Source organism: Rhodamnia argentea, chromosome 1, assembly GCF_020921035.1.
Source record: "Rhodamnia argentea isolate NSW1041297 chromosome 1, ASM2092103v1, whole genome shotgun sequence".
Classification (NCBI taxonomy): Eukaryota; Viridiplantae; Streptophyta; class Magnoliopsida; order Myrtales; family Myrtaceae; genus Rhodamnia; species Rhodamnia argentea.
The window spans coordinates 37209691-37279871 of record NC_063150.1 but is presented as its reverse complement, the minus strand read 5'-3'; the positions used below and the strand labels follow the sequence as shown (position 1 = coordinate 37279871).

Sequence of the window (70181 nt, the reverse complement as noted above, 5' to 3'; positions counted from 1 at the left end):
AATCTATAGCATTATCATGTGAGTTGACTGAAAATTTTAGGGTCATTACATTATTAATGTAATACGAAGAGAAAATGATAAAATATTATTGTTCGTACTTTATAGAAAGTGTCACAATGCTTATACACAAGGTGAAAAATTATCAAAACTCAATGCATTTAAATGAGGCAAGCAATTGAGAGAAATGGATATTTTAATTGAAAGTAAGATAAGGAGATAATGTAAGAAAATTCCTCCTTAAAAGGAGAATAATTTTACAATTGCATCTTGCAACTCCAAGTGGCGTTCTTTAGGGGTATCCTCATTGGCAATTCTGTAAGAAATTCATTTCTTTTTTGTTTTTTAAGAGTGAGAAATAGATTTGATAAAAGTGTGCGGGCGCATCCATCTCGTCCCCTTTATACAGTCCCACTCTTCCCAGCCTCTTCACCCACTGCCGGTCTCCGCCAGCCCAGGGCCGCCGCTGTTGACGCCTCTGCTTCCTCTCAACGCAAAGTCCAGTGAGTTCTCCTCCTCCTTCCTTCTCTACTTCTTCTCCCTGTCCAGCTTGCCATAGACAAATTTTCGCACGCAGTTACAGAAATTGGATGATGTTTTAGCATCCGAGTGAAACTGCTGTTTGCATCATCAAGCAGAGACGGTCGCAGTAAGCAACGGATAGAATTTGGTGAAAATCCAAGTCATGTGAAGTATAGCAACGTAAGAGAGCTGATGAGGGATTTTGCTTGTGGAAGCAAACGCCTCTAAATGAATTGACTTTCAATCTGCTTCTCAGAGAAATGCTTAGTTTTGCCTACTTAGAGACCGAGAATGTTATATTCGTTAAGCTAACTCGGTGAAATAGTGAAGGTGCCATATGACCATTTCTTATTTTACCTCCATTTTAAGTTTTTGTGCCTTAAGGTCTTCTGTGTTTTTCCGGTGATGTGCGACAATCTGATCGCATTGAATCAGATCTGGAGGTAATGTTTCTGGCCTAAAAGTCTTTAGGCGTCTCACCCAAAGCTTCCTAAGCATCACACTTGGGTTCTTAAGCATCACGCCTAAGAGAGAATTGTATCATGCACCTCAATAACAAAGAATTGCTAAAATGTTTATTTACTCAGTCAATCAACGGTTCAACAAATAATACTTAGGAAGTGCATGGTACTTAATAGATTCTACTACACCTTCTCTAAGTCGTAAGAGGAAACTCCTACATGGGGAACTTTAAAGCCTAATTTAGCCAAAACCCAATATAGTACTCAATGTTAAATAGTAAAAGAAAACTGACAAAGTCCTACTGGCTGCTAGTACTCCTACTCCTGGTGGATGAAGCTACTTCTTAAACTCAAAGCACAATCATTATTCTTTTAGGACTCTTATTAGAGTTGCAGATTAATGCAACAATCTACTTCAGAAGAACATGACACTAATAAAAATATTATGACAAATATCGACCTGTTTAATCTTGTGGGATGCATCATTATCCATTGGGACAGAGAGTCTGGTTGGGCAGGGCATTGGCTTAGGGGTGATCCGAATATAAGAGAATAGAACATTTAGTTGAAGCAGGAATGTCTTGATTGGAATGGATCAATACAGATTTTCAGATCCTTGCTTGTTATTTCATGTGAGATCTCTGCTGCCCAGATTTCAACTTGCTTGAACGCCTGATCCATCTGGCTTAATTAGGCTTAATCGTGTCATTAGGTGATAGGGTCCTTGTATACTTGTCCGGGGTCCTCATGTCGATCTTGATATTTAATGAGTTTTTGGATACAAGGTCTTGCCCTTTCACGTAGTGTTCAGTTTGCTAGCCAATGCATTTTTACCACAGTTATGTTTATGGAGATGCTCGTGTTCAATTGCATCATACATGCTCATAGTAAAAGTTTGGATGGCAGAAATGCAAGGAATGAGGACCTTTTCATTGAAGGGAATCTCGATCGGAAGAGCTCATCTGAAACACATCTATTTAGCAAATGATCGACTTGTGGTGTTGTCACGCTTCATGTCTGGCACACAAATGGAAGAACATGGATATGATAGCTCAATTATTGCTGATATTCAGAAAGCAAAAGATAAAAGTGCAGCTGGCTCCTGGCTTTTGTGCATTGCAGATGACACTGCATATGATGTTGCGAAGTTGGTATGTGTCCCGCAGTATGTTGTACTTTTTTTTACTAATTGCTATGACTGTCATTATTATCGAGTATCAATAATGTGGACCGAATTTGTCATTTCCTTATAGATGACACATCATAATGCTGCAGCCTTGGTCGTGAAGTCCAGAGAACTGAAGTCCATTGCAGGAACCATAATCAAGACAGGTAAAAATTTTCCTTTTCTTCCACATGTCAGATTTTGTATGACATGACTGTTGGTCATCAACAGGAAAAGTGTCACTCATTTTTTCCTTTTGATGGAGCATAGTTTCAGAGATCACTCTAGATAAGGAAGTATGGTTTTCCGGTGAACAACTAATAAAAACCCAGCAGCGTGTTTTATTGTTCTATTGATGTTCATTTAGCATGATGAAATTCTGATGAGCAAGTCTATCAAGTGTAAAATGAAATCTCAATGGAAGCTCTTCAGGGATTTTACTTAATATGCATGATACTTCTGATTTCTTTCATCTGCGTTCACAGTTAGTGTTTTTCAATGATTTGCTATTTGTTTTTAACCATAATGATAGAATGAGGTGTCTATAGAAGTGTGTGTGGTTGTATGGATTGGTAGTCTCTTAATTCAGACATTGTAGGGAGCTTCTTTCGATCCTTATACTTGGCACATTGCAGCCTTTCCGCTACTTAGCTTGGCACATCCTTAAGGTTTATTTATGTTAAGGCGTGACAAATTGTCTCTATTGTGTGGCAACTTATTCAGGATTGAGGAGATTATTTTAACACTGCCAATATTAGCACTATATGGTTTAGTAATTCTAATGCAAACATCTGTATCGGGAATAATCATAATAAAAAAAAAATAACTGCTTTGTGAACTTGAGAGAAATATTGCACAGTGCTAGTGTATTTAATTTAATTAATTAATCAGCTGAGCTAGCCCTTCTATCTCAGTTCATCAATGCGGTCTATATACTTTGCATGAACTTGGGACACCATGATGGGGTCTCCTAGAACTGATCTAGCGTAACAATTCTGTACTTAATAGTATGGTCTCTTATGATGGTTTCGTCTTTCAAATTAAATTAAAGGGGAATTATCTTCTTGTCTTCTCTATGTCTGATTGTCAACATTTATGTGGCTTCTCAGGGTCAATGCTTGGTGGCGGCTTTGTCAATGCCAATTTGAATTCAAAGTCTCCTAAATTTACTGGTTCCACCAGAGATTTTTCCACCCTTGTCAACAATGATTCACTACATACCAGCCCACACATGGATGTGAGAAGGGTTCATTCTGACAATTTTAACCTTATACACGACAAAGTTCAACCAGTAGACTTTACCAAAGTTGATATTGATGATCTTCCAACAGTTATCATAGTCGGTCGACCAAATGTGGGCAAGTCGGCATTGTTCAACCGGTAGGTTTGACTTTACTGGCTCTGTGTCAATCAATGCAACAAGTATTGCCATGTTAGCAAGTTTTGACGATTTGTTTACCTATATTAAGTACTTAGGTATTGTGTAGTTTAATTCGGAGGAGGGAGGCTCTTGTGTATAACACTCCGGAGGACCATGTGACAAGAGACATACGAGAAGGCATTGCCAAGTTGAGTGATCTAAGATTTAGAGTGTTGGACTCTGCTGGTTTGGAGATGGCTGCATCTTCTGGCTCAATCCTGGACAGAACCACGACTATTATTGCGAAGGTTCTTGCTAGGTCTCAGTTTGCCATCTTTCTGATAGATGCTAGGTGAGCTCTTACTTGCAGCTATAAATTCTGTACTACCCTCTTACAGTCTTTAATGTACAGCAGAGACACTATGAGAAGATTATTAAGGATATTAGTAAAATCACCTAGAACATCTAATTGGGATGCATGATTGCGTCCTTGCAAACATATTCCTTCATTGGCTCACAAGGTGTGTACTTCCAGTTTGAAGTATGGAAAGATATCGCAGCGTTACTTCCCATGGTTTCACTTTGTCGGTTTCCTTATGTTCATAATGTACATGACTTAATTTGTTAATGGGATTTGTTCTGATTAACAGAGTTGGTTTGCACCCGTTGGATTTGGAAGTTGGGAGGTGGCTGCGGAAACATGCACCTGGGATGAAACCAATAGTCGTTATGAATAAATCGGAATCGCTGGATGATGATGATGGCTCTCTTGCTGTTTTAGCTGCAGAAGCCAGCAGACTGGGGTTTGGCGATCCTATTGCTATATCTGCTGAGACTGGTTTAGGCATGGCAGAACTATATGTAGCTCTTAGGCCTCTCCTTGAGGATTATATGATTGATGTTCTGAATGGTAAGAGTTGCTTACTGTATTCATGAAAAACTTCTTTATTTGTTGTAGGCTTTGAGGTTCTCTCTGCGCTGTACCTATGGGAAAACTGCACAAGTTCAAAACCTTATGTACAGAATTCAGTTGAGTCATAAACCTTTCAATTGGTTCAATCAAGTTCACCAGATTTCTCTCTCATGTTTAACAGAAAGTTTTTGTTAATTAATCTCTTTATTCTATATCAAGAGTTTGTACCGGAAGTACTTAATCATTTAGAATTAATATCCATATTATTCTTATTCTCATCAAAGCTGTGTGATTTTCTCTCTTTCTAGAATATTAGAAAATGTGCATATCGTCTTTGTTAATTAATTTCCTAGATCAGGTAGGCCGCAATGATTGTTAAGCCTCTAGTAAATAAAACAGGAAGCCATGATGATTGTTAAGATGTCTATCATCTCTCTCTCTCTCTCTCTCTCTCTCTCTCTCTCCTTCTATATATATATATATAGATAGAGCCAGTATCAAAGGAGTTCCTCAAATGAAATCTCTCCTGGTCCCTCATTTACCTTTCCTTGTAACCAATTAGTGCGCTTCATCTTTAGGTCAAATCCCAGCCTTATGTAGAAGGGCTGTGTTGATATATCAAATCCTTCATCTATCTAATAGCTTAAGTTTTCGCAATTCGAACAAACCTAATTATGTTTTTCATCTATTCTAGATCGTGACAGTGCTTCTAATGAGAAGAGTTGTCCCAAATCCAATGAGGTTGAGGAGTCTAAGTTGCCTCTCCAGCTTGCAATAGTTGGGAGACCTAATGTTGGAAAGTCTACATTGTTGAATACTTTGTTACAAGAAGATCGCGTTCTGGTTGGTCCGGAAGCTGGTCTAACAAGAGATTCAATTAGGGCTCATTTTCAATTTCAAGGCAGAACTATCTATCTGGTAAGTGCTGAGAATTCATTCATCACCGTTTTTTAAGGGTTTTTGAGGTTGCATAAGTTTGGGATATTGTATAGAGTGAGCATGGCTATTTGATTGTGCTGACTTGCTTGCTTACTTTATTGTTTTCTTTGAAATTTTCAGTAGCTACTTATGTTAGCAGAAATGAGAATCTCTCTCTCTCTTCTCTTCGCCCAACACCCCCCCCTTTCCTTCCTCTTTCTTCTTCCTCTCTCCTTCCCCCAACTGCATTTGCAAATGTGCATTCGAAATAAGTTCCCCCCTTGGTTATTGCTTTTCAGACTGCTTGTCTTTTATTGTTTTGTTCATACTGCATGTCTCCATCCTTTTACAGATGCACTATACTTCAACCTGATCTCTTGAACTAGACCAAATGAGTTATACCGGGTTGGTTCATTCATATACTTTCAGTTTGAGATTTCCATTGGGATTGGAAGTTTTCCAGCCCAAATCTTTAGAGGATTTATACCCGCTACAATGTTTGCATTGTTCGTGCCCTTGTTTAGTGATAAATCTGTAAGTACTGTCATCCAGTGTTCTATCAAATGAATGGTATTTGTGAAGTAAAGCATTGCAGTGTCTTTGCACAGGATAAATTTCTTTTAGTTGTGGCCTTTCCTTATCATAAGAACTTCTGTTAACTCTAAATGTGATTATTGTCTTTAGGGTCACTTTTTGACTTTTGATTCTGACATGATCTATCTTCTAGGTTGACACAGCAGGATGGTTGCAAAGGACAAAGCTAGAAAAAGGACCATCTTCCTTGAGTATCATACAGTCCAGAAAGAATCTTATGCGTGCTCATGTGGTAGCTTTAGTCCTTGATGCAGAAGAGGTTTGTTATAAAATACTCTACTATGCACGCCATCCAACCGTGACATTATAAGCTCAATTTATGACATTGTAAAGATAATATAGCCAAAGGGATGCTTATCTAGTAGCAGAGATTTTTAGCTGAGGAATGATTAGAGCAGTTAGTTACTCATTGTAGTTGATCCCTTGATTAATAGATTCAATTGTTGGTACTACTGTGGATGCATTATTTGCCCCTACCTTGTTAGATTGCTGAAGCACAACGAAGCATGAAGCATGCCGAAGTGGTCATAGCCAGACAAGCTGTAGAAGAAGGACGTGGGTTGGTTGTGATTGTCAACAAGATGGATGTCCTTAGAGGGAAGAAGAACTCGACGTTATATGAAGAGGTGATGAAAGCTGTTCCAGAAGAAATCCAGACTTTGATTCCCCAGGTTTTCCTTTCTTGTAAATATCCCTCCTGTGATATTCCTTTTTCTTCACAAACATCTTATTGGATGGCTTGTTATGCTATATCCAGCACTCCTTTCTAGTAGCCCTTTTCCTCTATATGCGGGACTTGGGATTAGATTTCTGCTTGATTGAAAACAGATATGCTTGTAAGAAGAAACGCTGCTTGACTTTGTCCCTTTTTTCTGCCCATCTCTTGGAGCTTGTTCAATCAAATTATATTGTTCCAGCATTGCAAACTGAGAACTGTTTCGTACCAAAAAATATTTGCCATTTTTATGGACCTATGCTTGTATTGTAACTAGTCTTTGATGCCGTGCCTTCTTTTGGTCATCCTGTCCTGAGGCATTGGTGATTACATAATCTATATACTGGACATTGGACAATGCAATATCAGATGTGTCTCATTAGTTAGGTCGTGAGGGCAACACTTGGAGCAGTACCTATCAAAAAGCGATTTTCGATGGAGACATGCTTTTCTTGAGCAGCCTGTTGCCCCTAGTCTTGTGTTCACAAAATTTTATTGAAAGATTTCTCTAGAAATTAGATTGCTGGCTTGCTACATTAACTAATCTGTGTATCTATGAACTTATGTGAGCAGTTGGAAAATCAAGAGGTCAATGGTAAGTTGGTATTTTGGCATAGATTGCAGTACCAGTAACTCCTTTTTAGGAGATCAAACAAGAATGTCCTTATAAGTAGACTAATGTCGAACGGGCCATTAATGAAACGTGGTTTGATGCCTTAGCATGTTTTTAAGTAATAGAGGAACTTGGCTGGAGTCATTGACATTGCTTTTTAACAGGTGAAGTCTGTACCTGTTGTTTTCATGTCTGCATTGGAGGGTAGGGGCAGGATGGCTGTCATACACCAGGTCGTCGATACATATGAGAAATGGTGTCTAAGACTGCCAACGGCCCGTCTTAACCATTGGTTGCATAAGGTTAGTCTTCCATAACGCGTGGTCTCTCTAGTTCTTCCAACAATTCACTTCTTTATACCGCTAGCCAGTAGCCAAGTGAGTGTAGGAGTATTTGATTGCCATAATGCAATTTACAATGATTCTCTCTCTCTAGGTTATGAGCAGGCACTCTTGGAAAAATCAGGCTGCCCAGCCCAAGATCAAGTACTTCACTCAGGTGAAAGCTAGGCCACCTACTTTTGTCGCCTTTGTCAGCGGGAAGACACAGCTCTCAAACACAGACCTCAGGTTTTTGACGAGGTCGTTGGAGGAAGATTTTGAATTAGGTGGAATTCCGATCAGGATCATACAGCGGTCATTTCTAAAAAGAGATGGCTGTAGCTTTAGAATTAGTAGCCAATCTTCAAGCAAAATGGCAGAAAGAATCTCGTCAGACAAGAGAGCAGCTGCTGCTTAGGGAATAACTCTTCTAGCTTGAGAATTTTGTGGGTATTTGAAGTTGGCACCTACCTCTTTGGGCAAAAAGGAGATAATGTATGGAGGTGCCGGAATGTAAGGTGAAAAAAAATGCAATGCAATCTTACTGGCTGCTAGGTGCCAAGTAAGAAAAGAAAAAATCTTACTGGCTGGTGGAGTCGATCTTGGAAAACAATAGCCATATGTACAGAATTTTGTCAGATATTTGGAAAGGAATTTTGTTGGCATATCAATTATTTGGCTTTTGAGCGGTTATTAGGATGTTGGCCAATACCCTGCACTTTTGTTTCAAGTCTCATCTCAGTGGGCCGAATGCCTCTGATATATGTTTATTTCAATCAAAGGGACCTAATACTGTGCCAGGTTTGTTCGACAAGTTTGGTTGATAGTTCTTAGCTTTACTCACGACGACTTTTGCTGGAATATATGTCTAGATCATGGGGATTTTGATCTTTCCTTAAAAGAGTTGTCCCCTTGATAGAAATTCATTTCTTAACAATGGACGTAAACTATTTTCAATTTTGTGATAGCATTCTCGGAACCGGTTGAGGATAAATTCGTCTTAGTTGTCTTATATGTACACCATGTCACATTGGCAGGCATTATTCTCTAGCTTATAGCGTCATATGCCCAAGTAGAAAATTCTTTCTCCAAATATCTCACGGAGATTACAAGAAATATTGGGTCGTTGCTGATTATACTCCCATTGCCAATTCGAATTTGAGAAGTTATGGATAGGTGGCTATTTTGTATTGTCTTCGTGCACACGGTTTAATGTTTCGCTGCGCCCGCATTTTTGTGATTGAACAGCAGATGTGAGTGGGTATTTATGTCATGGTAAGGTATCAGTTTCACAATTGGTTGAGCCAATGATCTCTGTTTGTAATAGAAAATGGCATCAGGCCTTTCACAGTTTTAAGTTTAGGAAATATCAAATATCATGAAGATAATACAACAAGTGCTCAAAATCTGTAAGCCATTATGCTTTTGCCTTCGGAAGTAAAATTAGTCAGTCTGCATTGTCCTGGGCATTTGGATTGAAGCGGTCAGCATCCTCACCTCTACCACCATCTTCTCCACCATAATTAACCCAAGGCAGGATGGACTCAAATAGGACAGCCAAAGCACTCCTGTCAGCCACATCGCGGATTACGTGTGCACCACCAGCTGGATTGACAACTTGGTCCTGAACAAGCATTCCACCTCCCAACCCCGGTTCACCCATGAATTGTTGCATGTTTTCGGGAGAAATTGATGCCATGGAATCAGAAAAATCAGAAACCAAGAGATGACCATACCTGCGTCCCAAAAGGGACCAAAAAAGAGTTGAGAGACGCCACACTTGTCAATAACTAGCAACAACACAAAAGTCATGCAACAAAATTCTCAAAACTCTGCTAACCAATGAACAAACCATAAAAGAGAAGACAATAAAATCCAAACGCATTTGACCTTATCTGCATGCATTTTATTATTTTCCTTAATGAACCAAGCATTCGTTGTCCTATTCAGCGATTGGAACATTATCAAAACTAGGAATAGAAAAAGTAATTAGAACAAGCCTAAGATAGAAGGCTTACTCATTTTTGGTAGATGAAAATGCTTCTTTCCTCACACAAGCCCAGTCCTCTGTGTCGCTTCTATTAGTTTCTACTGTTTCAATCACCAGCTCCACAGTGTCCCTTAGCAACTTTTGCAGACCAGGAAATCTCCATATGAGATAATTCCTCTCTATGTATATATTGATGAGGTGATCCAGGGATGGTATTCCCATATGCTCTGATCGGAAGAACCAATGTTCGACGGTTTTTATGCAGAACTGGTCCTTCAGAGGAACCTTTGTTACCAGTTTCTTCAACACTGATGGATGAAGCATAAGCGCCTGCTTCAGAAGATCAACTGATGAAGCCTTTGCATCATCATCATGCACATCTTTTTGAAGATCCTCTTGCTCAAGATAGAAGCGGCAAATGGCAAGAGAAAATGAAAAATTTGGAAACAACCATAAAGAGTTGTCACTTTTATATTTTTCAGAGAATTCTTCCAACCATGAATATTCTTCCGCCCTCAGGGCAAAGTAGTCAACACAGAACATAGCCCCCATTGGATCATCTATGTCCAATGAAAGCAGTAGCTTGCAAACTTCTAATGCAGATCGATGACAGCCTCGCCTTTCCAAATTGTTCATGTGTATGAAAAGTGCCTTATATAGAGGCCGGTTTGTTTCATGGTTGTATTTCAATTGGATATTACCCTGCCCTGGAGGAAACAGAGGATGCCACGCACATTCCAGGGCATATAAGCACTTGCCAATGGCATCTGCTGACATTTGGTGCTCACCAACAATTTTGAAGTATTCAGCAATTGTCAAAAGTGAGTCCAAGTGGTAAGGATGGTATAACAGAATACTTGCTATGGCATTGAAATCATGAATAGCTTTGGCAGCTTCGAATGCCCTCTGAGCTTGAACATAAGAAGATGACTGGACATATCTGGCACACATTTACATATTTAAGAGATGTCAATTTGATTAGTGTGCAAAATACATATATAAGCTAAAAGATAGAATATACAGCCAGACTCTTGGTAAATTGTCAACTACAAGAAGCATACAGCACATGTTGGCAAATGTTCCAGCCATGTCTATGGAACTCCTACCAGTCCATCTAAACATGACTGAAAGAAAGAATTAATAAGTTGATTTAGTAAAACATGAAAAGATCTCCTATATCAAAGAAAGACAGCGAGCATCCTAAATGTGTATAGCACTCCAGTGTCCCCATATAGAATGGATATACACTGAGCTTGCTTCACTATGTACAGAAGCCACACAGCAAATTGAACCGGCTAAATGTAACCACACTAGATGTCTAATTGCTTGTGGAGGATATACAGTAGCTTGCTTCACTATGTACAGAATCCACACAGCAAATTGAACCAGCTAAATGTAACCACACTAGATACATCAGACATCTTTTCTTCAGATTCAGGCATTTAATCATGAAGGAGCTCAGTAGACAAGCATCAACGATATCTTTGGGTAACTGGCTTTAGATTTACGTGAAAGAGTCCAGACAATTTCCATCTTAAATAGGAGCAGATGCCATACCATCAAGAAACTATTGAACAAATTACAAATTGAAAAACCTCCTTTGTCGAGCACAAAGCCTTGTCCCATAGGTATTATTCAATGTCAACCACTCAACGAGGTGAATCTAAACTTGTATACCACGAAATTCTGTGCCACAAAGTAGGACTTTGGTTCTCACAATCTCATCAGCTCGTATGATCATCGCCGGTGCACCAGCTCAAGTGGCGTGCATAATGGCAATGTGAAATTTCAAAAGTCACCCACCACGATGGATGCTACCATCCTAAGAGGCTGCCTAACCAAATCAAGATGCTCAAGGTATGGGCCTTCATACTGCTTGGGCCCATGACCCCAAAATCACAGATAACGAACACTGACCAAAGTCGATGTACGCCTTGCCCTAGGAAGATTACTCAAATTTGAAAATTAAGCATAGGCCGCCAAGTATTCATCATTGTGATAAACATATTCCCGATCCTGTACAGGTATTAAGTTCTCACACTCCAAGTGGCAAAATTGCAGCCTCTCATCTTTCTAGCATATACTCATTATGAATAAACTCATTGTCTCCAAAAGTACTCTATGCACAGAAAATAGGGAAAACATTACCAGAAAAAGATGAAACATGCTCCTTACCTAAGGTGGTTGTGCCTGTCACTTGCTTCCAAAAATTCCATGGACAAGGATCCATCCCAGCGAGGCCAATGGTCCAAGGGAGTGACAAGTATTGTCTTTCTAGTATTATGGCTTCCACGTCTTCCCCCACGTGTGTGTCTAGAACTACCAACTTGACTACTTTCAAACGACTTTACGACCTTAGACCCAAAAATTCTTCGCAGCTCCATTTCAGCATTTAGGTACTTTTGATTCACTTGTAATACAGAAACTGCTTGTTCTTTTATATCATTGTGATGATCTCTTCTCTGCTCCTTTTCATTTTTTACATCTATCGATAAATTTTCCAGAATTTGGTCAAAGTCAGAGGATTTTCTAAGTCCATTGTGGTGTGAAGATTCCTTATTTTCTCTCTTTTTCTTCTTTTTCCTTGGTTTGTGGTTGGATGATGAAACCACCTCAAGAGTGCTTCCTACAAGAGTTTTCTCCAGTTCATCAGAGTTTCCTCTTGACTGTGCATCAACTGCAGCAGACTGAAACTCCTGTGGGTAAAGAACTCTTATTAGACGGATGAAATGATTGCTAAAAGGATGATAAATACAAATGGAAAATAGAACTACTCTCAGAAAGCACACTCAGATCAAACTTAAGCAGGTGTTAAGGATGAATCTCCACAAAAATAAAACATAAGTGCAATGAGGAAATAAGTGAAATAGCATGTTCCATGCAGGTCTATCATCTGTGACTTATCAGATTTCACCTTATGAAGACTTCACTGTCTCCGACAGCTGTAGCTAAATTGATGATTAGTTACTTAGTCTTTGATCAGTGCTCTACTTTATGTGGACCATAGTTAATCTTTCTGGCCACATCCCCTTTGCAAACTAATACACATTATGACCATGATATCCAAATAATACTGCCACATATACATTTATCAGATCACAAACGACAACTGATTGTGCTTATTAAAAATCCATAAATACACATGGGCACCCATGCAAAATTTGAACTTTTCCACGACATGCAAATTTAAGAAGGAAGAGTCCTTAATGAAGATTGTGATCATGTGTGAAGATAAATGCCAGAAGAATAAATGGAAGCCTTTTTTACTTCTATGGTGTTTAGGTAATCATAAGTACGTACTAGAATGGACTAAGGTCTAGAACAACATAATACCGAATAAGAAAAGACAGTCTTCTGGATACTTGGGTTTTTAACAACAGATAAAGTCATCATGTTGATCCAGTATCAGATATTTATGTAAAACCTGATAAAATTCCCCACTGGAAAGTTGGCAACCAAAACTGCCTCACAAGCCCCGAAACAGGAGGAACTCATGAGACACAGGGGGACAAAATATGTCTTAGAAATTTAGAACATTATCTATATCTTTTAAGTTGTCCCAAATAATGTCTTCCACACAATCAATTCCAACTGATTTGAATGCATAAAAAGTCCTGGCAATCAGCATGTAGCCAAACCTGTCCGGCTACCTAGCCTGAAAAAGAACCCATCTAATTAATTACCTCACTAAAATATCATGAAATAAAGGAAAGGAAAGATGCATGTCTCCTACTCGCTGCTTAACCCAAGTTATATAAGTGAAACACTCAGTTTGCTTTCACATCCTTCTTCTACCTAGAATGCATCTTTTGCCCCCCATCTCTGGATAAACTCCACAAGCCCAAAATTGCCGCCAGCACATTCACTCTAATCTCGCATATCTTCATAAGCAATCTCTGGATGAATTCCACAAGCCCATAACCGCTGCCAGCACGTTCACTCTAATCTAGCATTTCTTTATCAAGCCTATCTTAAAAACTGAAATAACATCAAAGCACAGTTAGAATGACATCCGTGATGCGATCACGCTAGTTCTGGAGACAAACGAAGGTCAACGATTCACCGATAAAAGGCCCGACCAATTAGGGACATTGTTTTGGACCAAAAAAAAAATTAGGGACATTGTCAAATCATATTTTGTTCGAAAAATGAATCGACTTATTCCCCGATTGCGCCAGTGACGAGAAATTGCAAGCGGGGTGTGTCAAATTAGACTTTCCAAGGTGGCTTTGAAGCTTATGCAATAAGAATGGGGAATTTTATCATATGGGAAAAGAAAAGTAAAGCGAACAGGCAAGATGAGGTCGAACCGCTTCAGGGACGTCTTGGTCATCACTTTCTTCGTTGTCCTCGTTGCCGAGGAGTTCGAAGGGGTTCTTCTTAGAATCGGGCGACTGAGAATCACAGTCCTCGTCCTCCGACGATGGCAGCTGAAGCTGCTGCGCTTCCTGTTCTTTCAGGATTTTCTTCAGCAACCTACCGGACATCCTCTCTCACCTTCACTCCCAAATCCTTCCACCCCAAAACGAAGGTCGGAGAAAGCAGAGCAAAGGCGGTCTACAATCGCAATATTTGATTGGTGTCGTAAATGATACGATGGTTCGGACTTGTGAGGAGGGGTCGGACAAGTCTTGGCTGAACAGGATTTTATTCATGTGCACAAAGTGCCATCATTCTCTCGAAAAAAAAAAAAAAAACTTAGAATGAACATGGTTTAAAATAGGATAAATATCATAAAAAATCTTAAATTAATAATAAATTTATTTCAAATTATTTTGTTATCACAAAAATCTCAAATTAGTACACTTTTGACAAATTTATTCCAAATTGATACTCTTATAACAAATTCACCCTTCGTTTGTTTCCGTTATATTCTATCGTGAAATTGTCGAATTGGATGACACACTACGGTTATCGGGTATACACGTTTAGAATTTTTACCCTATGTTTGTCACATGTATATCAATTTGGAATATTTCGTAGTATTAACTCAATTTAATAGAAATAACGGAATGTAAATTTGTCACTTGTGTACTAGTTTAGAATTTTTTATTGTCGAAAAAAATAATTTAAAGTAAATTTATCACAGGTGTATTAGTTTAAGATTTTTTGTAGTAAAAAATAATTTTGAGTAAATTTGTCACGTGATGTAATAATTTAAAGTTTTTGGTGCTCTCTTTAAAATAATGCCTCAAAAAAAAAACATTGTTTAATATTTCCGACCATTAGAATAAGGGCATTTTTATCCAAAATTTTTTTAATTAAAAATATGCCAAAACTCTAAAATAAAAGTCGCAAAATCCACGTTTTCTTCTTCTCTTCTCCAACTCATGTTCATCAACGAGACATTTTTGGATGAAAGGGGGGGAGGGGGGGGGGGGGGGGGGGGGGGGGGGGGGCCGCGACCTTTAAAGATGAGGAATTTTGAAAGAAACAAAAAGATCCTAACTCCTAGAGTTCACACTAAGCCTTCGGCCCCAATTCAAAATTTACTTCGATTGTATCTCCCGATTTACATCCGTGATTTAGGCGATGTTCGATGGCTCTGGCAATGTCCAACCGCACGGCGGCTTTGCAACCGAGAAAAGAGCTTCAAAGACCAACCCATCCATGGCCGATTAGGTCAAGACACTATGGGTGCGCATGAAAACATTTCTCCATGAAAAATCAACTTCGATCAGAAGTTGATTTCTCTATTTCTCCTCAAAAGTAGAAGTTGATTTTTCTACTTCTACTCCGCATTGACTTCTAATAAAAAAAACTTTCGTTTGATAACGGTTGAAAATTTCTACTTTTGAAACATTATTAACAAAATCTTCGGCAGCGATGGTCGACGGTGGCGGTGGTCGGCGATGGTCGGTGGCGGCGGTGGTCGCGGTGGTCGGCGGCGGCGGAGGTGGTCGGCGCGATGGTGGTCGGCGGCGAATAGTTACGGTCAACGGTGGTTGGCGGCGGCCGCCGGCCGTAGTCGGCGTGGTCGGGCACACAAAGAACAATGGTCGACGGAGGCGAGTGTGATCCAAAAAGTAATTCTGGAGCCGAGAAGTTAAAATTTTTTACTTCTCAAAATTGGCCAAAAATCCTATTAGAAATGAAAAATCTTATCATAAATAAAAAATCCTACCATAAGTCAATTTTTTTACCAAACGGATTTTTACTTCGATCAAGTTTTTATCAAACACATTTCTTTGCCAAATGGGCTTCTTGCGGAGAAATGCAATTTCTGAAATGTTTTCATGCGCACCCTATGTGACTAGCTCAATGGTGGATTGATAGCTACGGATGCTCTTCTTATAGAAAAAACTTGAGCCTTTCAAAATGGGCATTGGGAATAGGTTGGTACTTGTTTCGCCGAAAATTGTCTTAATTGATGAAATATATTTCATCGAAATTGGTTCTTCAATTTTTATTAAGAGGAGACAAGCTTTGCGGTGATTCCGCACAAGAGTCTCAATGAAACACAAGAAATATAAATGTTTCGTTGAAATTTAATCAACAACGAAGTAGAAAACGCTTTGTCAAAATTTAATCGATGGCAAAGTATGATGATAGAGAGATGCAGTGCCAAAATTTAATCAACGAATAAGTTATCTAAATATATGATTAAAGTATGGGAATTGAAAGATACGAGAATACAAACTTGCTAGAAAGGCATTTTAATTACCTTTAGCGTCACGAAGGTATGACCTAGGCGGCAAGTTGCTAACATAGTGTTCTAGGTAAGATAGTGGCAAGGCATTTGAATTACCTTTTAAGATCTCTCTACTTTGAGCGGATTCAACCTTCAGGAATTGACTCAACACGATTCAGGGTCGGAAATGACAGATGGCCTAGCGAAACCTAGCAAGCCTAGCTTATCTATGATGACATCAAACTCCTCTAAAGTCGGGGTTAACTCATGTTCACCAAACACAAAGGTGGACATCTTTGAGTTCCAAAAATGGGCCAAAGCTTTGACCATGGCGACTTGAGGCTCCACGTCCGGGAGAGAGATGAGGCATCCGATCTTTTTCTCAACCTAAATTTGCTCGACTTTACCTAGCTTGTTCCACATGTCAAGAATGGCCTTCCTCGGAATCGGGATGATATGTAACTCAGGAATCTCCATTATATCTAAACCAAGATAGGCATTTCAAACAATCACCGTTTGTCACAGGAATATAATGACTCTTTGTAAAAAGAAATTGAAGCAATACTTACAAATTGAATGGAAACGAATGAACTTGAAATGCCAACCTCAATCACATATTGTATGCACTTGTGAGTTCTTCTAAAAGGTGAGGTTCTAAAGGCTCCCATTTCCACTAGATCGGAAGAGTTTTCCTCGGGTCCGCGCTTACGTCGGACGGTTCTCTTCCTTTCATGAGAAAATGAGCGGGACTTAAAAGGGATTACCACGGGTCGTTCCCCACGCGGATTCCTCCTTTTAGTACCTCCTAATTGTATTCCCGAATGTAGCTGGGTTTGGCCATAGGTGTGTGTGGAAATTGTCGTGCAAATGCAATTCACATGCGGTCATATTTAAACAAACAATTGGTTATTAGGCCTAAGTCCACAAGTAGCAAACTACGTTCTCGCCGGAGTCGCCAAACTGTCACGATCTATCATTTCCCCTCCCAAGGATCGTTTAGGTAAAGAGGTATTACCTATTAGTTTAGGCACAGATTCTCCCAAATCTTACCTCGCGCAACATTTGACTTCATTTTTATGAACTAACATTCCAAACTATTAAGAGTCGCCACTAGCCTTTGGGGTCGGCTAGAAACCAATTGAGATACATGAGTATTATCTCAATTTCCATAGCTATCAATCGACCATTGAGCTAGTCACATAGTGTCTTGAACTAGTCGGCCATGGTTGGGTTGGTCTTCGAAGCTTTCTTCTCGATTGCAAAGCCGCCGTCCGGTTGGACATTGCCAGAGCCATCGAACATCGGCCAAATCACGGATGTAAAATGGAAGATACAATCGACGTTATCTAAATATACGATTAAAGTATGGGAATTGAAAGATACGGGGAATACAAACTTGCGAGAAAGATGTATTGCAAAAAGCAAAGACAACAATAACTAACATTGAGTTTTGTTATTAATTGAAGGGACTTTATAAAAAGTACACTTAAGTATCTATAATCCCTATAAGTGATTACAAATTTGAAATTGAAATAACCAAATAAGTTTTTCATGAACACTTATCCAAAAGAAGTTACACAAATCCTAAATTTACGGTTATGGATACAACCACCCATTGATTATCTTCTTGCCAATTGCTTACCGTCAATATTGATGACTCTATCGAGAAACTTCAATTGTTCTAGTCGATAACTTCATATTATGTTATCGATGACTTCATTGGCGTGTTATTGATTCCCTTCAAGTTATCGGTAATTCTATTCATAAATAACCAAACTCCGACTTCGACTAAGTTTATTACTTGTCGAAAACAAAAATAAAAAAGTTGCTCATTTTTTGTGTAAACATATGCCCCATTAAAAGAATTGAATTATTTATGGATCATTCCATTCTTTTAAATTACATATTAAGAGTCATCACGTGCCCCCTTATCACTAGCAAACTTTAAGTTTTTTTTTTTTTTAGCCGAATGTTCTCTTGGTTAAATCAATAATTTGACACAATTTTTCACGAAAGTCACGTTTTTGTATAAAATCTCCATGTGGCCTTGTACTTTTGTCCTTAGGTAGTTGCTTGTACTTAGACACTTGCGTTGCCAATTGAAATAAATCAGTGAAAGTTGGCCTTCAAATTTTTCTCCAAAATTAAATTTCAATTCATTGAAAGCTAAATTTGCAAATTCTTTACCCAGGATTGAAATAAGGCATCTATTTTTGGTTTTTTGTATCGAGCAACAAATTGATCGACCGACTCATTATTGTATTTATAGAGTTTGGCCACAATAGAAATCGATACCCCAAGCATCTTTCTAAAACATTGAGAATGAAATTGTTCCTCTATTTCTGCCCAATTACATACTGAATTTGATGGTAATTGATGTACCAGGTAAAAGCAATTTTCGACAAAAACAAAGGGAATAACCTAAGTCTTAAAAACTCATTCATTCTTACTTCTTTGCATTGAGCTGTAAATTGACAAATTTTATTCAATAGAAGATTTTTCATCTTCACTAGTAAAACTGAAAAATTCAGGGATTTCAAAGCCTCTATGTTGACTCCTAAATTTTGACTACCCTTTAGTCATTAGTTCATATACGATAGTTTAATTTTTTGCAATCATGCATTGCATTTAAATTTAATCGGACTGGCGATGAAACATACGCACGGACTGGGCTTGTATTTAACGAAAAATTCAACCAGCCCATAGAGAGTAAAGTAGCCGAATTCCTCAAGGCAAAAGGGCCTTTATCTGGTCTAGTTTAAACTTAACAAAGCCCATTATGTCACTGAGCCCACAACGATTAATCCCGTACGTAAGATCAGGTAAAATATAACCTCATTTGCACTGTATTAAATCATTCTTTTCCTTTAACGCGGGCGGGCCTACAATCGTAGGCCCATTTCTACCTTTTTCCTTTGAAGAAGGGCCGAGTGCAGGCCCACCTTCCTTATCCCTCTTCCCGTGCGTAGGCCTAGGCCCGGTCCATTCTCCTTTTTCTTCCCTCTCTTCTCTCTACTTCCCTCCTGCACGAAGCAGCAGAATCAGGCACCAACTAGCTCTAACTGTGGTGGCCTCTCAACCGCTTGTTCAATCCCATGGCTCGCTAGCTCTTCCCCAAGATATTTTCTTGGTCTATATAAGGAGCCCGAAAGGAAAGAGGGAAAAAATAGATTGCAGTGAAAGCCAAAGAAAAAGGGAGAGAAAATCGAGAGAGTAGAGAGAGCAAATTTGCCAGCAAGGAGTGGAAATCGAGCGCGCCGATGGTGGGGATTTGCCTCTGCTAATGATCTTTGACTGCCAGCTACCATAGGTAGGAGTACATTATGGCTAGATCAGTCACCCGGGAAAACCAAGCCTCCTCCAATAAGAAGATTGAACGATTAAAAAGGGGTTGTTGTCCTAGGCTGGGAATGGATGAGATGCTTTCCAAAAGAATCTTCTTAGATAATATATGCCGGCAGTTTTATGAATCTATTGAAGTAGCCTTTGCTCGTAAGGATCAAGTCTCATTATGCCTTCGTTAAGTGTCTCACTAGGGCTCCCCCTTCTCCTCTTGAGGCCGTCGTCCGTTTGAACTTTGCCAAGTTGGTTTCCTCCGCCCTTCTCTCTGTGCTCTATTTTTGAGCTCATGAGCTCGCCGGGCCGAGACCGTCGGTTTCCTCAATCCGGCAAGCTTTCTAGACAGTTCTTGTGATTGCTTGCATGCTTTGAATCCCTACTATAGGGGATTTCTAGTTCGATTTTACCCCATGTGCTTCGACCTAGTCCTTGAACCCCCTCGCCCGTTTTGGTTGCTATGTCCCCTAGCCTAAGCCGAGTCATTTTAGTCCAAATTGGCACTCGATCTACGCATGTTATTGTTGGGTTTAGTTGTTATGTTGTTGTTGTTGTCCTTCTATTATGCTTTGTTATGGTCCAATTTTGGCCATTTTATCCCTAACGAGCCTCAATTGCTCAAGATTTGCACCAGGAGGTCAGCCGAGCCTCCAGTGGGTCGTCGTTGTTGATTGGGGGTACCCTAGGGTTCGTAGAAGCCAAGCGAAGCTCGTGCAAGTTTTGGTCGAGGTCGGTAAGGTTCGGTGAAGCCAAATAGGCCCTGTCAGGTCCCGCACGCAAAGGAGTACGTTTGAACTAGAGGCTGACTCTACTGAGTTCGCAGGTGCTCAAGCCGTGTTTGCGAGGTTGGGTCGGTCTGTGGTATGAGACGGTGTCGTTTTGGGGAGAGTCTGGCACAAGCAGACTTTCAAACGACGTTGTTCAGGTGGTGAACTCAGGTCAGCCATGAAGTTGGGTCAGATCTAGGTCTGGAGCCCTGAGCCGAAACGACGGCATCTTAGGCTTCCTAGTATGGCCGCAAGACTACATCATTTGGGCCAAAAGGCCACGACTTCGTCTTGGGCTCTGTGGTGATGCTACGTCGGTCAGGCGGATCAGATCAGATCCGCGGTCGTCCAAGGTCAAACGACATCATTTTGGTGAACCCTGGGACAACGTTGTTTCGGAGTTCTGTGGAAGGAGCAAATGGCACTGTTTTGTCCTTGGCTAGCGCATGGAGAAGCGTTATCGTTTTAAGCCGTCTAAGGGCCGGGCAAAACATCGTCATTTTCGGTCCCCACAGTACAACGTTATTTTTTCCTTTGGGCAAAGCTGCAAAGCGAGGCCGTTTGGTATTTTATTTTCTAAAAATCAGAAAAAATTTAAAAATTCCAAAAAATTGATAAAAATTGGAAAAAAAAAAATTAGAGAATAGTTCTTATTACATTTTTAGCCTAATTTGTAGTTCCGAGCTCCTGTTTAGTGAAGGTGGTAGACCGATGGGCATTTTGGTTTTATTTTTGTACACTCGATCATGTCGCGGGTATGATATTTGGGATTATACCTAATATTGATTGGTTAGTATATCTACATTCCAGTTAGTAGTTGGCTACTTTTCATACCTTGAGTGTTTAGTTACAGCACTATATTTCTATAAAATTGCATGTTAATTACTTTCCCAGTGTTAGGTTAATGATTAAGCTAGTAATTGCTCGAAAATGTCAGAAAATCATTATGCATGATCATCTAGCACTAGTTAGATACATGTAAGCTTTGAATGATAAGCAAGATGTGTGGTCATCTTATGAAATATCGACTGGTTAGATACCAAAATGATGTTGATTAGATAATTAGCATAAACTAGTCCCCGAACCTAGATAATCTCGATGCGTAGGGATGGAGACAACACTCACATATCTTGATTGGTTTTTAGTTGACTCTAATAGGCTAGTGGCGACCTTAGTAACTGTTTAAGTTGCTAATCATGAAAATGACCAACATTAAACAATGTATGGATTTGGTAGAGTCCGAGCCATGGATTGATGGCAATACCCTTAAACCCGTGGACCCCTCCTCGAAGCAAGAAAAAGAGGTTGCGACATCTTGGCAACTCCATTGGGGACTTGATTACGATCCTTTAAAGACTTATGCCATAATATGATTGTTCCCTAACTTGATCTACCTATGCCAAAGTCGCGTGGAAAGTCAGGTTGGTATGCTAACTTAGTGTTATATGATCTTGTAGGTTGGGAGATATAAAGGGTGTAGTGATTGTTCACCCATATGTTTTGCAAGGAGTTGTAGGAATATGGATGTTATGTGGATGTATATCCAAGCATTGCTTTATATACTATGTTGTGCATGTTTTTCCTCGGCACTACACCCATTACACAAACATACAGCAGTCAAACCTAGACTGCGCTCATAGGAAACCCCTAGGAGTTGTCGAAAATTGTTCAGGACATATGCAGTTCGCGAACAGGACACGATCATTTTCGATCTCGCTTGTTTCGCAAAATATGTGTCCCAACTTGAGGACGCATGTTACGCTATTGGAGGAGGCTTATCACTTCGTTGAAATGGGAGCCTTGAGCCAATAGTTATCTTACCCTTATGTGTCAAACTTCACTAGTATACGTACATGTCCATGTTATTGAACAGTATCACTCGCCAACCACTTTGAGTATAACTTCTGCTCTTTTTCTAGTTGTGGTGAACCTATTTTTTGAATCAGTGCAATTAGTGCTTTCACAATTTAAATCAATTGACTGAAGCATTCATTCTTGATCTAGATTCGATGGGAAGACACGACATCCAGATCATCCATCTTCCCCAAGACTATCTATTAGTATGGTATGACCGTATGGGCCGGTTCAACTAGCTGTACGTAGAGGAGTGGATCGGCCACCTAGTGTCCCTACTCAGAGTCAGTTTCTAGATTGATGCGATTCATGCCATGACGTACTTCTGGAATTCGACCACATCGACATTCATCCTCAATACCATGAGTTAACCCCGACAGTTGAAGAGTACACCATTGCCATCGGTGTTGATCCGAAGCCTAGACTAATCAAGCCACCCGTCGGTTGTAAATCCACGAGTATACATGTCGAATTCCTCGATGTACAAAAATTCGAGACCACGAAAATTCTCAAGAGCAATGGTGATTGTTGGCCCTTGTCCTTTTTGGTTGAAATATTCTCTAGTCTGCTAAAGGAAGTCGGCTCTAAATCCGCTTGGGCTTTCCTTTTGGCCTTCTTTGGGTTCGTCATATTCCCCGTCTCCAAAAATGCCATTAACCCTCTACTTGCCCACGTTGTGAGACAAGTCTGCATCAGATGAGACTTTGTAATGATCCCAAATTTCCAATCAGCTTACCCTAAGCTAATCCCACCATAAGTGTGGATGAATATCTATGAATGACATAGAAATTTGCAACAAGACGACGGGGATTTTATTGTACATGAATGCAGTCCCATTAAACCAAATACACGAGAAATTGAAACCGGACAAGGACAAGTGGCAGGATGCCACGTGGCATCACGTGATTGGTCGAGGGACATGTGTCACCATGAGGTGACACATGGCAAAGGCAAAGCCAGTTGTCACCATGAGGTGATACGTGGCACAAGCGATGGACATGCTAGGGACGCATAGTAGTCCCCGATTGGCTGGATTTCCACTCTGCTTCGCCTATAAATACCCTTTGATGTCAGTCTATTTCGTCATTCTATCGTCAGAAAACACTTTTCCAAAACCCTCACCACCAACATCCCTCTCCTCGCTCACACCCTAGCTCTGCTGTCCACACCCTAGAGTTATCGATCATCGTTGAGGATCGTTCATTGATGTTAATTTCGCCGCGTCACTTGATAGCGAGGATTTCCGTTAGGAAACTAAGGCGAGTAAAGTACTAATTCTAATAGCCTCTAGAAAATGGCTTTAGAACTGTGTAGCATTTGATTTATATATCTTGATGTCCATCTTGATTCTCTTTGAATGAGGAAGAGATATGAACCATTGATTGCATACCATTGAACTTTGAACCGATGATGGATAGATATGTCAACAAAAATGAGAATAAATTGCATATTCATCTCATGATATTTCATTGTGAGATTAGAGTTATACCGTCGATATCTAATACTGACAATGCCCTGTGGAGCCGGTATGGAATTCAGGATGCCTTCGACCTTCATCGAAGATTGCCCCTGCGCTTTGTGGGAACTGGGATAGCAATACCCCGTGGACTTACGGAATTCGGGATGCCTTCGACCTTTATTGAAGATTTCCCCTGCGCTTCGTCCAAAGTGGGATGTTGATGCCTCGTGGAGTCGGTATGGAATGCAGGATGCCTTCGTCGGAGGTTGCCCCTGCGCTTCATGCGAACTAGGATGCCTCTGGCGAAGAGATGTCGTAGAAACATTATCCGCAAGGACTGTCTCTTCGTAAGCCATGTGAGTTTTTCGAGGATGTGTCTCGTCTATGACAAACATGGTTACGAAATGTGAGATATGAGAGGTGGCATGTGCATTCATGACATCCGTAATAAAGAATGGCTACTGAATCATACACTTTTACACCTTCTGAATATCAATTGTTAATGCGTATGGCTTGAAATCATTGACTAACAGATATTGCTTTAGACTTTTATTCATGGGGCTTCAGCTCACTGCTGATAAATTGTGGTTTTTAGATAAGTGAATATGCCACTTGTGATTGCTGCTGTTCCTATTGCTTGTGACGGTGTCCCCAGGGATGTTGTTAGTACGTAGAGGATTATCAAGATCTTGACTTTCTTGAGATCCGATTTAAGAAACTAGTCAGTATTTTGCCAGTTAATGGTGGTCATTGTATAACTCCTGTATCGTTTCATTTTGTAGCCCTATTCATAGCAGGCAAAGAGGATGATGAGTTTGTGGGCCCTCTTCCTTTAGTTCCAGAAGCTCTTGATAATAGAATGGGATGACAGAGTAGTTGGGATGACGAAAGTGAAGTCTGGGAGAAGAACATTTTGGAACAGCTTAGTTACTTTTTCAGAGTAGCCGTTTAGTAACCAACGTACAATATCGGAGTTTGACGTAGGTTGGTGTGGCTGTTTTTGGTTTTCTCCCGAATGTAAAGACTAATGTGGTTTTAAATATCAATGTACATATAGCAATGTGATAAGAGAGTTTGGATGAAAAATGACTATTGATTATGTCATACTTTTTTTTTGGTATAAGATTATATCATACTTATAAAATGAACGTATGTAGTGAAACCTATAAGGCCATACCGTATTAGACATGCTTGTCAATTGAAATGAAGCATATACACTTGTAATTTGTATGGCCATCCTGATCATTTATGATCAAGTTTTCCGTATGCGCCAATTATACTCTGTATAATAAGATATGAGAAGCACAGAAAGTCGAGAGAGGTTAGCAAGGCATTCCTAAAAGGTCGTAACGTGTCTAGGATGTCCCAAACTTCATTGCCATGATCCTAGCTGAGTCGTTCTTGTTTCTTAAAAGGTTGAAAGACAGATTGAAGGGAGTGTTTTAGGAACTTGTTGGCCTTCTATACAAAAGGTTTATTTCCCACCTGGGTAGAACTTGTCTCCACATGCGCTTTCCCAAAGTTGAGCATCACGCTCATCCATTCGAGAAACTCCCTCATTTACAAAATTGCGTCCCTAAATAGTCTTGCCCATGCTGGATTCATTTCTTACGGAGTTTAACTCCGGATGAAATCCAATGGAAGCATAAAGGGTCTCAATTTCAAGAGGTGCGCCTTATGGTCGGGAATAACGACTCGATACCTTTGTTGGGATTCACTTGTGGAACGATGTGTTATCCTTTGAGGGTAGCCCGGAAGTAAGGCGCCCTTAAGGAAATCCTGCCGCCTGTGAGGGGTCAGCTGTTCAGGTTGGACTATTCGCTTGAAGAGTTCATGGATGAGCAGGTTCAACACTTTCAGTATGATATCGATAGCATAACCAGTGCATGGAAGAATTGCCAATATGTTGTTTAGGCCCTCGAGTTGGAAAGGGAAATGAAACTTTATTAGGCGCCCCTCGTGTATATTCACTGTCCCACTGATCCGGCTTGTCAAGTCCTACTCCCTTATGTTCCCCTGAAATCGATCCACGGTGGTCTCCAACAAATGAGGTATAGCTAGAGTAGACCAGGGATGAGCTGGCCAGAGCTCCTGACTCAAGCCTAAAGAAGCAGGCAGTCTTCATACCGATGGATATGACATCCATCGAGTTTAGATCATGTTTTGTGCTTTTTTTTGTGGCAGTCGTTTGTAATTAAATGTTGTACACTGTGTTACATTTCAGTTTGTAACATAAAGTGTGGTGTTTCTTTATCAATGTCAAATTAATTGCCATGCATCCATCTTTCTTTGACAATGTACTCTTTTGCAAAGCTTCCACGATAAGAATTTGATCTTGTAACATTGGGCTTGTCAGATGATTCCCTTATCCCAACTTCGTTGCAAAAGATGATACCGTCAAGAGAAGATTCGCGTGCCTTTCGTTATCGAAGTGATTGATTTTGCTTTTCTAAATAGGTAAAAAATCACGGCCTTTAGTCGATCTCCCTATTCGTACTTGAGCCATTGTCGTTCCTACGGAGGAATAAGCGCAACATGTTGGTGTCATCGCCTTAGCCGAGGTTAATGATTTGAGAGACCAGCTTGCTTAACTGGCCAATGAAGTCAAGGGCACTCTGTTGCTGCTCAATCCAAATCCAGCTCTGCCTGTGCAGAACCTGATCTGATTATCGAGAATCCCGTAGCGGGTGTAGCCGATGAGGCAGCCAATCCAGCACCTATAGTAGTCAATCTCGATCCTATTACAGCGGCCATATCAGCTAAGCTTGAGGAAAAAAGCATGTGAGGTTTATTGAGTTGGTGGAGCAGCGCAAGGTCAAGCATGGCCTTTATCCAAGAACGTTCCCTTGATTATTCAGAAAATTCAGGAGAGCCTGGATTGACCATTACTATAGTGGTACGTATCCTTGAAGATTGAAAAGATGGAAAAGTGGAAAGAATTAGCCGAGTTGATATAAGTATAACACAAAGATGACTCGGACACGTGATTCATTGTCACGTACAGAGAAGAAAAAGGATGAGAAGCTCAAAGCATTCACCTAGAGGTGGCGCGCATTGGCAACTGAAGTTCATCCCCCTCTCGAGAAAAGCAAAATGTTGGATCTGTTCCTAAAGACCCTTCCCAGTGAGCTTTTATCATAAGTTGATTGGGTCTGCTTGTCAGAGTTTACCACATCTCGTGGCAGGTTGGTGAAAGAATTGAAGGCGTCATGCATGCCAGTAGAATCGTGGAAGGGACGAGCCGGAGGGCCGTTGCCAAGAAAGAAAAGGAGGTAGAGAATGCAATCATCCAGACTTTTGCACCGGCAGTGCCCATCTCACCGTCTTCGTCTGTCTCATCAATGCCTCATTCGAGAGGATAGCAGAGTTGCCAGCTCAAAAAGATAATACAGTTTGCTCTACTTCCTAAATCGTTGTGCCAGCTATTGTGGGCATGGTTGGTCAGGCGCTTGGTGGCCAAGGAGGTCATGCGAAACCCTTCTTCAAGGTATGTAGGGTTCGATGCGTTGAAGTCATGTGTATTCTACATGGGCAAGAAGAGCCATGAAATGGATGATTATTTAATCCTAAAAGTCAAGATTCAAAATCTACTCGGCAAGAGTGTCGTCTCATTTAAAGACTTCGAGCCTAACGTATAACGGAACTCGTTGGCGGCACACGCTCAGATTGTCGATGTTATCGATGAGGTGAGGAGTGTTGCTTGGCGAAGATTTTGGATGGATGTTTCTAAGGTGTATGAGGCATTGGTTTTGGTTAGGTATTTTAGCAGTAATGACATCCCCAGGTGTGAAAAATGGATGCGCATCAGCAAGATGATCCAGATAGGCGTAATTCGGCCTACCACGAAATAAACCTGCGATACTGCACTGTCAGTGACTCACAGCATTCATTTTTTGGATGTGTCTCCTCTCGAGCTAGAAATTGAATTAGCTGGAACGGAAGTCGGCAATATGTTGGCCAGTCCAGAAGAGCCAGAAGATTTTGAAGTGTCACTACCTGAGTCAACCGGAGAGTATGAGTTAGATATTGATTCCCTAGATAGCATATGCTATTAGGACCACGAACTCTTGAGAGCTGCTTATGAGGCTGGTAAAATCGTGGATACCCTAGGTGAGCCTAGTGGTAAATAGGACTTCATGGTGAGTTATTCAGCTTCTCCATAGTTCTTCAAGGAGCATATCCTAGAGACTCGAGATTACTAGAATGAATGGGGGGTGAATTCGATACGCCTAAGTCCAGTGGTAAAGCGGTTGTCCCGATTATTTAGGGCAAGCCTGTCAAACCCAAGTAGTACCCAATCCATATGAAGTATTCATTGCAATGGTAGCACCCATCGCCATTGATTTGACCATATAGGAAGCCCTGTATGACTACCAAGATGGGAGTGGCGGACCCATGGTCATCAACCTCACTTCTGAGGAGTTTACCTTAAAAGAAGCCAAGTTAAACATCAGCATGGACCTCAATAGATGCAGTTTCTCGACTATCATGATTGATCCACCATCTCCAGATGAGAACAACAGTATGGTGGTTGGAGAATCTTCGTTGTTGCCTGATGTTAAGGCAGTTTCGCGGACTATGGGACCAATGGTGTTGATTCGGTTACCAAGATAAGTCGCCCTTGTGCACCTCCGGGGCCATTTGAGAAGAGGCCCATAATCGAAGGTGAGGCAGAGCAGCTTCTGTCAGTGGTAAATATTAGTGAATATTCTATCATAGATCACTAAAGAAGATGCATGTACAGATTTCAATCCTTGATCTATTCAAATCATCAGACAAGCATAGGATACACTATTGAAGGTTTTCAACGAGGTGCATGTACTGGACACTATTAATGAAACTTAGCTGGAGGATTTCATGGGGTCCATCTACTAACGAGGATTTTCCCCATGGCAGTCATTCACTTTTAAGTGCTCTGCACATTTAAATCAAATGTCAAGGGTCCTCATGGACAATGGGTGGACAATCAACATATGACCATTGGCCGCCCTCCGCCAGGTTGAATTTGATGGATCAAAGATGCGTCCTTCAAAGTCACATAAGCGCGCCTTCGATAGTATGAAGAAAGGCATCATAAGCGACATCGAGCTGGAACTCTTAGATTGGGTCAAACATGTTACTAGTGAGTTTCCAAGTGCTGGATATTCCCACTTCGTTCAACTTCTTATTGGGGCAAAAATGGATTCATACAGCTGTAGTTGTGCCATCAAGTCTTTACCAGAAAGTCAGGTTTATTATCAAGGGATAGTTGATAATAGTGCACAGTGTGGCCTTCCCATATATCAAGCCGGGAGTTGAAGAGGAGGCTATTTAACACACCTTTGAATTGGTATCGATGGTTCGTGTTCCAGAAGGTTCAACTGCTCGGTCCCCGAAGATGTTCGACCTGATGCTCATGTCGAGCAGAGTGTTACTCCAACATGGCCATGTTCCCGAAGAGGGTCTGCGACCGCACGACCAGGATATTACGGAGCTTTTTAAGGCATATCAGGAGTTTGGTTGTAGAGGCATAGGATATCACCTGGATCATGGCAGAGGTACTGGTTTGAGTAGGCAGCCTAGCAGAAGTGGTCATGGTATTAGGGCCAGTCCAATTACGCATGTTCTTGAGGTGGCTGAAGTGGTCTGCACGGTGGAACGGGCTGCGGTGGCCGAGGGATCGCTGGTGCTCGTTGGGATGGTCTGATATACCTGGAAGATGAAACGGTTTCCAACCATTTGCTTCATGATGAGCCTCTTGAGGTGACAGCCCTTGGTCCACCAAGGATGCTACACGAGGAGGACATCAACATGGACAGCGTAGTAGAGCTATTTGAAGAGCCCTTTATTGGCGTCATCTTGGCTTCTGACGAAGCTGAGTCGACAGCAAGTTCAACCAACCTTCCATAGTAGAACGGTTTGTTTGTTGGTTTGTTCGTTTTTCTGTACGTATATTTTTTGTCGCCCTATCCCCTACGTGGAAGTGCATAGGCATTATGGTAAATTACATTTTGAAACCCCCAAATCTCGAGCTATTAGTCTGGAGCAGTACATGTTGTAATATAGATTCATCTTTTGAATAGAACATATCGCATATATTTTATTCCATACTTTCAATCCTGAGGTCTGGACTTTCACACACTTTCTAATTCCAAACCGCACAAAAGCTTGACTGGCTTAATGATACGAGGGCATATCCCATAGCTTTTCTTTGAAAATTATTATTTCAAAACCATTTTTGAAAACACGTGCATTGCACCTATTATCATTAATGCGTATTAACCAGTTTGCACCGCATCTTAAGCATGACGTTCTACATGTCCATGATGAAAACCCATGTGACTCGGATTCATCAGATGATGCCTCTTTAGGTTCAAGCAGTTACAGTGAAGATCCAAATGGGATAGAGTTCGAATGAAGCGGCCATGAGGACTTGAAGCCGCTAAAAGTAGAGCCAATAGAAACAGTGAATCTGAGTAGCACAGACGATGTCAGAGAGGTCGAGATTGGGGTAGGATTACATGAAACAGAAGCTAATAGGCTGGTCAATCTTTTTAGAGAGTATCAAGATGTGTTTGCCTAGTCTTACACCAATATCTTGCAGCATGCTTTGCAGATCAATCCAGACGTGCCGCTGAAGAAGTAGCAGTTGAGAAGGATAAAGCCTGAGTTGTCCAAGAAAATTAAGGAAGAAGTCATGAAATTCTTGAAAGTAGATTTCATCGAGGTTTCTCACTATTCTGATTAGATAGAGAATATCATCCCCGTGATGAAGAAGCATGGCAGAGTCGGGGTATGTGTTGACTACCGGGACCTGAATCGGGCTAATTCAAAGGATGACTTCCCGCTTCCTCATAATGACGTATTAGTAGATAGTACAACTAGATTCAAGCTATGCTCCTTCATGGATTGTTTTTCTAGCTACAGCCAAATCTGGATGAAGAAAGAAGACACGATTAAGACTTCTTTCACAACTTCGTGGGGAACCTTTTGCTACAAGATGATGCCCTTTGGCCTAAAGAATGCTAGAGCGATATACTAGTGGTGGCGTGAGCCATAATTCCCTAATTTGTAGGGAATTTTATTGTTTTCTCCTAATTTATAGATGATTCGTTTTTCCTAATTTGTAGAAACATGACCTATAAAAGAAGTCCATCTAATTGTATATCTATGGGTCTATACATACTTGATGAAATAACAAAGAAGAAAAAAGAGAGAGGGTGAGGTGTTTGATCGAAGACGTAGGCATATTGTTGAACATCATGTGTTATTTATATTCTTTATTTGCTTTTCAACATGGCATCAAAGCCTAGGGTTTGCTTCCCGTGAGTACTATACATCAATTCTCGATTACAACGATCCCATTCAACGTTGTCTCGTCTTCTTCATTGCATCTTCGTCTTGCGCTGGCCACCTAACATTGTCTTTATCTTTGGCCTTATTCTCGTGATTGACCTCGAATCCATGGCATATGAGAATCCTTTAGGAGTAGTGATTCCCCACCAAAATCAAGGGCGAATTCGACTACAGAAGCACTTTTGGAGAATCTGACCCCCAAATTGATTTAGATTCTGACTTAGAACTAGACTCTCCCACTAGTACCAACAACGCAAAATGATTCATCTTTATCACAAATTGCGCTTAAGTTGGATGGAACCAACTATGGCTTATAATCTCGGGTTGTCAACATGTATATCACAGGCAAAGACAAGCTGGGATATATCAATAGAGACCTCCTTCAGCCTCTACCTACAAACCCTTAATTTCGAAAGTGGTAAACCGAAGACTCAACGATAAAAGAATGGCTAATAAACTCCATGGACCCAGCTTTAATCGGTAACTTTATTCGCTTCTCTACTACAAAAGTAGTTTGGGATGCAATAGCTACTACTTTTTTTTTATGGGACCGATGCTTCTCGGGTTTATGATTTGAAGAGGCATGTGACCTGGATGAGACTGTCTGGAGGACCTATTGAAGGCTACTATAATGGCCTACAAAGGTTGTGGAGAGAGATCGATTTTCGCTACTCGAATCCAATGGTATACCCAGATGATATTGCAATATACAATTCAGCCATTCAGGAGGATTGCATGTATATTTTATTTGATGGTTTATATTATCACCTAGATAAGATACAAGCTGATGTACTATAGATGCAGCCATTCCCTATAGTTGAGCATGGTTATGCTCGGGTTCGCAGGGAGGATATGCAATAAATAGCGATGTTGAGCAAGGAGAGTAATACCCATAGTTTTGTGGCGATGTTATCGCAAGGAGACAAGCCTAACCTAAGAAAAGCTTAAGAGCCGAATTTACAGATGGCTAAATCAAGAGGTCGACAAACCAAGACAGACCAGAAATAGAGAACTCGTCCACATGGTAGATACTCTCATTGTGGGAATGCCAAACATAGTTGAGAGACGTGCTTTAAGCTGCATTGGTATTCTGATTGATGGAGGGAGCTCAAAGCCCAAAAGCAAAAAAAGGGAGAAGGGAACAATGGCAAAGGAAAAGTGTCTCTAGTTATGGGAGAACTTCAATTGTCACTAGTGCCACAACTCGAACCACAAAATAAGATACCTACGGATGATGAAGGTAATTATGATTTTGCTTTAGTTGCTTCTCTACGGAATGATTGTAGTCGGTGGGTTGTTGATTATGGGGCTACTAACCATATGACTTTTACTACGGATGACTTTGTTAGTATTACAAAATCTCGACGCCCTAGTATCTCGATCGCTAACGGAGTCTTGTATCCAATAACTGGAGCTAAAGCTATTAATATTTTCCCTTCCCTCTCAGCATTGAATACACTACTTTTCCCATCACTATCTATGAAATTGATTTCAGTTGGGCAGGTTGTAGAGGAATTAAATTGTGTTGTACTAATGTATTCGCAATTCTATCCGTTTCAAGATATCCTCATGAAGGAGATCATTGAGCGTAGTACTAAGGGAGGGGTTGTATTAGATGGACGACTTCGATTCGGAGAATGTCAATCGAGTCCGATGGTCGTCTACAAGTTCAGAAACACATATATGGCTTTGGCATAAGCAATTAGGGCATCCATCATTTGGTTACATGAAGAAGTTATTTCCTAAGTTATTTTTGGGTTTGAATGATTATTAGTTTAATTGGCAAACTTGCATTTTGGCAAAATGGCACCTGGTACCGTTTCCTATCGCTTTAAATAAAAGTGCAATTCCTTTATCTTTGATTCATTTCGATGTGTAGAGTGCTTCTCCTATTAATTCTATGTCCGGTAGTCATTGGTTCTTTATTTTTGTTGATGATTGCACTAGAATGACATGGTTGTATATGATAAAAACTAAGGATGAAGTTGCCAATGTATTCAAATATTTTCATACTATGGTGCAAACTCAATTTGATGGGAAGTTCCAATCCTTCGCAGTGATAATAGTGGTGAGTATATTAGTTGGCATCTCAAAGAATATTTTCTGCGGTATGGCTTACTCCATGAAAAGTCATGCTCGGGAGCACCCTAACAAAAGGGGTAGCAGAAAAGAGGAATAGGCATATCCTTAAGATAGCTCGTTCTTTATTATTTGAAAATAATGTCTCTCATCATTTTTGGGATAATGCAGTAATTACAATGATCCACATTATTAATATAATGCCATTGAAGGAATTAGAATTCCGGACACCATTAAAGGCTCTCTCATTTCATGTACACTTATCATTAGTTCTTACTATTTGCCCTAAGGTGTTCAACTACGTTGCCTTTATTCACATTCTTAAAACACAATGCATAAAACTTGAATCATGTGCTACGCAAGGTGTGCTTTTAGGCTATGGTTCACATAAAAAAGGATATTAGAGCTATAATCCATCTACTATGAAGACATATGTTACAATTGATGTGACATTCCTTGAGACATAATCTTTCTTTCGGGACGCTGTTTCTTCTTTCTAAGGGGAGATACATATGGAAAAGAAAAATTGGTGGAGACTACTAGTGTTATTATCTCCCTAGGGAGAGTATAAATCGGTGGAGTGTTGGCATTGCCACTGGCGATTAGAGCAGAATTAGGTTAGAATTTATCGACGGATGTTGAGCAAGAAGATCTGGAATGTGGGCAAGCTGTTTCGAAAATTTTAGAACAAATCCCGTCAAGGAGAGGTCGTGTCCTCTAGGAGCCAAGTTTGCAAGACTAGCCAACTCTTCCAAAATAGCTTCCCACATCTTCTTCAAGACCCAACCTTACTTCTGAGGTAACTTCTCCTACTACTTGTTTACTTGATGATTATAGTATCTCTATGGGATGTAAATTACTTGCCGGGCACAATCGAGGAAAGGCCCCGAATCGATACTCTCCGGATGTTGGAGGGAAAGAGAAGTCTGCTTATCCGATCACTAACTATGTTTCGGTTGAAAAATTATCTGAGCCATTAAGGTCATTTGTTTCAAATGTATCATAAGTTTATATTCCAAAAGGAGTATAAGACGCTTTGAAAGATCCTAAGTGGGTTCAAGCTATGAAGGAAGAGATGGAGGCATTGTAGAAAAATAACACTTGGAAGCTGTTGGAATTGCCCGAGGAAAGAAAACAGTGGGATGTAAATGCATATTCTCGGTCAAGTATAAAGTAGATGGATCCAATGAAAGGTATAAGACGAGGTTGGTAGCAAAAGGATATATACAAACATATGAGGTGGATTTTCAGGAAACTTTTGCACCTATTACGAAACTAAATATTGTACGAGTTTTATTGTTTCTTACAGCTAATTTAGATTGGCCATTACACCAATTTATGTCAAGAACACATTTCCCCATGGTGACCTTGAAGAGGATATCTATATGGATATACCACCAGGTTATAGTCCTTCTTCACAACCGTAACCGGTTTGTAAGTTGGAGCGATCACTGTATGGTTTGAAATAGTTTCCTCGAGCCTGGGTTGGATGGTTCAATGTGGCTATGAAAAGGTATAGATATGTTATGAGCGATTCTCATGACACCCTCTTCTTGAGGAGAAGTCGAGGTAAGATAACCGTGCTGATTGTTTATGTTGATGATATGATTATCACGGGAGATGATCAAGAGGCAATTACAAAATTACAGCAGAAGCTGTCAACGGAGTTCAAGATGAAAAATCTTGGTGAACTCAAGTACTTCTTGGGGATAGAAATTGCAAGATCTAAGAGAGGTATTTTTCTATCTCGAAGAAAGTATATTTTGGATTTGATGGCTGAAGTGGCAATGCTAGATTGCAAACCTACAGACACATCTATTGTTTAGAATCACGGACTCGGAGAATATTCCGATCAGGTGCCTACAAATAAAGAAAGTTATCAAAGGTAGTTGGCAAACTAATTAATTTATCGCATTCACGTTCTGATATTACCTATGCGGTGATTGTTGTAAGTCGGTTCTCGCAAGCTCCTAGTGACCATATGGATGGTATAATGCGAATCATTCAATATTTAAAGGGAGCTTCGAGGAGAGGGCTTCGGTTTCAGAAGAGTGGGCATCTTAAGATCGAAGGTTTTACTGATGCAGACTGGGTTGGAAGTGTATCAAATAGAAGATCAATTTCGAGTACTTTACTTTTGTGAGAGGGAATTTGATTACTTGGAGGAGCAAAAAGCAAAAAGTAGTAGCTCTTTTAAGTACAGAGGCAAAGTTTAGAGAAATGACTAAGGGATTGCGTGAACTCCTATGGATTTGGAAACTTATGATATAACTCGATTTTGCTCCTATGTCCGAAAGGGAGTTGTTTTGTCATAACAAAGCAGCTCTTGATATCCCTCACAATCTTGTCCAACACGATTACGCCAAATATATTGAGGTGGATCCTCACTTCATTAAGCGTAACTTGGATTCCAAGGTGATTCGGTTTCCATTTGTGAAGTCCGAAGACCAACTAGCAGATATCTTGACAAAGGCTATTTCAAGTAGGGCGGTTTACAACTCACTAAACAAGTTGGGCATGCAAGATATCTACGTGCCAACTTGAGGGAGAGTATTGGTATGAACTATAATTCCATAATTTGTAGGGGATTTTATTTTTCCTCTTGATTTGTAGAGGATTCTTTTTCCTAATTTGTATATACTTGACTTCCTTACGCCTCGCACCCACCTATCTTGGTGCAAGGACCCTTGTCCAATTTTCGCTACACTCGGGCGCCGATGCAACGCATCGCTAAAAAGGTTATGCTCCAATGAAAAATCAGAAGGGTTCATCTCATAAAAATAGCTCTTTTTTACAGTCTACTCGATGTGCTTGATGTAACCCTCCTTCTTTACCCTGGCTTGGAACAGGCTATGTAAACATAGATAGGCGGAGTTTGGGATAAAGGTGATGTTGATGTTGATGTAGAGACTTGACTTGTAGAAGAAATCTGTCTAATTGTATATCTATCGGTTTGTACATACTCAATGAAATAACAAAGAAGAAAAAAAGAGAGAGGGTGAGGTGTTTGACCGATGACGTAAGCATTTTGCCGATCCTCGTTAAATCGTGTGTTCTTTATCTTCTTTATCTTCTTTTCAATAACCAGAGAGCTTTGTTTCACGACATGATGCACAAGGAAATCAAGGTCTACGTGGATGATATGATCGCAAAGTCAAAGCCAGGCGAGCACCATGTTAAATTCCTACGCAAAGCCGGACGAAGACCATGTCTAAAACTACGATGCTATTCTTCATGCTTCTCAAGGAGAATGCAAGGATCGTGTGGGACGTTGAGGGCTAGATTGCTTTCTTGAAGATTCAGCACTACCTAGCTCATTCCCTAGTGTTAATTCCTCCAAGACCCGTCATTCATCTGTTTCTTTATCTCACCATCCACGAGTAGTTGTTGGGAGTTGTGATGACCCGAAAACACTCATCTTCTTAAGAATAGATTAGCATTTAATGAGTTTAGATTATTAGATAAGCTATAGGGGATTATTATCCTAACTTAGTGAAATTTTTTAGGATCTATTGTTAACCCGATAATATTTTTAGGGACATTATATGTTTGGCTTAGGTCCCATCGGGTCAAATATTTGCAAATTAGAAAATTGGAGGCAAGAAATGGGACAGGGATCACACGTGGGCACGTAGAGGGCCAAGTGTCACACACGTGGCCATTGAATGATACGTAGCAAACATGTGTCAACCAACGTAGATACGTGTCACCGCCCGGCTCAACCATACTAAGCTCACTTGTCTCGGTTGACCCATCCTAAGCCGACTAGTCTTCAGCTTCTTCTCCTATATAAACCTTTGGAGTCATTTTATTCGTTGTACAATCGTCAAAACGCTATAACTTTGCTTCGTGTATCCTCTCGAACCCGCCCTTGGCCAACCATCCACGTCCATGACCCGCCGTTATCGTCATCATCGCCCTTAGCACTCCGCCGGTGCCGTTCGGTGCCCTAGCTTTGTTGTCCGTTGGTTCGGTTCCGTTCGTTTGATCGTTCATTGTTTTCTCGATTAGTCGAGGCAAGTGGATTTTTAGTCCTTATTACTATATCGTTTATGATTTTGCTATTGTGAGAATTGTTTGCATATCTGTTTTGGTTGTGATAGCTTTGATTTGGATATCGCGAGGTTAAGAGATCCTACCCTTGAGTATCTTAGATTCCGATTCTATAAACCTCGAATTATAGTGATTATGATTCTGATTGAGTTTATCCTTGGATTCTGGTTGAATTTGAAATTCTATCTTTCATATATCTTGGATTTAGTCATGGTGACTTTGATTGCGATCTTGCAATTTTATAGCTAGTTTAGTCGTTCGGCCTAAAAATTTACTTGCTGAGCCTTGAACTCACCCCCGTTGATGACACATTTTCCAGATAAGCAAGCTAGCGAGGATGAAGTTGGTGTGAGGTTATCCATGGTTGATGGAGGCTGTGGATAGTTTTAATACTCTGGAGTAGATTACCTTCCTTTGTAAATCCTCCTAGATAATCTTTATGTCTTAAGGAGTAATGTAAATGGCTTAATTGAGATATGAATAAAAGGGTGTAAGTCAATTTACTGAATGATATTTGTTGTTTGAGACGTGCATATATGGTTAATAAACCCATAAAAGGCCATACCCCTTTTCTTTAATAGCCATGCCTGCCAATTGGGTATTTTGTTTATCATGCACTTGTGCCTCGTATGAATGTCTTGCTTACTTAGTCTTCCACATGCACCAATTACTTTGATTAAGGAAAGATTAATTAAATCATATAGCAAGTATAACAACACCTCAAGCGTGGCGGTATCGGACATTATAAAGGAAATTACTCAGAAGTCAAGAAGACTTGTATATCTTTGGTTTGGGTGCTGCACATATTGCAACAGTACACCCTCTATCACATATTTTGCTGATTTCCAAATGCGATCCCATCAAATACCTACTAGAGAAGCCGGCATTGGTTACGAAGTTGACCAAGTGGCGGATACTCATTTCCCGACTTATCCGTAGAAGAGGAAATTCCCCGACGAAAGTGAAGCAAATAGAAAGCTGTGGTGTCATGACATCATGACTTATTTGCAGAAGAGGGAAGTCCCCAACAAAAGTGAAGCAGTCAATAGAAAGTACTTGATGAAGCTATCATCGAAGTTCTTCCTCAGCAGCAGCACTTTATAAAATAGATCATTTGATTCCGTCCTTTTGAGGTGTATTGATGCCAAAGAAACCAATCGCCTAATCAGCGAAATTCATGAAGGGAAGTGCGGTCCCCATATGTATGGACACCTTTTGAGTAGGAAGATCATAAAGCTAGGATATTATTCGCTCACCTTGGATGCCGATTGTATTCAACATGTTTGTTCTTGTCAATAGTGTCGGGTCTACGGAGACAAGATCATTGTTTCACCCAATGAGTTACACTAGATATCCGAGGCATGGCCTTTCTCAATGTAGGGAATCAATGTGATCGGTCCAATCAAACCCAAGGAATCAAATGGGCATTGGTTTGTTCTTATGGCTATTGAATACTTTTAAAGTGGATTGGAGTCAATTCCTATGCCAATATCACAACAAAGAGTGAGGCCAGGTTTGTCCGTCAGGATATCATCGACTAGTATGGAGTTCTAGAGACTATAATCACTAACAACAACTCAAATTTGAACAACAAGCTAGTTGATGAGGTGTTAGATGAGTTTTGAATCAAGCACCTTAATTCCTCACCATACCACTCGTAGATGAATGGGGCAATAAAGGCAGCAAATTAGAATATCAAGAAGATTTTATCAAAGACAGTTGAGAATTACCATGCTTGGCATGAGAGACTCCCTTATGCATTGATATCATATCATACGTCGATTCATACTTCGACTTGCCATGATTGGCATGAGAAATTCCTTTATGCGCTGATGGCATATCGTATGACAATTCGCACTTCGACTAGGGCAACTCCGTTCTCCTTGGTATGCGGCATGGAAGTAGTCCTACCCATTGAAGTAGAGATTCCATCTCTGAGAGTTCTATCATAGTTGAAGCTATCGAAGGCCGATTGGGTTCAGTAGAGATATGAGTAGTTGAACATGATTGATGAGAGAAGGTTGCAAGCCGTTTGTCATGGTTAGTGTTATCAAAAGCGAGTAGCAAAGTCGTTCAACTGCAAGGTTCATCCCAAATGCTTTGAAGTCGACGACTTAGTGTTGAAGAAGAAATTGGCAATCACACCGCACCTTGAAAGCAAATTCACCTCGAATTATGAAGGGCCATATGTGATCAAGAAAGTTCTCCCTAGGGGCGCGTTGATTTTGGCCAAAATGGATGCCAAGTGTGGTCAATCCCTATAAATGCTGATATGGTGAAAAATGATTTCCTCAGAGGCCTTGATGGCCGTTTTCATGTGGATCCGAGTCAGTCTAGATTGTTAGTATCATGCATACATGCATATGGTGTTTGTTGTGCAGGTTGCATGTGATACCTTGTAAAGAATGATGAAGGATCAGCAGATCGAGACGGATCAACATCTAGTCCACCGGTGGTGGTGAGAAGATGCCTTTCTTTGTAATGGAAGGTAGAATTTCAACAATAAGAAATTGGTTGAGCCAGCTACGATAGAGAGATGGGCTACTGCGAGCCTCTCCATTTCTAGCCAATGTCGAAGGTCTCGTCAGTGATCTCATTAAATGTTGCAATATAAAAGGAATTTGTATTGGCCAACTGTTGAAGCAATTGAAGAGCAGCTGATCAATTAGAGTGGAGGAATGGAGTTAACAAGTCTCAATTCATCTAGATGGTGAACATGAAGTCAAATCGTGCACATGAAAATCACCACTCCCCATCAGTTCAGATAGACTTCATTAAAAAGCGTCGCCGCCTAGCGAGTCTCAGTTCATGCAAGCCTTAAACAGAGAATAAGACTATGCTTATGAAGCTTGCAGGTTCCTCAACAGGAGGTGTTCCCTTGAGTTATAGTGATCGTTGCTCAGAAAAATCATCATGAAGATCTATCTAGCTAACTAGCTAACTTATGAAGTCAACTGTACGATGCTAAAGAATTGCCTTTCAACATTGCATAAGATTTTCAATTTTTGTATTGAGTCACAATGATAAATAAGAGAAAGTTAGTACTTAGTTGTGAAATTATGAAATCATAGCAACAAATAACATTTGAGGAATTACAATTTTAATTAAATGGTAGTAAGATATCGGGTAAGATCATTTATACTGACAATGGATTACAATCATAAGAATTAAGACTAAAATATTACATAAAAATAATAAATTCAAATTCAACTAAGGAAAGATATATTCCAATAACTATCCAATAACCAACATAAGAAACTTACAAGATTAATAGAAATGAAGAGTAAGGAAAAAAAGAAAAGAAGAAGAAGCCGTCTTGGTACTTTTAATAAGGGGTGAAGTCAGGCCCATTTTGTAGGCTCACCAAGACTTCTCCGAACTTAGAGCACTTCAAAGAGTCCGTTATTTTTTCACAGAAGATGATGAGAGTCACAAATGTGATTAGGTCTGTGTATGCTATGAACCCATGTAATACTCATTTTTTTTTTTTTGGGTTTTACCATTTTAAACCCATTTATAAGTCATTTACTTAATATATGTCACATATAATGACTCAGCACATTACAAGTCTATTCATGCTATGTCTCTTGGCCTTTTTTTTATTACCAAAGTTAGCTTTATATTTATTTTATTAATTCTTAATCCTTTTTCTTTTTAATTTTTATTTCCTTCCAAATTTGTAATTATTTTTTCTGGACGTGGCACTTGTGGGCACCTCACAACGGCACGCATCTCAAGAAAGTAATAAAAAAATCATGATATATTTTCTGTTAACCAAGTTGGATGGAGTTAATAATGGGACTTGATTGTACTTTATTAAAGTATTATAATTTAATTATAATTTTGCGACAAGTTTTAGAACTTCTTATGCACTTATCCCTTATCAAAAGTATATGGCTCATTGTCTATACTTTTTGTCATTGTTTTCTCAGAGGATAAAATGGTCCACTGGCATGGAAGTCTATAGAAGTGGGAGGATTTGGAACCCTAGGCATTCTGTCGCGCAGATTCAGAAAGGAAAAGGAGAACCAATTTGGCAGTGGAGGAAAATCCCACCACAACTAGTGAGTCATCATTACAAAGTTTGGAAAGCGGAACAAGCAAAGACTAAGTTCGCTACTTGGTATTTGCTTTGCCAGGTTGACCTCTATTCGCCCTTCTGCTTACATCCGAAGAAGCTTAAAAGCCTGAATCCGGATAAACCCTGTTCGGGCCTCAAGTTAAATGGCAGCTTTCATACTAACTAGAACAGCATTAGAAATGTCAAAATTTGTATTCCGCACTTACTTTGGTGACAAAATTTTTTTTTAGATTACTTAAGTGTTAATTTTTTAGAAAAATGATTATTTGAGTGCTAATTTTAATGAGCTTTGTCAGAAATCTTACGTGACATTTATTTTATTAATAATGTAATCCTATGTGGTTTGTCGGAGGATCACAATCAATAATAAAAAAATTTAAAAGCTAAAATATTAAAAATAAGCTAAAAACTAAAAAAAAAGTTAAAAAAGAAAGAAAGAAAATGCAAGGGAAGCGGTAGCAAGGGTGAGGGATGGCCTGCGAGGGTTGCCAAGCCCCAGCCAATGACCGGGTACCATGCCAATCACAGTGGAGGCCGACCTTACCTAGTAATGGCCAAGCCCCGTTGACCCTAGCAAGACCTTGCCTGTGGTCGCCGGGGCTTAGTGGCAAGCAAGAGCTGTGCAAGCGCTTGCCGCTGCAAGCATAAACCCCTTTCTATAGTTTTCTTCAACTTTTATTTTTATATTCTAACTTATTTTTTAGTTTAATTTAATTTGTTAAGAAAATTAATTTATTTTTGAGTTTAAAAATCCATGTGGATTGAGTTTTTGAAAAAAAAATTGCAGGTGATAGTAAAATATTAACAGTGAATGCCATGCACCATTTACCATTTTGGCTAGAAGCTCTCACTATTGGCACTTTAAGTCATCATTTTTGAGCAATTTGACACTTAAATTAGCCGGCGAAAAATTTTGAGCACCAAAATGAGCATCGCATACAAATTTTGACATTTCTAATGTCCCCCCATTTTAATGTTTGGAGCATTATATACAATTACGAATCATCTTACATGTTGATTACTCACATTATGTTCTAGTAAGTTAGAATAATTGGAATCGACCTCAAACACCACGTTTTGATAAAAGCATTGGCCCCAAAGTCAGTGGCCTGCAAGATGTTCATAAATCTCGTGTACTTCCGTTCTACTATATATCAGAAGAAGGAAACAACAAAAATCATGCGGACATCCTGATACCTCGCCAATAGCTAGTTAATATTATTGTAGACAAGGATAAGCTCAGCTTTAAAGTAAAAGGAAATTAAAGCCTAATGGGCAACACCAAGAAAGTAAGTACTACACTTTTGATTCTCTGCATCCCGCGGGCAAGAAGGGCTCCCACCATCCGTATTCATACTTTGGATAAGGTGCGACCCAATTCGCCGGCTTGTCAAACTCTACGTGGATGGGATTAGAAGCCAATGCTTCTTCTAGGCTATCTGCCTCATAGCTATCAGCTAACACTCTATCCAGCCTCAACTTCATGAACCTGTCAAGTAATTACAAAAGATAGGCCTTATCATTTAAGGTTATCTGAGATGAGACCAGTAAGCAAACAGGAACTAGTACTGGCATGTAAATCAAATGCGCAAAACCATGGAGAGACAAAATGATGCATTACGCCGGTTAGAGCTAACGGAAACAATAAACAAGCAGTGCTATCGGAATTCAACCCAAAGGACATAATCAACATGAAGACAGCAAGCATTGATATAGAGACGCTTATTGTACAACGGTCACGCTTAAGACCATTATGTGCAGTCATCTGCAATGGCTGTATGATCAGGACCCTAAGAATCGAACTTGCCATCTTACTAGGTTACATTAAGGAATGCCATTTGAGACATTTTTCAGCTCAAAAGAAGAATAGCAGCGCCAATAGAGACATCTGATACACAGCTGAAAAAAAAAGAAGCATATACAAGCACATTACTCATTGAGAGTCCTCAGCAGTGTGCAGCAAACAATCTGAATATGCCATGTTAAAATTACAAAATGTATATCCAGATACATAACAATAGATATTGTTATCACAAAAACATTTATTGGGTGGACCATGTTAACTGCCATCATCCAAACGATCACCTTATTGAAATTGTCCTATGAATGTGCTTTTCAGTCGGGGATGCTAACTCTAGATGATGTCCATATCAAGAGAGTTCGGGCTCAATTCATAATCAACAAGCCTTAAACCCATCATATCTTTACTCTACCAAAAAAAAGAATATGATTTGAAAATTGGGGGCAAGCAATTAGCCATATATATACTGCTTGGACAATAAACCACTGATAATTAGAATAGATAGCATGCTCACTCCAAATGAAATTGATGTCCACATCAAAAGAGATTTAAGGACTCAACATGTAATCGTCAAGACATCTTCCTTGCAGAAAAAGAAATTGATTTGAAAATGGAGGCAGCCACTAGGCAATGACTCCCAACTCTGCAACAAGTCAACAATGAATCACGGACAGGTAAATCGGTACAAGCTACCTCAACATCCCACAGCGTCTGCATGAGAAGAGTTCAAGGACTCGACACATGTGATAATCGACAGGACAAAAGGCAATCAAATTTCTCGTAACTATAGCCAAGTCCCAAATGAGGGCCAGCGCGGGATAATTACTGTGGCAACTTTTCCAATATAGAAGGAAAGGGATTCAATTCGGTTGCTCCCTTATTTCATTTCGCCATGTTTGGCTGTAATGAAATTGATGCAATTGGGGCTTCGTTGATTCCGAGTTCTTATAATATTCAGATTCCAGTAACCTTACATCACAAGGCAAAATCCCAGAAAGGTAGGAGTTTCGCAATTCAAAGTTGAAAATGCACTCACGTGATCCAGGTAGCGTTGGTGGAGACAAGAGCGACAGCAGGCCGGCGCAATCGCTTGGTGATATTGGGGAAGTTGTCGAGGAACTTGGGCTCGATGACAAGCCAGAAGTCCTGCTCCTTGTTGCGCTCGCCGTAGTTGCGGAGGCGCTCGAAAAGAAGCTCCTGGAAGTGCTCCTCCTCGTCCAGCATGAATTTGGCATTCGCAACCACGAAGTGGTACTTGTTGCTCTTAGATTCGGACGGCTGCTAGTGTAGAGCAAGAGATAATGAACAAGTCACGATTTTGATTCCGACCCATCAAAACAAGAATGGGGAAAGGGAAAGGGAAGATACCTGGGTCGGGCTGACCTGATTGGAGGAGTCGGTAGCGGCCACGGCCACCACAAAAGGAGGAGAAGGTGGAGGAGAAGATAGAGAAGAGGAGTGCCTTCGGAGGTCGCAATGGCGAAAAGGAGGAGGAAGAGGACAACTCCACATGGCGACATTGGTATGACCACGCATCGACGTCCCAGCTACAGGACTACCCAAGAGGGCAGCTGCAGAGCCCAGAAGGCCAACACCACCACTCGACATTGCCATACCTCTTCTGCGTCTTAGCCTTGACGATGACGATGAAGATGAAGAAGAGTTGCGAGCCTTATCTATTTATCACTTTATCTCTCTGCCTATTTCCCCGATCAATAAAACCATCAGTGCCGCCCCCTCACCCCAAACCCCCCCGGGGGTGGGGAGGGCGTTTTCGAACTCCCATCCTTTTGGTTAAATGACACTTTTGTCCTTCTCTTACTTTCTCATGGAAATATTTTTCCTTTTTCGCTTATCTTCTCTTTTGCTCTAAACAAATACTTTTGCATATGTATATTGTACAACAAGGCAATGAAACTTATCCTTTGACCCTGCAATTCATAATCTTATATGCTGTTGAAGCTCAAAGCGAGATCATGTCATAGCCGAAAGCACCACTCGGGTAACTAACTAATCTTGACCGTAATCACCATCGGCGCAATCACCCTATTCACTGTCAAGTTCTCGCCATCTAATCATATTTCATGGAATGCCCTGTTCCTATCTTTACCATGGCGTTATGATCTTTTGGGTTACATCGATGGCACAAACAAACAAATTTATAATCTTTCGGTTATCTTTACTTTCTCACATCGTACTTTTAGTTTCCATACTCACGATGCCGATTAAATTCCAACGTGTTTCTTAGCTATAGTTTCTAGATCGGCATCGTTAATTAATTTTCGGATGTGTGTCTCTATCATGAGTATTGCGTCCGATTAAATTACAGCGTTGCATTTTCGCAATTTCAAGCTTTGTTGTCGATTAAATTCTAGCATAGTTTGTTTATGCTTAATTCGGTTGCAATGGCTGTATTTCTCAAATTTTATCCTCGATTAAATTCCGACACGGTTTGTGTTTGTATAGTTTTGTTTGAAGTAAAGTTCTTGATTCCTTACTTACCTATGATATGTTCTGTTTGGAGTCGCCATAGAATCTATCTTTTTTTATAAAAATCGAAGAACGACTTTTGGATATTTCGTTGCGGGATCAATTTTGGCAAAACACAGATATCATTAATTCTCTAACAATAGTAGGCGCTGTAATTGCTTAAGATGGCACGGGCTAAAAGTGGGTCAGAAATATGAAAATTTTCAAAAGACCCTTGCTCTATGCTGATGCGTGATTGACCCATGTGGTCATGGACGATGCAATGGATAAGCCCGGATCAAGACTACTCACAAAGGACTTGTAACATGAGGCTTTTTTAAGACAGGTACAGAAATCCCCATTATAAGCATCTACCATCATCAAGTACATACGGGTGATAGTAGGGGTGGGCAAGCACATACTTGCCATGGGCTAAACTGTAAGACAATAGCTACAGAGCGCCCGCATTAATTGGATGAACATGAGGAGCATCAGGCAAAAGAGGCCAACTTAGGTTTGGGAGGATTGACCAAGCAAAGGTCGAGGAAAGAATCAATCGAAGTGTAGGGATGTTCAGGATACAAAGTAGAGCCCTCCAAATCATTCTCCGTCATCTCAAAGCTCGTCTGCTCTCCTTTTATGAATATGTTGTGCAGTATCGCCACCGGTATGTTGTCCGGATGTGGCAGACCTGATGATGACCGAATAAAACCACAAGATTAAGAGATAATCACTACTTGCTAACTATGATGGTTCCCTATGGATCACCCGCCGCGCCCGGGAGGAGGGGGTGGGGGTGGGGCGCGTGGGGGGCGGGGTTGGGGGGTTGTTGGGGCTTGAAAATCATTACCCCTTACATACAAACGCAATCAATTATATGAAAACCTTCGGACAGCCTTGTGAGGCGCATAACTAATTAAGATCCATAACTAACTCTCTTTCCCACACCCAGCAAGGGAAAAACTCAAATCTTACTTTGAGTGAGCTTCATCATATCCTCCTCCGGGATGTGCGTCTTTTTAAGAGTCCGTCCAGTCTTTTTCTCCCACATCGAAATCAAGTCTAGTTGGGATACGATGTTCCCTGGAGGTCGATATATGATCACGCGGTTTGCCACTCTTGGATCTGTCGATGCCTTTACTGTGTAGAATGCCACATCTTCCTCATAATTTAGGACGGCTATACATACATGTGACCGATGTAGATTATACTAGGATTGGGATATGTAGATTATAAAGAACATGAACATGAAGTCTCTCTATCTCTCTCTCACTCCTATGCATACATCTACTATATATGTACAGTAGATCCTACATAGATCCGTACCTTTGGCCTCGCCAGTTCCATGAACGACCACATGGTCGCGCTGCTCATGGGGATGGAGCAAGTAATCCACAAAGTAAGCGGCGAAAGAGTTGGCAGAGACGTAGGTGAAAGGAATCCCAGCAGCCTCGATCGCTCTCCTGATCTTCCTCTTGTTCTCCAGCAATGCTTCGAACGGTGGCAGCGCCCCTTTCACCCTGTCCACTTCGTTTCCATACTCCGACGGAACAAACCTCTTTACATTTATACACACAAGCTTATACGTATGTTCGATGTGAGCATGCACACTCAGCAGGCAACATATATATCATTCAACATCAATTAGGATATGACTAGCTAAATTAATTTCACCTGGATGTTGGGGGCTTCTTTAATGGCATCGATGATCTTGAGTTGTTGGAGATATTGAGGGACAGGGAGAGTCGAGATGACGACGTCAACCTGCCGGAGCACCGACACAAGCTTCTCATGCTCTTCCAATTCACCCTACACCACAGAAAACATAGTAGCTACACACACAAAAATGGAACGAATGAATGAATGAGAAAATTATTTTAGTGATAGATACTTGGACAACGGTAACATTCATCAATTCGAATTCCTGGAGCAACCGTTGCTTGGAAGGATCGGCAGTGGAGCGGACATAAGCAAGAGTAGGGTGGCCCATGGAAAGGGAGGCCTTGACCATGAACTTGCCCAGGTATCCACTCGCACCGAATATCAATATCTTCTCCTTCTCCACCTTGTTCTTGCTCATAATACTATCATTAGCCATGGGTTGGACACCATCGTCGTTCAAATTCTCAGCCTCGTACGTACGTCTCTCTCTCCCCCCGGAGTCCTTCTGGCATGGTTGCAGGACCTTCTGTACAGCCAGTGGTGACTAGCCTCCTGTACTGGCCCCGCCTTTCCCCAAACCCCTAATTCCTTGTTTAAGTAGCAACCCGGTACCAGATGCTTGCATCCTTAATTTGAAGAGTTGACCCCTTGAACCGGCTATAATCTTCAAAAGCTATAATCTCAAGGCTATACATGTAATGCAAGTTTTATGCGCATCCGCAGCCACACAACACATAAACAAGAAGAGAAAGAAAGGGCAAAAAAATTTCGAGAAAGTTTCCACAAAATCATCTTTCAACAACTAATGTGATAAACAAGCAGTATGCATCGACATATACCTCTAGAAATATCAAAGGTAATTGGAGTAGCCTTGTCATTTGTAAGGAGCAAATAAGATCGAGGAGTTGTGGCCACCAAAGCCGAATGAGTTAGATAAGGCTCTCCTTTCTTGGACCTACTAGCACGGTCGGGTCCTAACCAAAGTGCATCACGGATATATAGTAAGATTGTCCACTGCTGTAGAACCATGAACATCTCACGTAACAGGTTTGCACAAAAATGATAAAAATCTGCACTGATTAGTAACAAAAATCACCCAAACAAAGCTGTTAAGGGCTCGATTCAGCAACGAAAAGCCACTAAACAGCAGACAGATCACTCCATTGACAACTGCGGAAAATTGGACTAAATAGTGGCTGGACAGCAGTGGATTGGGGCATCAAACAGCAGCGAGCGAAGGACAGCCCTGAACAGCAGGAGAATTGGGCACCGAGCAGCTACTGTTCGGGGGCCCAACCGAGGAAAAGAAGCACTGCACAACAAGCAGTCCACGTTTAAAAAAAAAAAAACCTCTCTTTTACTTCCCTTTTGCCCACGTGTTTCACTTTCCTTTTTGTGAGCAGAAAATTGCTGACCTTGATGTGCAAAAGAGATGACAAACCATGGCTGTTAGTGGGGTTTAATGAATGTGAAAGTAAATTAAAAGAGAGAGGAAATTAAGGACAAGAACACTCCCTTTTCCTTCACGTTTTTCTCTTTTGTCTGCTCAGAATCTTCGTGGCCATGAATTCAACGTGTGTGGCCTAAAAAATCCCCCATGATCAGAACTTGCAGGAAGATTATAAAACCTTCCTCTCTCTATCGTGCACTTCTCAAAGTTCCGTTTATTGTAATTGTGTGCCCTGAATTCCAAAATCCCTCCGCCTGCAAATAAGTGGTAGTCAAAATAAAGCAAAAAAAGACAAAGCATCGCAATTTGAGAACATGGACACCCCCTTTGTCGTCTTCTTTCCTCTGGCGAATTGTGGACGTGTTTCCCTCTGGATTATGGCCTCCTTAACCTCACGATCTTTCTCACGCCCTGGACCAAGAATCAAGACCACCACTGATGCACTTAGGGCTGGTGAACTCGAAATGAGCTGAAATTTGATCGGCTGCGTGGAAACGGGCTTCTGATTGAAACTCACCGCTACGCCGTGACAAATGTCATTTTTTAGCGTTTGATGATGCACTTAGGGCTGGCGAACTCGAAATGGGTTGAAATTTGGTCGGCTGCATGGAAATGGGCCGCTGATCGAAACTCACTGCTATGCTGTGATGAATGTCATTTTTTAGCATTTCGGAGTCGTCTTCATGGGTTTTTGAGCATTTTTTTTGTAGTTTCAATGGCATTTTCATAATTTTATGTTCCTTAATATAATTGGGGTTAACACCATATAAAAGGGTGTTTTAGGGTTTCGAATAGGGGACTTTTAATAGTATTCTATCGATTTGATAATCGTATATGAGAGAATTGATTGTTCCTCATTATCAATTCCAATTCTCCTGTTTAGCCAATTTCCATTGCGTTTCGGCATCAACCACCCAAAAGATTTCTTTTCCCTCAATAACTTGTGCCTTGCCTTTTCCTCTGTGGCCCTGTATTATAATCAATTGGCCTCTTGTCATCATTGTGTGACCCCATCTATTATGTCCGCCCACCCTTCTCCACAATTTCTCACGTGAATTCTAGGATGAATCAGCCCCCACTTTTGCGGTCCTCCCCAACGTGAAGCTTGTTGGCCTGTATGAATGTGTGGCCTCCCCGCATCAAAACCCTAAACTTAATGGTATATTTATAGAGTGAAAAGTTGCAAGTCAAGGGCGTTGAATTTCTTAATTTTTTGCAAAATAATCCTAGGCTCAAAATATAACTTGAATCAAGTCCTGAAGGGTTTAATTGCACAAATTAATCATTAAATTAACTAGAGAATTTGACCAAGCCCAGTGCACTTAAGCTGGCCGAATTTTTTAAGTCAATTATGGACTACTGTGCATTTTTGGGCTTACTTAGGCTTTTCGTAAATAATAGACATTTAATTAAAGCCTTTTCTTAATTATTAAGCATGAATGGGCTGAATCAAAGCTCAAAAATAGACCTTAATGGCCTCTCAAATTTTGGCACACTCCCCTCCTCTACTGCCAAAAATATTATGATAAGTTAAGTCCAATCGCTTGTCAATTTAAGTTGCAATTTCCAGCACCGGTACGGAATGATGCAAACGCGATGCATGAAAAATTAAATTAAATATGCTATGCATGAAAACTAATTAATTATTTTTTTGTGGGAACTAAAAATAATTCTCATTTTTATGTAAAATGCATGATTAAGGAAAAATCAAAATTTAGGTGTCAACAATAAATAATCTCTATGATCATTCAAATCATACTATGAATGACTCAAAAGATGAGGATCATCTTATCCTTGAGCAATTCAAACTAAAAATTCATAAAGAAAGAAATGCTACTATAAAAGCAGAGTGTGAAAGAACAATGTTGGAAGAAGAAGAAGAGATATACCACAAAGAGATGGTATATGAATATCATGCCTTCCTTGACGAGAATAAGGAAGATGGTACATGAGATGAAATAGAATATGTTGGAGTAAAAGAAGCACAATTTGAGGGGAAGTCAACTCACACTGCGAGAACCTAGACTAAAGAAGAAGAAGAAGAGATGAGTGAGAATATTGACTCTGAACTACTCAAGGATATTATGTACTATTAGAACAAATTGAAACTACACGTTTAAGATTTGTACCATGCTTCAAGAAGTTAATGAAATGAAAGACAAAATGCCTCATGAATTTGTAAAGCTAAGGGAAAATGTCTGAAAATGTGAGCTTTGCCTTTTTGAAGCTATAGCACATGGGTAAGAAGACATACAACTTTAGAGTGGCCATTGATCTAAAGCTGGAACAGTTTTCCAAGCTTGTTCAAGTCAAATTTCCTTTGGACTTCGTGCCTTTTACATCAATTCAAGTTCCTTCTTCATCCACTACAACACCTACTCCAACACTTCTACACCAAATGAAATTGGAGACCAAACAGATTATAAATCCCGTACACTCTTTCTCTGCTGAACAAGCTACCTATTATCTAGAAAGAAAAATTAGATTTGTTAGAGCTATCATGAAAGCTGTTCGTAGCACAAGATTAAGAGGAGGCCATGAAAATCTTGTGAAAACATTAATCAAGAATAATGGATTTATTTCTAAAGAGGAAGCTTTAGAATTTACATCCAAATTGACCTCAAGAGAATTGAAGATTGCCTCGCTAAAAGGGAAGGATGCTCATGGCGTAGAAGATCATAATTCTAAAGATTCTAATCCAAAAGACTTATGTGTTCAAGATCTTTTGAAATTGTGTTAAGAGAACCAACAAGCTATGGCACAAGTAAAGTATGCAAGGATGGTAGTGGAGGAACAAAAGCTAGATCCAAGCTACATTTTAGTAGGGATAAAAGCTTTCAAAAAATTGTTTGCTCAAATGTACAAGGAGATAGACGATGAAATTGAACACAAGAAAAGAGTCAAGACTCAAGAGGAGTCATCTTATGAAAATAAGCCCAATGAGAATCTAGAAGAGAATTCAGATTCAGAAAAACTATAGGACATTTTGTTCAAGCAAGGAGAGTCCAAAGATAATTTGAGAAAACTAAAGACTGAGCTGTGTGTCTAAATGCTTCAAATGAAAGATAAGTTGATTTTGTTAACTCAGAGTCTAAGTAAAGATATGAACAAGAAATTCCATCCAACATGCTTTGAGATGGAACAAGCAAAAAGGAAGATGCACATAATGGAAGAAGGGATTAACTTGAAGTTGGCTTGGCTATCCAAGTTTGCTTTGATTCAACTACCTTCAAAACTTGTGCTAACCACAACTACTCAAGTCCCATCCTCATCTACTCCAGTCCCAAATCTGCCAATAGAATTGTTTTCACTCTCTTATTTCATCAAAGATTGATTCTGTCTTTGAGATTTGGATGTGTTTGAGTTTTGATTGCTCTCTTGCTTGAAATTCGATTTTGAATCTATCGCACATTTTTAAGCTTTGAGTTTGGCTTGAATAATTTATTGACTAGTATGTTATGGTTTGATATGTACTTTTGTGCTGATGACAAAAATGGGGAAAAATTTATACCCTTTAATTGTCCTCCTATTAAGAAAAGATGTGAGATTATGACTTGCAAGAAAGATACAGAGCGGGTTCTCCAATCTATGGAAAGATGTGAATGATAATTTGCAGGAACAAGTATCAAAGTTGAAGTTATATTATGAGAATGATGATCCTTTTATCAAGTATAATATGCTCTAAACAGGTTAAACAAGTTTCAAGCTCTAAGATATACATAACAGGTTCTCACAGGAACAAATTCCGAGAAAGCTAGCAAGCGTTGATAATTTCAAACTTATAGTTTTATGCTCTAAACCTATACTCCACTGTGACCTAATTTTATACATAATCTTTTGAGCTCATTACTCTGATGCAAGGTTTACAAGTTATGCAAATCGAGAATGAACAATTTGCCTTCATCAAAAAGATGCTTGTTCATACTTCGGATACCCTAATGCAAGTCACACTCGCTCTAACATAGACTTTATCATTTCTAGAATCAATGCTCTGAACCTACACATATTCTATTTTCAAACACTTTGATACGGGTTCTACAAGTTATGGAAGCGAAATGAAATCACTTTTTGAGAATGAATTCAAACCTTGAATTCACCATTACCCCAGAACTTATCTTTTGCTAAAATGTCAAATGATACGTCCTTATTTAGCAAAATTTTATTGAGTAGCAAAATCATTATCTTACTCACCTCTTTTACATAATTATTGGTATATTTGTTGATAGTTTTATCATCATCAAAAGGAGGAGATTGCTGAAAAAAAATCCCTCATTGATTTTGAAGTTGACAAAACAATCCATAATCTCTTATATTTAAGTTAATGCAATGAAATGTCATTTTACAAATTATCCAAAGGTATATGGATCAAGACACATGGGACCGAATCTTGCAAAGTGGGCTCGGACGATGTTCTAAGGGACTTAGAAGCTATATCGAGTTCATACGTTAAGCGGGGAGCTCAGCCTAGTCACCAAAATGTAACCTCCGAGCTATTCTCTAATGAAATCCAGTCGATTGGTTGCCAGCGTGAAGAAGTGGATGCAAGCTTGAACAAAGCCAAACCATTATAAATCATCTGTGCACACTCCCTTTCTCTTACTCTCTTTGATTGCACATTGTGATAGTTAAATTATGCACACCGTTATATCCGACGATATCTCGGATCTTACTAGCTATCATTATCCGAATGGAGCTCTGAGCATACTCATTTGCATTCCGCATTAATTTCTAAACATCTTTGAAATTACATGGTGATAACGCTAGCCTCAACATTATCTAATTTTGAGAATATCTTAATTGGATAATATTATCATTGATAAACTTTTGATCTTAAGAATTATCTTTGACATGTGGATTTGGTTGGATGGCATTATCATGTGGATTGGATAATTGAATCCATATTTTTTTTTAGAATTATCTAAAAACGATTTACAAATCTTAAAAGATAATTTTCTTAAATTAAAGACTGAATTTTGGATGGGAAAGTGGACCCCACTTGGACAATTTCAGCCACCCTCTCAAATTTTCAAAAATTCTAAATCAAAAGGGTGACTTTGCTTCTTGTCTCGTCATGCTTGTTTAATTTTTTTTTTTTTAAAGTTTGCATAGTTATAAATAAACATGCCCATAATATATGCTCTCTATGTGCCTTGTTCCTCCGAAAAATAAATTACATTCTCTAGCCCCGATATCATGGAATGGGATGATAATTTGTATAGAACTTCGTAATTTGCCCTTTGTATTAATGAATGTTGTTATTCTATATTCTATCTACTTACTGGCTCGAATTTAAGAGCATGTTGCTAACAAAATTTTACTCTAACCCTAATCTTTGGATATAAGTGAATTTATCAAAAAATAATCGAAATTTAAGGTATATTATGGGCATTTTTTTTAATCTTTGTTCACCTTTTTTCTTGATGTAAAATACCTCAAAAAACCCCTTTTCCATGTCATGAATAACATCTAATATAACTTAAGACTTTGAAAATTCATTTTCTTGATTAAAATTGGGTGTTATTGCATTTTATGGCATGTTTTCATAATAATTGTCCCTTAATCCGAAAATACAAAAAAAATTCCGTGATTTTTGTGTATCATATGGTCCACTCCATTTCTCAAAATCATTAATTCACATAATCAATCGAAAGGGATTTTTCATGAAATTTGGTATCGAAAGAGCATTAATTTTTTCAAATTAATGTAACAAAGTCCCCGGACTCATTTTTTCTAATTCGTCGGGATAAAATAGTTATCCCGCTATTTTATTTATGTTTCTAATCGACCTATCAAAAAACGATTAATGGCTGCTCCAATTAAATAAACTTATATGAATTGAATCTAAGTTGCTATTCGATAGGACTTAAAAGGGTCCAAATTAGATTAGTTAATTTAATCAATCTGGTAATCTGTTAATCTAAGGTTTTCTAATTGTAGGTCGCGACAACATCACAAGGCAAAATCCCATAAAGGCATGAGTTTCGCAATTCAAAGTAGAAAATGCGCTCACGTGATCCAGGTAGCGTTGGTGGAGACGAGCGACAGCGGGCCGGCGCCATCGCTTGGTGATATTGGGGAAGTTGTCGAGGAACTTGGGCTCGATGACAAGCCAGAAGTCCTGCTCCTTGTTGCGCTCGCCGTAGTTGCGGAGGCGCTCGAAGAGAAGCTCTTGGAAGTGCTCCTCCTCCTCCAGCATGAATTTCGCATTCGCAACCACGAAGTGGTACTTGCTGCTCTTAGATTCGGACGGCTGCTAGTGCAGAGTAAGAGATGATGAGCAAGTCGCGATTTTGCTTCCGACCCATCAAAACGAGAATGGGGAAAGGGAAAGGGAAGATACCTGGGTCGGGCTGACCTGATTGGAGGAGTCGGTAGCGGCCACGGCCATCACAAAAGGAGGAGAAGGTGGAGGAGAAGATAGAGAAGAGGAGTGCTTTCGGAGGTCGCAATGGCGAAAAGGAGGAGGAAGAGGACAACTCTACATGGCGACATTTGTATGACCACGCATCGACGTGCCAGCTACAGGACTACCCAAGAAGGCAGCTGCAGAGCCCAGAAGGCCAACACCACCACTCGACATTGCCATACCTCTTCTGCGTCTTAGTCTAGACGATGACGATGAAGATGAAGAAGAGTCGCGAGCCTTACCTATTTATCACTTATCTCTATGCCTATTTCCCCGATCAATAAAACCATCGGTGCCCCACCCTGCTTTCGAACTTGCTTTTGGTTAAATGACACTTTTGTCCTTCTCTTATTCTCCCATGGAAATATTTTTCCTTTTTCGCTTATCTTCTGTTTTGCTTTTTATACTGTAAACAAATACTTTTGCATATGTATATTGTACAACAAGGCAATGAAACTTATCCTTTGACCCTGCAATTCATAATCTTATATGCTGTTGAAGCTCAATGCGATATCATGTCATAGTCGAAAGCACGACTCGAGTAACCGATTGATATCGACGGCAATCACCATTAGTGCAGTCGCCCTACTCCCTATCAAGTTCTCACCATCTAACCATATTTCATGGCATGCTCTGTTCCTGTCTTTACAGTGGGGGTATGATCTTTTGGGTTACATCGATGGCACAAACAAACAAATTTATTATCTTTCAGTTATATTTACTTTCTTGCATCGTACTTTTAGTTTCCGGACTTGCGATGTCGATTAAATTCCGGCATCTTTCTTAGCTATAGTTTCTAGATCCGCATCTTTAATTAATTTTTGAATGTGTGCCTCTATCATGAGTATTGCGTTGTCGATTAAATTATAGCGTAGCATCTTTGCATTTTCAAGTTTTGTTGTCGATTAAATTTCAACATAGTTTGTTTATGCTTAATTCAATTGCAGTGGCTGTATTTCTCAAATTTTGTCGTCAATTAAATTCCGATACGGTTTGTGTTTGTACAGTTTTGTTTGAAGTAAAGTTCTTGATTCCTTACTTACCTATAATATGTTCTGTTCAGAGTTGCCATAGAATGTATCTGTTTTTATAAAAATCGAAGAACGACTTTCGGATATTTCGTCACGGGATCAATTTTGGCAAAACACAGATATCATTAATTCTCTAACAATAGTAGGCGCTGTAAATGCTTAAGATGGCACGGGCCAAAAGTGGGTCAGAAATGTGAAAAATTTCAAAATACCCTTGCACTATGCTGATGCGTGCTTGACCCATGTGGTCATGGACGATGCAATGGACAAGCCCGGATCGAGGCTACTCACAAAGGACTTGTAACATTAGGCTTTTTTAAGACAGGTACAGAAATCCCCATTATTAGCATCTATCATCACCAAGTACATACGGGTGATAGTAGGGGTGGGCAAACATATACTTGCCATGGGCTAAACTGTAAGACAATAGCTACAGAGCACACGCATTAATTGGATGAACGTGAGGAGCATCAGGCAAAAGAGGCCAACTTAGGTTTGGGAGGATTGGCCAAGCAAAGGTCGAGGAAAGAATCAACCGAAGTGTAGGGATGTTCAGGATACAAAGTAGAGCCCTCCAAATCATTCTCCGTCATCTCAAAGCTCGTCTGCTCTCCTTTTATGAATATGTTGTGCAGTATCGCCACCGGTATGTTGTCCGGATGTGGCAGACCTGATGATGACCGAATAAAACCACAAGATTAAGAGATAATCACTACTTGCTAACTATGATGGTTCCCTATGGATCACCCGCCGCGCCCGGGAGGAGGGGGTGGGGGTGGGGCGCGTGGGGGCGGGGTTGGGGGGTTGTTGGGGCTTGAAAATCATTACCCCTTACATACAAACGCAATCACTTATATGAAAACCTTCGGACAGCCTTGTGAGGCGCATAACTAATTAAGATCCATAACTAACTCTCTTTCCCACACCCAGCAAGGGAAAAACTCAAATCTTACTTTGAGTGAGCTTCATCATATCCTCCTCCGGGATGTGCGTCTTTTTAAGAGTCCGTCCAGTCTTTTTCTCCCACATCGAAATCAAGTCTAGTTGGGATACGATGTTCCCTGGAGGTCGATATATGATCACGCGGTTTGCCACTCTTGGATCTGTCGATGCCTTTACTGTGTAGAATGCCACATCTTCCTCATAATTTAGGACGGCTATACATACATGTGACCGATGTAGATTATACTAGGATTGGCATATGTAGATTATAAAGAACATGAACATGAAGTCTCTCTATCTCTCTCTCACTCCTATGCATACATCTACTATATATGTACAGTAGATCCTACATAGATCAGTACCTTTGGCCTCGCCAGTTCCATGAACGACCACATGGTCGCGCTGCTCATGGGGATGGAGCAAGTAATCCACAAAGTAAGCGGCGAAAGAGTTGGCAGAGACGTAGGTGAAAGGAATCCCAGCAGCCTCGGTCGCTCTCCTGATCTTCCTCTTGTTCTCCAGCAATGCTTCGAACGGTGGCAGCGCCCCTTTCACCCTGTCCACTTCGTTTCCATACTCCGACGGAACAAACCTCTTTACATTTATACACACAAGCTTATACGTATGTTCGATGTGAGCATGCACACTCAGCAGGCAACATATATATATCATTCAACATCAATTAGGATATGACTAGCTAAATTAATTTCACCTGGATGTTGGGGGCTTCTTTAATGGCATCGATGATCTTGAGTTGTTGGAGATATTGAGGGACAGGGAGAGTCGAGATGACGACGTCAACCTGCCGGAGCACCGACACAAGCTTCTCATGCTCTTCCAATTCACCCTACACCACAGAAAACATAGTAGCTACACACACACAAAAATGGAACGAATGAATGAATGAGAAAATTATTTTAGTGATAGATACTTGGACAACGGTAACATTCATCAATTCGAATTCCTGGAGCAACCGTTGCTTGGAAGGATCGGCAGTGGAGCGGACATAAGCAAGAGTAGGGTGGCCCATGGAAAGGGAGGCCTTGACCATGAACTTGCCCAGGTATCCACTCGCACCGAATATCAATATCTTCTCCTTCTCCACCTTGTTCTTGCTCATAATACTATCATTAGCCATGGGTTGGACACCATCGTCGTTCAAATTCTCAGCCTCGTACGTACGTCTCTCTCTCCCCCCGGAGTCCTTCTGGCATGGTTGCAGGACCTTCTGTACAGCCAGTGGTGACTAGCCTCCTGTACTGGCCCCGCCTTTCCCCAAACCCCTAATTCCTTGTTTAAGTAGCAACCCGGTACCAGATGCTTGCATCCTTAATTTGAAGAGTTGACCCCTTGAGCCGGCTATAATCTTCAAAAGCTATAATCTCAAGGCTATACATGTAATGCAAGTTTTATGCGCATCCGCAGCCACACAACACATAAACAAGAAGAGAAAGAAAGGGCAAAAAAATTTCGAGAAAGTTTCCACAAAATCATCTTTCAACAACTAATGTGATAAACAAGCAGTATGCATCGACATACCTCTAGAAATATCAAAGGTAATTGGAGTAGCCTTGTCATTTGTAAGGAGCAAATAAGATCGAGGAGTTGTGGCCACCAAAGCCGAATGAGTTAGATAAGGCTCTCCTTTCTTGGACCTACTAGCACGGTCGGGTCCTAACCAAAGTGCATCACGGATATATAGTGAGATTGTCCACTGCTGTAGAACCATGAACATCTCACGTAACAGGTTTGCACAATAATGATAAAAATCTGCACTGATTAGTAACAAAAATCACCCAAACAAAGCTGTTAAGGGCTCGATTCAGCAACGAAAAGCCACTAAACAGCAGACAGATCAATCCATTGACAACTGCGGAAAATTGGACTAAATAGTGGCTGGACAGCAGTGGATTGGGGCATCAAACAGCAGCGAGCGAAGGACAGCCCTGAACAGCAGGAGAATTGGGCACCGAGCAGCTACTGTTCGGGGGCCCAACCGAGGAAAAGAAGCACTGCACAACAAGCAGTCCACGTTTAAAAAAAAAAAACTCTCTCTTTTACTTCCCTTTTGCCCACGTGTTTCACTTTCCTTTTTGTGAGCAGAAAATTGCTGACCTTGATGTGCAAAAGAGATGACAAACCATGGCTGTTAGTGGGGTTTAATGAATGTGAAAGTAAATTAAAAGAGAGAGGAAATTAAGGACAAGAACACTCCCTTTTCCTTCACGTTCTTCTCTTTTGTCTGCTCAGAATCTTCGTGGCCATGAATTCAACGTGTGTGGCCTAAAAAATCCCCCATGATCAGAACTTGCAGGAAGATTATAAAACCTTCCTCTCTCTCTCTATCGTGCACTTCTCAAAGTTCCGTTTATTGTAATTGTGTGCCCTGAATTCCAAAATCCCTCAGCCTGCAAATAAGTGGTAGTCAAAATAAAGCAAAAAAAGACAAACCATCGCAATTTGAGAACATGGACACCCCCTTTGTCGTCTTCTTTCCTCTGGCGAATTGTGGACGTGTTTCCCTCTGGATGATGGCCTCCTTAACCTCACGATCTTTCTCACGCCCTGGACCAAGAATCAAGACCACCATTGATGCACATAGGGCTGGCGAACTCGAAATGGGCTGAAATTTGATCGGCTGAATGGAAATGGGCTTATGATTGAAACTCACAGCTACGTTGTGACGAATGTCGTTTTTTAGCATTTGATGATGCACTTAGGGCTGGCGAACTCGAAATGGGTTGAAATTTAGTCGGCTGCATGGAAATGGGCCGCTGATCGAAACTCACCGCTATGCCGTGACGAATGTCGTTTTTTAGCATTTCAGAGTCGTCTTCATGGGTTTTTGAGCATTTTTTTGTAGTTTCAATGGCGTTTTTGTAATTTTATGTTCCTTAATGTAATTGGGGTTAACACCATATAAAAGGGTGTTTTAAGGTTTCGAATAGGGGACTTTTAATATTATTCTATCGATTTGATAATCGTATATGAGAGAATAGATTGTTCCTTATTATCAATTCTAATTCTCCTGTTTAGCCAATTTCCATTGCATTTCGGCATCAACCACCCAAAAGATTTCTGTTCCCTCAATAACTTGTGCCGTGCCTTTTCCTCTATGGCCCTGTATTATAATCAATTGGCCTCTTGTCATCATTGTGTGACCCCCTCTATTATGTCCGCCCACCCATCTCCACAATTTCTCACGTGAATTCTAGGATGAATCAGCCCCCACTTATGCGGTCCACCCCAACGTGAAGCTCGTTGGCCTGTATGAATGTGTGGCCTCCCCGCATCAAAACCCTAAACTTAATGGTATATTTATAGAGTGAAAAGTTGCAAGTCAAGGGCGTTGAATTTCTTAATTTTTTGCAAAATAATCCTAGGCGCAAAATATAACTTGAATCAAGTCCCGAAGGGTTTAATTGCACAAATTAATCATTAAATTAACTAGAGAATTCGACCAAGCCCAGTGCACTTAAGCTGGCCGAATTTCTTAAGTCAATTATGGGCTATTGTGCATTTTTGGGCTTACTTAGGCTTTTCGTAAATAATAGACATTTAATTAAAGCCTTTTCTTAATTATTAAGCATGAATGGGCTGAATTAAAGCTAAAAAATAGACCTTAATGGCCTCTCAAATTTCGGCACACTCCCCTCCTCTACTGCCAAAAATATTATGATAAGTTAAGTCCAATCGCTTGTCAATTTAAGCTCCAATTTCCAGCACCGGTACGGAATGATGCAAACGCGATGCATCAAAAACTAAATTAAATATGCTATGCACGAAAACAAATTAATTATTTTTTGGTGGGAACTAAAAATAATTCTCATTTTTATGTAAAATGCATGATTAAGGAAAAATCAAAATTTAGGTATCAACAGTGAATAATCTCTATGATCATTCAAATCATACTATGAATGACTCGGAAGATGAGGATCATCTTATCCTTGAGCAATTCAAACTAAAAATTCATAAACAAAGAAATGCTACTATAAAAGCAGAGTGTGAAAGAACAATGTTGGAAGAAGAAGAAGAGAGATATACCACAAAGAGATGGTATATGAATATCATGCCTTCCTTGACGAGAATAAGGAAGATGGTACATGAGATGAAATAGAATATGTTGGAGTAAAAGAAGCACAATTTGAGGGGGAGTCAACTCACACTGCGAGAACCTAGACTAAAGAAGAAGAAGAAGAAGAGATGAGTGAGAATATTGACTCTGAACTACTCAAGGATATTCTGTACTATTAGAACATATTGAAACTACACATTTAAGATTTGTACCATGCTTTAGGAAGTTAATGAAATGAAAGACAAAATGCCTCATGAATTTGTGAAGCTAAGGGAAAATGTTTGAAAATGTGAGCTTTGCCTTTTTGAAGCTGTAACACATGGGTAAGAAGACATACAACTTTAGAGTGGCCATTGATCTAAAGCTGGAACAGTTTTCCAAGCTTGTTCAAGTCAAATTTCCTTTGGACTTTGTGCCTTTTACATCAATTCAAGTTCCTTCTTCATCCACTACAACACCTACTCCAACACTTCTACACCAAATGAAATAGGAGACCAAACAGATTATAAATCTAGTACACTCTTTCTCTGCTGAACAAGCTACCTATTATCTAGAAAGAAAAATTAGATTTGTTAGAGCTATCATGAAAGCTGTTCGTAGCACAAGATTAAGAGGAGGCCATGAAAATCTTGTGAAAACATTAATCAAGAATAATGGATTTATTTCTAAAGAGGAAGCTTTAGAATTTACATCCAAATTGACCTCAAGAGAATTGAAGATTGCCTTGCTAAAAGGGAAGGATGCTCATGGCGTAGAAGATCATAATTCTAAAGGTTCTAATCCAAAAGACTTATGTGTTCAAGATCTTTTGAAATTGTGTTAAGAGAACCAGCAAGCTATGGCACAAGTAAAGTATGCAAGGATGGTAGTGGAGGAACAAAAGCTAGATCCAAGCTACATTTTAGTAGGGATAAAAGCTTTCAAAAAATTGTTTGCTCAAATGTACAAGGAGATAGACGATGAAATTGAACACAAGAAAAGAGTCAAGACTCAAGAGGAGTCATCTTATGAAAATAAGCCCAATGAGAATCTAGAAGAGAATTCAGATTCAGAAAAACTATAGGACATTTTGTTCAAGCAAGGAGAGTCCAAAGATAATTTGAGAAAACTAAAGACTGAGCTGTGTGTCTAAATGCTTCAAATGAAAGATCGGTTGACTTTGTTAACTCGTAGTCTAAGTAAAGATATGAACAAGAAATTACATCTAACATGCTTTGAGATGGAACAAGCAAAAAGGAAGATGCACATAATGGAAGAAGGGATTAACTTGAAGTTGGCTTGGCTATCCAAGTTTGCTTTGATTCAACTACCTTCAGAACTTGTGCTAACCACAACTACTCAAGTCCCATCCTCATCTACTCCAGTCCCAAATCTGCCAATAGAATTGTTTTCACTCTCTTATTTCATCAAAGTTTGATTCTATCTTTGAGATTTGGATGTGTTTGAGTTTTGATTGCTCTCTCGCTTGAAATTCGATTTTGAATCAGTCGCACATTTTTAAGCTTAGAGTTTGGCTTGAATAATTTATTGACTAGTATATTATGGTTTGATATGTACTTTTGTGCTGATGACAAAAATGGGGAGAAATTTATACCCTTTAATTGTCTTCCTATTAAGAAAAGATGTGAGATTATGACTTGCAAGAAAGATACAGAGCGGGTTCTCATATCTATGGAAAGATGTGAATGATAATTTGCAGGAACAAGTATCAAAGTTGAAGTTATATTATGAGAATGATGATCGTTTTATCAAGTATAATATGCTCTAAACAGGTTAAACAAGTTTCAAGCTCTAAGATATACATAACAGGTTCTCACATGAACAAATTCTGAGAAAGCTAGCAAGCGTTGATAATTTCAAACTTATAGTTTTATGCTCTAAACCTATACTCCACTGTGACCTAATTTTATACATAATCTTTTGAGCTCATTACTCTGATGCAAGGTTTACAGGTTATGCAAATCGAGAATGAACAATTTGCCTTCGACAAAAAGAAGCTTGTTCATACTTCGGATACTACGATGCAAGTCACACTCGCTCTAACATAGACTTTATAATTTCTAGAATCAATGCTCTGAACCTATACATATTCTATTTTCAAACACTTTGATACGGGTTCTACAAGTTCCGGAAGCGAAACAAAATTACTTTTTGAGAATGAATTCAAACCTTGAATTCACCATTACCCCAGAACTTATCTTTTGCTAAAGTGACAAATGATACGTCCTTATTTAGCAAAATTTTATTGAGTAGCAAGATCATTATCTTACTCACCTCTTTTACATAATTATTGGTATATTTGTTGATAGTTTTATCATCATCAAAAGGGGGAGATTGCTGAAAAAAATCCCTAATTGATTTTGAAGTTGACAAAACAATCCATAATCTCTTATATTTAAGTTAATGCAATGCAATGTCATTTTGCAAATTATCCAAAGGTATATGGATCAAGACACATGGGACCGAATCTTGCAAAGTGGGCTCGGACGATGTTCTAAGGGACTCAGAAGCTATATTGAGTTTAGACGTTCGGCGGGGAGCTCAGCCTAGTCACCAAATTGTAACCTCTGAGCTATTCTCTAGTGAAGTCCGGTCGATTGGTTCCCAGCGTGAAGAAGTGGACGCAAGCTTGAACAAAGCCAAACCATTATAAATCATCTGTGCACACTCCCTTTCTCTTACTCTCTTTGATTGCACATTGTGATAGTTAAATTATGCACACTGTTATATCTGACGATATCTCGGATCTTACTAGCTATCATTATCCGAATGGAGCTCTGAGCATACTCATTTACATTCCGCATTAATTTCTAAACATCTTTGAAATTACATGGTGATAACGCTAGCCTCAACATTATCTAATTTTGAGAATATCTTAATTGGATAATATTGTCATTGATAAACTTTTGATCTTAAGAATTATCTTTGACATGTGGATTTGGTTGGATGGCATTATCATGTGGATTGGATAATTGAATCCATATTTTTTTTAGAATTATCTAAAAACGATTTGCAAATCTTAAAAGATAATTTTCTTAAATTAAAGACTGAATTTTGGATGGGAAAGTGGACCCCACTTGGACAATTTCAGCCACCCTCTCAAATTTTCAAAAATTCTAAATCAAAAGGGTGACTTTGCTTCTTGTCTAGTCATGTTTGTTTATTTGTTTTGTTTTTTTTAAGTTTGCATAGTTATAAACAAACATGCCCATAATATATGCTCTCTATGTGCCTTGTTCCTCCGGAAAAATAAATTACATTCCCTAGCCATGATATTATGGAATGGGATGATAATTTGTATAGAACTTCGTAATCTGCCCTTTGTATTAATGAATGTTGTTATTCTATATTCTATCCGCTTATTGGCTCGAATCTAAGAGCATGTTGCTAACAAAATTTTACTCTAACTCTAATCTTTGGATATAAGTGAATTTATCGAAAAATAATTGAAATTTAAGGTATATTATGGGCATTTTTTTTAATCTTTGTTCACCCTTTTTCTTGATGTAAAATACCTCAAAAAACCCCTTTTCCATGTCATGAATAACATCTAATATAACTTAAGACTGTGAAAATTCATTTTCTTGATTAAAATTGGGTGTTATTGCATTTTATGGCATGTTTTCATAATAATTGTCCCTTAATCCGAAAATACAAAAAAAATTCCGTGATTTTTGTGTATCATATGGTCCACTCCATCTCTCAAAATCATTTAATTCACAGCATCAATCAAGAGGGATTTTTCATGAAATTTGGTATCGAAAGAGCATTAATTTTTTCAAATTAATATAACAAAGTCTCCGGACTCATTTTTTCTAATTCGTCGGGATAAAATAGTTATTCCGCTATTTTATTTATGTTTCTAATCGACCTATCAAAAAACGATTAATGGCTGCTCCAATTAAATAAACTTGTATGAATTGAATCTAAGTTGCTATTCGATAGGACTTGAAGAGGTCCGAATTAGATTAGTTAATTTAATCAATCTGGTAATCAGTTAATCTAAGGTTTTCTAATTGTAGGTCGCGACAACATCACAAGGCAAAATCCCAGAAAGGCATGAGTTTCGCAATTCAAAGTAGAAAATGCGCTCACGTGATCCAGGTAGCGTTGGTGGAGACGAGCGACAGCGGGCCGGCGCAGTCGCTTGGTGATATTGGGGAAGTTGTCGAGGAACTTGGGCTCGATGACAAGCCAGAAGTCCTGCTCTTTGTTGCGGTCGCCGTAGTTGCGGAGGCGCTCGAAGAGAAGCTCCTGGAAGTGCTCCTCCTCCTCCAGCATGAATTTGGCATTCGCAACCCCGAAGTGGTACTTGCTGCTCTTAGAGTCGGACGGCTGCTAGTGCAGAGTAAGAGATGATGAACAAGTCGCGATTTTGATTCCGACCCATCAAAACGAGAATGGGGAAAGGGAAAGGGAAGATACCTGGGTCGGGCTGACCTGATTGGAGGAGTCGGTAGCGGCCACGGCCATCACAAAAGGAGGAGAAGGTGGAGGAGAAGATAGAGAAGAGGAGTGCTTTCGGAGGCCGCAATGGTGAAAAGAAGGAGGAAGAGGACAACTCCACATGGCGACATTTGTATGACCACGCATCGACGTCCCAGCTACAGGACTACCCAAGAGGGCAGCTGCAGAGCCCAGAAGGCCAACACCACCGCTCGACATTGCCATGCCTCTTCTGCGTCTTAGTCTAGACGATGACGATGAAGATGAAGAAGAGTCGCGAGCCTTACCTATTTATCACTTATCTCTATGCCTATTTCCCCGATCAATAAAACCATCGGTGCCCCACCCTGCCTTCGAACTTGCTTTTGGTTAAATGACACTTTTGTCCTTCTCTTATTCTCCCATGGAAATATATTTCCTTTTTCGCTTATCTTCTGTTTTGCTTTTTATACTGTAAACAAATACTTTTGCATATGTATATTGTACAACAAGGCAATGAAACTTATCCTTTGACCCTGCAGATCATAATCTTATATGTTGTTGAAGCTCAATGCGAGATCATGTCATAGTCGAAAGCACCACTCGGGTAACGGGCTGATATCGACGGTAATCACCATTAGTGCGAGCGCCCTACTCCCTATCAAGTTCTCACCATCTAACCATATTTCATGGCATGCTCTGTTCCTGTCTTTACAGTGGGGGTATGATCTTTTGGGTTACATCGATGGCACAAACAAACAAATTTATTATCTTTCAAGTATATTTACTTTCTTGCATCGTACTTTTAGTTTCCAGACTCACGATGTTGATTAAATTCCGACATCTTTCTTAGCTATAGTTTCCAGATCCGCATCTTTAATTAATTTTCGGATGTGTGCCTCTATCATGAGTATTGAGTTGTCAATTAAATTATAGCGTATCATCTTTGCATTTTCAAGCTTTATTGTTGATTAAATTTCAACATAGTTTGTTTATGCTTAATTCAGTTGCGGTGGCTGTATTTCTCAAATTTTGTCGTTAATTAAATTCCGACACGGTTTGTGTTTGTACAGTTTTGTTTGAAGTAAAGTTCTTGATTCCTTACTTACCTATGATATGTTCTGTTCAGAGTTGCCATAGAATCTGTCTTTTTTTATAAAAATCGAAGAACAACTTTCGGATATTTCGTCACGGGATCAATTTTGGCAAAACACAAATATCATTAATTCTCTAACAGTAGTAGGCGCTGTAAATGCTTAAGATGGCACGGGCTAAAAGTGGGTCAGAAATATGAAAATTTTCAAAAGACCCTTGCTCTATGCTGATGCGTGCTTGACCCGTGTGGTCATGGACGATGCAATGGATAAGCCCGGATCGAGACTACTCACAAAGGACTTGTAACATTAGGCTTTTTTAAGACAGGTACAGAAATCCCCATTATTAGCATCTATCATCACCAAGTACATACGGGTGATAGTAGGGGTGGGCAAACACATACTTGCCATGGGCTAAACTGTAAGACAATAGCTACAGAGCGCCCGCATTAATTGGATGAACATGAGGAGCATCAGGCAAAAGAGGCCAACTTAGGTTTGGGAGGATTGACCAAGCAAAGGTCGAGGAAAGAATCAACCGAAGTGTAGGGATGTTCAGGATACAAAGTAGAGCCCTCCAAATCATTCTCCGTCATCTCAAAGCTCGTCTGCTCTCCTTTTATGAATATGTTGTGCAGTATCGCCACCGGTATGTTGTCCGGATGTGGCAGACCTGATGATGACCGAATAAAACCACAAGATTAAGAGATAATTACTAGTTGCTAACTATGATGATTCCCTATGGATCACCTGTTTTTTTTTTTTTTTTTTTTGGGGGTGGGGGGGGGGAGGGGGAGTGGTTGGGTGGTTTGAAAATCATTACCCATTACATACAAATGCAATCACTTACATGAAAACCTTCGGACAGTGTTCAAGTTTTGTTACCTCAAGGGAAGGACAACCTTGTGAGGCCCGTAACTAGTTAAGATGCACATATGGCTCTTTATTCTCTTGACCTCGTACTAGATTTGAGACATGCATAACTAACTCTCTTTCCCACACTTAGCAAGGGAAAAACTCAAATCTTACTTTGAGTGAGCTTGACCATATCCTCCTCCGGGATGTGGGTCTTTTTAAGAGTCCGTCCAGTCTTTTTCTCCCACATCGAAATCAAGTCTAGCTGGGATACGATGTTCCCTAGAGGTCGATATATGATCACACGGTTCGCCACTCTTGGATCTGTCGCTGCATTTACTGTGTAGAACGCCACATCTTCCTCATAATTTAGGACGGCTGTACATACATGTAACCGATGTAGATTATACTAGGAATGGAATATGTAGATTATAAAGAAGATCAACACGATCTCTCTCTCTCTCTCTCTCCCTACTATGCATACATCTACTGCATATGTATTGTAGTTACCTACATAGATCCGTACCTTTGGCCTCGCCAGTTCCATGAACGACCACATGATCGCGCTGCTCATGGGGATGGAGCAAGTAATCCACAAAGTAAGCGGCGAAAGAGTTGGCAGAGACGTAGGTGAAGGGAATCCCAGCAGCCTCGGTCGCTCTCCTGATCTTCCTCTTGTTCTCCAGCAATGCTTCGAAAGGTGGCAGCGTCCCTTTCACCCTGTCCACTTCGTTTCCATACTCCGACGGAACAAACCTCTGTACATTTATACACACAATCTTATACGTGTGTTCGATGACTGAGCATGCACACTTAGCATTCAACATCAATTAGGATATGACTAGCTAAATTAATTTCACCTGGATGTTGGGGGCTTCTTTAATGGCATCGATGATCTTGAGTTGTTGGAGATATTGAGGGACAGGGAGAGTCGAGATGACGACATCAACCTGCCGGAGCACCGACACAAGCTTCTCATGCTCTTCCAATTCACCCTACACCACAGAAAACAAAGGAGCTATACACATATACATACACAAACACACACAAATGTAACGAATGAACGAGAATGGTACTTGGACAACAGAAACGTTCATCAATTCGAATTCCTGGAGCAACCGTTGCTTGGAAGGATCGGCAGGGGAGCGGACATAAGCAAGAGTAGGGTGGCCCATGGAAAGGGAGGCCTTGACCATGAACTTGCCCAGGTATCCACTCGCACCGAATATCAATATCTTCTCCTTCTCCACCTTCTTCTTGATCATGATAGTATCATTAGCCATGGGTTGGACACCCTCGTCGTTCCTATTCTCAGTCTCTCTCTCTCTCTCTCTCTCTCTCTCTCCCGGAGTCCATCTGCATGGATACTAGGCCTTCTTATATGCGAAAACTTCATATTGTGGCGGGTCAAGTTGATCACAAACAGTTTTGAGTACCATCCCAACAACCACATCAGACTAGTCAATTTTCAATCACACCCTTTGAAAAAAAATCTAAAAGTAATAGACTTAATGCCACAAAAAACCTAAAAGTAATATATTTACGACGAATTTATCCCAAATTAATTTTTGGATCACCAAAAAATTTAAATTGATACATGTGACAAATTTACCGCAAACCGATATGAATTTCCATGTGAACTTGCCATTAACCAGCTCAGCAATGTCACGGTGAAATTTGACGGAAGCAAAGATAAGGTAAATGTGTCACGAGTATATCCGTTTGAGATTTTTTTTTACTAAAAAATTAGTTTATGGTAAATTTATCAAATGTACGCTAATTTTGAGTTTTGCGTTGTATCAATTCATACTAAAAGCGTAATCCGATTAAACTTCTTTGATATGTATTCATAGCATTTTTTGACGCAGCTAAGCACAGTTTGCGATGGACTTTAATCATGTTAGGGGTCGACGAAGGGCGAAATTTTCAGCATGAATCCAGTAGACAAAGATGTACCCTTAAGAAAGCGTAAAAAGGAAACACGTTCAAATAGTCAATGCCCTACCCTCAAGAAAGCACGAAAAGGGAACACGTTTATGTAGTCAATACCACTCAAGTCGACAAAGAGACTAATCCTATGATGTTGGGGGGAAAAAAAAGGCTGTTTGCCAGAGTATTATCACCAACCGTGCATTACAGATATTTACACAGCCTGCAATTTAGTAGAAAAATATAATAATTTAGAATTCAGTCTATATAGGATATGCATCTCAGATACCTTGTCCTTTTTACACAAGTTATGCATATTATTAATCAACAATAGAAAGGATTATGTCGTGTATTTGGGAGTCATATTACTAGTCATGGTGTCACCAACCGTGCAATTTCATACAGTCATCAACAATGGAGTATAAGAAGAATCAAAGCTGATGGGCTTCCAATCTGTCGTCAGCCTGTGTTACTTTTTGACAAGCGCGGACGGTCCTCTGAATCTGAGGATGGCGTACATGTAGGGGTAGGAAACGGTCACTGTCGTAGAATGAAGTCGCAGACGAAGAAACAGACATTTTCTTTCCTATGACTTTGTTTATGAATACTAAGTTTTAATTACCAAGTCAGTGCTCAGTAATCTTGCACAATAGCAAAGAAATTACTTAATCTCGGCTAGTAATATTTTTGAATGATGGGGGGAATCCATGAGAAATATAACTTCCAACCAATCATGAAGTAGTTTGTTCTGATTACTTGGAATATTGAATTGCTTTTCTAAGTAAAGATTACTACGCCGGAAGTTACTTTTCTTTATATGCCACATTAAGTATCAGCAATTAAAGTCATCCAAAGTGCTCTATAAAATTTAATGAGCCT

General features: G+C 39.9%; 7 protein-coding genes across 10 annotated transcripts; 1 reads left to right on the top strand and 6 right to left on the bottom strand.

Moving 5' to 3' along the window:
- Positions 1–1886: 1886 nt before the first annotated feature.
- Positions 1887–8246, top strand: LOC115755094 (GTPase Der). 2 transcript variants are annotated; one of them, XM_030694367.2, is made up of 10 exons: positions 1887–2131; positions 2234–2312; positions 3255–3525; positions 3633–3857; positions 4156–4415; positions 5113–5336; positions 6064–6189; positions 6416–6601; positions 7423–7560; positions 7694–8246. In XM_030694367.2, the coding sequence occupies exons 1-10, from the start codon at positions 1889–1891 to the stop codon at positions 7994–7996; spliced, it is 2055 nt and encodes a 684-aa protein (XP_030550227.2). In that variant the 5' UTR covers positions 1887–1888; the 3' UTR covers positions 7997–8246. The 2 variants fall into 2 exon arrangements, with proteins under 2 accessions (XP_030550227.2, XP_030550228.2); XM_030694368.2 differs by having other exon boundaries at positions 1932–2063.
- A 631-nt stretch (positions 8247–8877) lies between these two features.
- On the bottom strand, positions 8878–14224 carry LOC115755096 (transcription factor 25). Its single transcript, XM_030694370.2, has 4 exons — positions 13879–14224; positions 11744–12264; positions 9597–10508; positions 8878–9314 (listed from the first exon to the last, which is right to left on the bottom strand). Exons 1-4 carry the CDS (start codon positions 14053–14055, stop codon positions 9026–9028), a joined length of 1899 nt encoding a protein of 632 aa, XP_030550230.1. The 5' UTR covers positions 14056–14224; the 3' UTR covers positions 8878–9025.
- Positions 14225–42332: 28108 nt separating this feature from the next.
- On the bottom strand, positions 42333–44637 carry LOC115755118. 2 transcript variants are annotated; one of them, XM_048271485.1, is made up of 3 exons: positions 44333–44637; positions 44001–44245; positions 42333–42652 (listed from the first exon to the last, which is right to left on the bottom strand). In XM_048271485.1, the coding sequence occupies exons 1-3, from the start codon at positions 44576–44578 to the stop codon at positions 42460–42462; spliced, it is 684 nt and encodes a 227-aa protein (XP_048127442.1). In that variant the 5' UTR covers positions 44579–44637; the 3' UTR covers positions 42333–42459. The 2 variants fall into 2 exon arrangements, with proteins under 2 accessions (XP_048127442.1, XP_048127446.1); XM_048271489.1 differs by having other exon boundaries at positions 44001–44242; positions 44333–44635.
- Positions 44638–45812: 1175 nt separating this feature from the next.
- LOC115731067 (isoeugenol synthase 1-like) lies at positions 45813–55221 on the bottom strand. Its single transcript, XM_048278543.1, has 7 exons — positions 54886–55221; positions 54556–54798; positions 47325–47600; positions 47108–47242; positions 46760–46991; positions 46409–46612; positions 45813–46124 (listed from the first exon to the last, which is right to left on the bottom strand). The coding sequence occupies exons 1-7, from the start codon at positions 54931–54933 to the stop codon at positions 45925–45927; spliced, it is 1338 nt and encodes a 445-aa protein (XP_048134500.1). The 5' UTR covers positions 54934–55221; the 3' UTR covers positions 45813–45924.
- A 1050-nt stretch (positions 55222–56271) lies between these two features.
- On the bottom strand, positions 56272–58164 carry LOC115731511 (isoeugenol synthase 1-like; the record flags this gene model as incomplete). The annotated part of the gene is made up of 5 exons (XM_030662177.2): positions 56272–56652; positions 56936–57139; positions 57287–57518; positions 57637–57771; positions 57856–58164. Coding segments are annotated over 5 exons (1080 nt in total), but the record flags the coding sequence as incomplete, so codon positions are not given.
- A 6837-nt stretch (positions 58165–65001) lies between these two features.
- On the bottom strand, positions 65002–65780 carry LOC115731510. Its single transcript, XM_048278531.1, has 2 exons — positions 65425–65780; positions 65002–65337 (listed from the first exon to the last, which is right to left on the bottom strand). The coding sequence occupies exons 1-2, from the start codon at positions 65668–65670 to the stop codon at positions 65002–65004; spliced, it is 582 nt and encodes a 193-aa protein (XP_048134488.1). The 5' UTR covers positions 65671–65780.
- A 1030-nt stretch (positions 65781–66810) lies between these two features.
- LOC125315587 (isoeugenol synthase 1-like) lies at positions 66811–68723 on the bottom strand. Of its 2 annotated transcripts, XM_048280899.1 has the most exons (6): positions 68450–68723; positions 68234–68368; positions 67888–68131; positions 67548–67751; positions 66981–67191; positions 66811–66937 (listed from the first exon to the last, which is right to left on the bottom strand). In XM_048280899.1, the coding sequence occupies exons 1-5, from the start codon at positions 68654–68656 to the stop codon at positions 66992–66994; spliced, it is 990 nt and encodes a 329-aa protein (XP_048136856.1). In that variant the 5' UTR covers positions 68657–68723; the 3' UTR covers positions 66811–66937; positions 66981–66991. The 2 variants fall into 2 exon arrangements, with proteins under 2 accessions (XP_048136856.1, XP_048136854.1); XM_048280897.1 differs by having other exon boundaries at positions 66811–67191; positions 68450–68722.
- Positions 68724–70181: the final 1458 nt, after the last annotated feature.

Excerpts from the sequence above, each read along its gene's own strand:
- LOC115755094 (XM_030694367.2), top strand. The coding sequence starts at position 1,889 with ATGCAAGGAATGAGGACCTTTTCATTGAAGGGAATCTCGATCGGAAGA. Across the intron at positions 3,526-3,632 it reads AAGTCGGCATTGTTCAACCG|TTTAATTCGGAGGAGGGAGG; the intron begins GTAGGTTTGACT and ends GGTATTGTGTAG. Across the intron at positions 6,602-7,422 it reads TCCAGACTTTGATTCCCCAG|GTGAAGTCTGTACCTGTTGT; the intron begins GTTTTCCTTTCT and ends GCTTTTTAACAG.
- LOC115755096 (XM_030694370.2), bottom strand. The coding sequence starts at position 14,055 with ATGTCCGGTAGGTTGCTGAAGAAAATCCTGAAAGAACAGGAAGCGCAG. Across the intron at positions 12,265-13,878 it reads ACCAAGACGTCCCTGAAGCG|GAGTTTCAGTCTGCTGCAGT; the intron begins GTTCGACCTCAT and ends CTTTACCCACAG. Across the intron at positions 9,315-9,596 it reads TTTTCATCTACCAAAAATGA|GTATGGTCATCTCTTGGTTT; the intron begins GTAAGCCTTCTA and ends TTTGGGACGCAG.
- LOC115755118 (XM_048271485.1), bottom strand. The coding sequence starts at position 44,578 with ATGGCAATGTCGAGTGGTGGTGTTGGCCTTCTGGGCTCTGCAGCTGCC. Across the intron at positions 44,246-44,332 it reads ATCAGGTCAGCCCGACCCAG|CAGCCGTCCGAATCTAAGAG; the intron begins GTATCTTCCCTT and ends GCTCTACACTAG. Across the intron at positions 42,653-44,000 it reads ACCAACGCTACCTGGATCAC|GTTCATGAAGTTGAGGCTGG; the intron begins GTGAGTGCATTT and ends ATTACTTGACAG.
- LOC115731067 (XM_048278543.1), bottom strand. The coding sequence starts at position 54,933 with ATGGCCGTGGCCGCTACCGACTCCTCCAATCAGGTCAGCCCGACCCAG. Across the intron at positions 54,799-54,885 it reads ATCAGGTCAGCCCGACCCAG|CAGCCGTCCGAATCTAAGAG; the intron begins GTATCTTCCCTT and ends ACTCTGCACTAG. Across the intron at positions 46,125-46,408 it reads TATGATGAAGCTCACTCAAA|GTCTGCCACATCCGGACAAC; the intron begins GTAAGATTTGAG and ends GGTCATCATCAG.
- LOC115731510 (XM_048278531.1), bottom strand. The coding sequence starts at position 65,670 with ATGGCAATGTCGAGCGGTGGTGTTGGCCTTCTGGGCTCTGCAGCTGCC. Across the intron at positions 65,338-65,424 it reads ATCAGGTCAGCCCGACCCAG|CAGCCGTCCGACTCTAAGAG; the intron begins GTATCTTCCCTT and ends ACTCTGCACTAG.
- LOC125315587 (XM_048280899.1), bottom strand. The coding sequence starts at position 68,656 with ATGGCTAATGATACTATCATGATCAAGAAGAAGGTGGAGAAGGAGAAG. Across the intron at positions 68,132-68,233 it reads AAGAAGCCCCCAACATCCAG|AGGTTTGTTCCGTCGGAGTA; the intron begins GTGAAATTAATT and ends ATAAATGTACAG. Across the intron at positions 67,752-67,887 it reads GGCCAAAGGTACGGATCTAT|CCGTCCTAAATTATGAGGAA; the intron begins GTAGGTAACTAC and ends ATGTATGTACAG.